Here is a 60,948-nt window from a genome sequence, read left to right on the forward strand (position 1 = left end):
CGGCATACAGCCAATACTACCGACACAGGAGGGCATATCTGGCCCAGCTGGGATGTTTGCCAGTCCTCAGAACAGTTAAAGATAAAAACATTCCATACACATACTCGTGACTGTCTTCAGCCACATCTTCCCAGACCTACACAAGGCCATCCTCCAACCTGACCTTGTAAAACTAGTTCTTCAAAGGCTTGGCAAACATGCAGCACAACAAATTCTAACGGTCACTCTTGAAAACAAATGCCGGGTGTTCCGAGCTGCCCCCACACAGGGGGGTTGGGAAGGGCTCAAAGGGGTAAGAGAGATTGAAAGGGAAGTGCTACCAAAATGCTGTGCAGCATAAGGAAGGTCTCGGGAGGCATCCTAGATGACATAGAGAAGAAAAAGAACGCTCTTTCTTGGAAAGGGAGATCTTAGGACAGGGGCGGTTGCGACAAAACTAGTCCAAAGGGGGACTTCCTCGGCTAAAAGTGTGCCACAGGGAACATCTAAGACCTTGGGAGACATCGTGACAGTAGCAGAGGGCTTCCGAGAGGAACAGGCAAAAGAAGGCTCGAGGACACAATGAGATGTCCAGAGGGGATTTGAACAGACTACAGAGGTCCTCAGGAGACCAGGGACTCAACAGAGGTATCCTAGCTAGCATAGAGGACAGCAGGAACGTTCTGGAGTTGACAGATGGCATCGGGAAAGGTTCTCGGGGAGGGAGAAGGGCACAAAGCATGCTACAGAGCCACAAGAGGGCCGTGGGGCACGAGGACGGCCTCAGGAGTCACGACGATGGCAGGAGAAGGGTGCCGAAAGCAAAAGAGAGACAGAAGGCGGCTCTGGGACACGACGCAATACTCAAGAAGGTGTCCCAGCCATGTATAGATGTCCTCAGGGGATGAGCGACTGAACGGAGACATCCTAGATGGCGGTGTATAAGGTAATATTAGAGCTCTGGGGCATTGGGGAAGCCCGAGGAAGGGTCCTGTCTGAGTAAGAGAGATACAAGGAGGCCTGCAGAGCTCAAAGGGTGCCACGGGGCATGGACGGTCTCAGGAAGCATCATGACGGGAATGAGAGGGCTCCGGGGGGCAGGAGGAATGTGGCCATAGAGACAAACAAAGGATTGCTGACACAATGAGGTACTCCGGAAGGGATCTGAACAGAGTACAGATGTCCTGAGGGGACCGGGGACCAAACGAAGGCATCCGACGTGGCAGAGGGGAAGGTAAGAGTGCTCTGCAGCACAATGAAAGCCTGAGAAAGAGCTTTTTCTGAAGAAGAAGGGTACAAAGCCTGCTGCAGAACTCTAGGAGGGCGATGGAACACAAAGACGCTCGTGGGAAGCGTCGTGATAGAAAGAGAGGGGTGCTGAGGTGGCCAGAGAGACAGAGGACGGCTCGAGGGCACAAAGGTACTCGGGAGGGGATTTGAACCCACTGGAGGCAAGCGAGACGGAGGAGAGGAAAGACTGCTCCGAGGAACAAGGGTGACCCGAGATGTTCTGACAAGCCGAGAGGGGTACAAATTATGCTCCAGAGATAACAGTGTGCCGAGGAGACCCTCTAAAGCCAGGGGATGAACTAAGAGAAGAGAGAAAAAAATGAAACACACAAAGAAAAGTTACAAAGCAACAGGGTATGTGACAAACAAGGAAGAATTAAAAAATAGGGATAGACAGCTTGATAAAAGCAGACACAGAAAGAAAACTTTAAAAGAAAAGGGGTACAAGGCAGAGGAGAAAAAAAATTAAAAATAGGGACAGAAAACTAGATAAAAGTAGACATTGGAAAAAAATGGAAAAATGAAGGCATTAAAGGAGGAAAACAAAAAATTAAAATAGGGACAACAAACTAAAGAAACAGAGACCTAGAAAGAAAATTGAAAAATGGAGAGATCATCCAACAGACAAGAAAGAATTAAATAGAGACAGGAACTAGATAGAAAGCGATGTAGAAAACACAACTTTAAAAAGCAACACGATAAAGGAAATAAAGGGAAAAATTAGGAAACAGGAACAGCCAACGTAAAGACATAGAAAAGACTTTTAAAAAGCGACAGGGTACGGCAAAAACTAGAATGAAATAAAAACTAAAGACAATGAACTGGATAAGAGTAGATAAAGGAAAAAAATTAAAAGTGACCTGACACAGGACAGACAGGAAATAATAAAAAAAATAGACACCTTGATAAAAGCAGACAGAGAAAGAAAATTTTTAAGGTGACAGCGTAGAAGACGGGGCCAAAAAGGAAATAATAGCAGCAAAACCACATAAAAGTGAACACAGAAACAAAAATTCAAAAGTGAAAACGGGAAAAAAAAAAAATAGTGACAAAACCTAAATAGACAGAGACACAGAGAGAAAATTTTAAAAGCAACCAGGTACAGGACAGACTAGAACGCATTAAAAAATAAAGATGGCGAACTGGGTAAAAATAGACAAAGAAAATTTAAAAGCGATGGGGTACGGGACAGACAGGCAACAATTAACAAACAGGAAGAGAGAACTCGATGAAAGGAGACATAGAGCAAAAAATTTATAAGCAACAGGATACAATAAATGGGAAAAAATTAACAAATAGGGAGAGAAAAGGAGATAAAGGTACACCCAGAAACAAAATATCACAACGAAAGGAATTATGACAGTAAAAATTAGAGCAATGGGGACAGTTAACTAGATACAAGTAGACGTAGAAAGAAAATTTAAAAAGCAATGCAGTTTGTGACAGATAGGAAAGAGTTAAAAAATAGAAACAGGGACTGCATAGAAGTAGACATAGAAAGAACATTTTAAAAGCAACATGATTAAGGAAGAAAGGGAAAAATTTAAAAAATAGGGACAGTGAACTAAACCGGAGATATGCAAAGTGAATTTAAAAACCGACAGGGTACACGACAGACGAGAAAGACTTAGACAATAGAGATGGGAGCTTGAGAAAAGTAGACATGGAAAGAAAATTTTAAAAGCGACAGTGCTAAAGAAAGACAAGGAACAATTAAAAAATAAAGACAGTGAAGGGGATAAAAATAGACGTAAAAAGGGCATTTTAAAAAAAGGATTAAGAAAATGAAGAGAAAAATTAGAAAATAAGGGCAATGAACTAAAACACAGACAAAGAAAGAAAACTTTAAAAGCAAAGGTGTATAGGACAGACAAGAAAAAAAATTAAAAATACAGACAGCGAACTGGATAAAAGGAAACAGAAAATATTAAAAGCAACAGGGATGAGGGAATGAAAGGAAAAAATTAAAACTAAATAAAGAGAAACATAGAAAGTAAATTTTTAAAGTGATGGGGATTAAGAGAGGAAGATATTAAGAAACAGAGACAGAAAACTCAATAACAGTAAACATACAAAAATTTTAAAAGCAATGGGACTAAGAAAGGAAAAAATTAAAAAATAGGGACAGCAAACTAAGTAAACGGAGACATAGCAAGTACATTTTAAAAGCGACACGGTACGTGACAGACAGGAAAAAAACAGAATATACGGATAGGGAGCTTGATAAATGTAGACATAGAAAGAGGTGGATAGAGGGAGACACAGAAATAAAACTTTAAAAGCAACAGGGTACAGGGCAGATAAGAAAACATTCAAATATGAAGACAGGGAGAGGGATGGGGGATACATAGAAACAAACTAGAAAGCAGCAGGGTACAGGAAACACAGGAAACAATTTAAAACTAGGGACAGGGAGGAAGAGAGAGGGAGAAACAGGAAAAAAATCAAAGCACGACAGGGTACGATTCACACGGATGCAAATTAAAAAATAAGGCCGGGGAGCTGGGGAGAGACATATGTATAAAGAAAATTTTAAAACCGACGGGGTAAAGGAAAAACCGAGAAGAAATAAAGAAGAGGAAAAGGGAGCCAGATAGAGGGAGGCATAGAAAGGAAGTTTGACAAGAAATGCAGTAAAGAGCAGAGGGACTTTCCTGGTTTCGGGCAGAATAAAGTTAATTTTCTTCCTAGTAGCTGGTATAGTGCTGTGGTTTGGATTGAGGACAACAATGTTGATAACACACTGATGTTTTAGTTGTCGCTAAGCAGTGTTTATACTAAGTCAAGGATGTTTCAGCTTCTCATACTGCCCTGCCAGTGGAGGCTGGGAGTCCACACAGCTGGGACAGCTGACCCAAATGAGCGAAAAGGGTATTCCATAGCATATGATGTCCTGCCCAGTATATCAACTGGGGAAGCTGGCCAGGGGATGCCGCAGGCAGGGGATTGGCTGGGCACCGGTCGGTGGGTGGTGAGCAAATGTTTATTCGTTAATGCGTGTAAGTCCTGGGAGTGAGTCTGCTCCGGGGCTCGGTGCCCGTACGCTCGCCCTTCCCCTGGGACAACTCGGCAGTCGTTACTGCGGCAGCAGATACAGAGAATGAAAATACAGCAATGGGGAGCAAGAGAGAGGAACAGAAAGAGAAAAATAAAATGAGGGAGAAAGGCTGAGGAGCAGAGAAGGAAAAGTACAGGGAAGAGGACAGTGAGATTGAGAAATCAATAAAAAAGGGATGAGGAGCCCCGCAGGGACGTGGCAGAAGAAACACAGGGTCGGGGAGCATCACGCAGCCCCGCTCGACTTCACCCTCGGCGCAGTCGCGGCCCGGCAGAGCTCGGCAACTGCTCCGCTCCTCGCTTGACCTCTCTGCAGCCAGCCAGGGCAGGGCAGTGCTGGCCCCTCTGCAGGCAGCCACCCCATTAGAGGCAGGGACTGTCACCATCATCCTCACTGCCTGCACCTGAGGCTCCTCCAGCCCTGGCCCACAGCTAGAGCCCAGCAGGACCACCAGGGGGCCATCACCCGACCCCCACAATGCATCACCTCCTCCCCTGGACTCCCTCACAGCCCCTCGCTCTGTGCAAAGAGAGCACAAAGGAGACGGCGAGTGTTTATGCAGTCATGCGTGTAATAAGTTCTGGGAGCGAGTCTGCTCAGGGGCTCAGGGCCCCCAAAGCTCCCCCTGCCCCTGGGACTCCTTGGCAGTCAGTTGGTTGGCTCCTGGGCTGATGAGCTGGTGGGCAGAGGTGGAGGCTGCCAAAAATGACCAGGGTGCTGCACGCTAGAAGAGAGGAGAAAAGTGGCAGCCTGCTGGAGAGTGGGGGTGTAATCAGAAAGCATGAGGCAGAGAACGGGACAGTGAGCCTGACAGGGATGGAGAAAGTCGCAGCAGGGAGAGGAGGAAGAGAGAACGGGACAGTGACTGACGAGGAAGGATGGGGAGCAGGATGGAGATGCAGAAAAAAACTGGTGTAGGCAGCATGACAGAGAGGGAGTTAAAAAGAATAAGGGCGCAGAGCTGGACTGAGAGAGATGAGGAAAGAAAAAAGTGACAAGAAACAGGGCACAGACAGAGGAATGTAATAACAGGGAGTCAGGACAGCAAATGATGGAGGGAAGGGGCAGGGGGGTGGGAAACAACACAAAACAAACAACATAGCTACACACGCTACAGGGCAGAGAGGGAAGAATTAAGAAGGGGTAACAGGGAGGAATTAAGGAAGAGGGACAGAGAGCTTGCCAGAGAGAGGTGAAGAAAGGCAAAAGATCGTACGTGTGACAGGGCAGACAGGGAGGAATTGAGAAACCAGGGACAGGGAGCTGGACAGAAAGAGAGGAAGAAATAAAACGGGAAAAAGCAACAGGCCACAGGGCAGAGAGAGAGGAATTGATAAATAAAGGACAGGGGACCAGACAGAGCATGATAGAGAACAGAAAAAAACAGCAGTGGGCTACAGGGAGGAGGAAGGAATTAAAGAACAGGGAGTGGGAGCCGGACAGAGGCATAGAGAAAGCAGAGGGGGAAGCAATGGGCTAAAAGACATGTAGGGAGGAAGTAAAAACTAGTGTCAGGGAGCCAGGCAAGAGAGATGGGAAAAGACAAATACTGTGGGGCTATGAGACAGAGACTGTGGAGTTAAAATGCAGAGAGGGAGCCCAACAGAGAGAGGGGGAGCCCGGGGGGGGGGCAACAGGGAAGGGGGGGCCAACAGGAGGCGGGGGGCAACGGGGAGGGGGGCAACAGAGAGAGGGGGAGCCCAACCGAGACAGGGGGAGCCAGGGGGAAGTCCAGACATGCTATGGGGGCCAGAGGGAGGAATTAAGAACTGGGGACAGGGAGCCAGACAGAGGGAGATGGAAATCACGGGGAATAGCTCTGGGCGCAGGAAGGAGGAGGAATTAACAAATAGGGACAGGGAGCTGGACAGAGAGGGTTGGAGAAAGGCAAAAATATCGGCATGGTACAGGACAGAAAGGAAGAATTTAAAAATGGGGGCAGTGAGACTGACGTAGAGAGATGGAGAAAAGAAAAAAGCGACGAGCTATGCAGAAGAGAGGGAAGAATTAAAAAACAGGGCCGGGAAGCAAGAAAAAGCAAGGTGGAGAGCACGGTGGAGAAAGGCGAGGGGGAACCCGAGGGGCAACAGGACAAGAGAGGGAGGAATTAAAAGTGAGGGACTGCGAAAGGAGAATCAACAAAAGAAACAGAATCGCAACGTGCTGCAGAACCGAGAAGGAAGAAACTGAACAACGGGGACGGGGAGCCAGAGAAAGAAAGAATAGCGATGGGCTACAGGACAGAGAGGGAGGAATGAAAAAATAGAGATCGGGGGTTGGGCAGAGAGAGATGGAGAAAGAGAAAGTAGCCAGGGGCAACAGGGCAGAGAGAGGGGAGGGAGGAAGGAAAAAACAGGGATCCAGAGCCAAACACAGAGAGAGACAGAACAAGAAAGTTATAGCGACGGGCTACAGGGAGGAGAGAGGAATTAAAAGATAGGGACAGGGGGCCAGATGCAGGGCGACACACACGGGATGTATAGCAACAGCCAGAGAGTGGAGAGGGAGGAATTAAAATGGCGACAGGGAAGCAGAGGTAGTGGTGGTGAGACAAATAAGGGGGAGGAGGAAGAAAGACAGGCTGCGGGGAAGAGAAGGAGGAATTAAAAAAATTGGTATCCAAAGCTGGACAGAGACACAGAAAAAGAAAAAAATTGAAAAATAGTAAGAGGGAGCCAGCTAGAGATACAGAGAAAGGACAAAAACGCGATGAGCACCAAGACAGAGAGGGAGGGTTTTCAAAACGGAAGGGACCGGGAGCCATGCAGAGAGAGACAAAGGGAAGATAGTGGCAGGCTGCAGGGCAGCGAGGGAAGAATTAAAAAGTAGGTACAGGGAGCTGGACAGAGAGCAACGGAGAAAGAAAGAAAAAAACCCCAAACCACCCTGCAACAGGCTACAGGGCAGAGAGGGAGCGATTAAAGACTCAAGCCAGGGAGCAGGATAGAGAATGCAAAAATAGCAACGGGCCGCAGGGCAGAGAGGGAGGAATTACAAAACAGGGGCGGGGAGCTGCACAAGAGAGAAATGAGGAAAGATCAATAACAACATTGTGCTACAAGCCGAGAGGGAGAAACTGAAAAATAGGGACCGAGAGCCAGAAAAAGGAGAGGCAGAGAAAGAACAAATCACAGTAGGCCACAGGGCAGAGAAGGAGAACTTTAAAGAGCGATGTGTACAGGGCAAAGAAGGAAGAAATTTTGTTTTTTTAAGTAAGGACAGGGAGCTGGACAGAGAGACACAGAGAAAGAAAAAACAGCAATGGGCTACAAGACAGACAGGGAGGAATTAAAAAATCCTGGTAGTGAGCCAGAGAGAGAGAGAGCACGCAAAAGAAATGAAATTGCAATGTGGCACAGGGCAAAGAAAGAGAAAATTGAAAAACAGGGCCTGGGAACTGGAAAGAGAGAGCCGGGGGGGGGAGGAGCTGCTCTAGGGCAGAGAGGGAGGAATGAAAAAACAGGGGCAGGGAGCCAGAGAGAGAGAGAGAGAGACAAAGAAAGACAACTTGGAAAGCGGTGCTCTGCAGGGCAGAGGGGGGGGGATTTTAAAAAAGAAATCAGGATCTTGAGCTGGACCGAGAGAGACAGAGAAAATTAAAATGTTGATGGGTACCAGGGCAGAGGTGGGGGAAACAAAAAACAGGGGCAGGGAGGCAGATGGAGAGACTGAAAGGGGCAAAAGTCCTGACAGGCTTCTAGAGAGAGAGGGGGGGGTGAAATAAAAATGAGAAAGAGGAGAGTTAGACAGAGAGAGACAGAGAAAGAAAAAAGGCTACAACGAGCTATCAGGCGTGTATCAGGCAGAGGAGAAGAGTTTAGAAATGGGGACAGTAAGATGGACAGAAAGGAAAGAAGCGACGGGCGATGTGGCAGATAGGGCGGAATGAAGAAAGAGGAATGGGGAGCCAGACAAACAGAGATGGGGATAGAAAAATATAGTGACGGTCTAGGGGGCAGAAAGAGAAGACTTAGAAAACCAGGAACAGGAAGCAAGAGAGAGTGACATGGAGAAAGGAAAAAATACTGATGGGTAACAAGACAAAGAGGAGGGAATTCAAAATGAGGGGCTGGGAGCAGGATAAAGACAGATGGAGAAAGAAAAAGATGCGTGATGTGCTGCAGAGCCAAGAAGGGAGACCTTGAACGACAGGGAGCCAGACAGAGTGAGCCAGAAACAGCAAAAATACCGATGAGCTGCAGGACAGAGAGGGAAGAATGCAAAAATAGTGGCTAGGAGCAAGACAGAGAAGGAAAGAGTTAGCTATGGGCTACAGGTCAGAGACAGAGAAGACCTAAAACATGGGGACAGGGAACTGCTCAGAGAAAAATGGAAAAAGGAGGTACAGGGGAGGAAAAAATGGGGTAAGGGAGGGCCCGGGACGCCCAAGAGGGGTGACAGGGCCCTGAGGGCCCAGGGCTCACCGCAGCTTTCGCTCTTGACGCTGCCGGGAGAATTTGCCAGTTCAGCTGCTTCTTTCTCCTCCTCTCCTCCCTTCCTCTTCTGTTAACTCCGGTCGCTTGGCTATCCTCCACCTAAGAGAATACGCGGGTGTCTCACAGCTGTTACGAGACAAAGCTTCCTAGACGCGTAGTCTCGCTCCCTCGTGCGGTACGCGCAGGAGTAGGACGGAGGGAGAGAGAGAAAGAAGGCAGGAAACAAGCCAGAAAGACTGAGGAAAAACGAGACGGCAATCATGACAAAGGGATGGAGAGATAAAAACCAGTTCCGGGATGAGAAAAAAAGCCAGGGAGCGGGACAGAGGGGTATAATGCAACAGCGAGCTGGGCAGGGGCATATAGCGAGAAACGATGGAACAGGCAGTATGGGCATGTACAGACAAAAAGTTAGGGGGAGGATGGAAGACAGAGAGAATAAGAGAAAAGGGACAGGGCATAGATGGAGAGAGGAATATTAGAGACAGAGAGAGGCGGAGAGGGACAGGACCGAGGCAGAGAGATGGAGAAAGAAAAAAATTGGTGATGGGCAGCAGGCCAGAGGGACGAGGAAAGACAGGAGGAAGGACAGCTGGATATAGAAAATAGGTAAGAGACAGAGAGCCAGAAAGTGGGATACTGCAAAAGAGAGCGGGATGGGGATTGGGACGCTGGCATAGGGAGGCAACGAGAGCAACAGAGAAAATGGGGACGGAGAGTGGGACGGAAAGCGAAGCAACAAATAATAGGGCCGGGGAGCAGGACGGAGGGCGAGAGACAGTGAGGGGGGGACAGGTAAGACAACAGATCATTAGAGAAAGAAAATGAAAGGAACAGCACAGAGGGTCACAGAGAAAAAGAGAGGGAGAGCAAAAAGGAAAAAATAAGATGAGGGAGAAGGACTGAGCAGCAGAGAGAAAAAGGACGGAGACAGAGAAAACAAAGACTGGAGGCAGAACAAAGGGAAAGATTGACAAAGACAGGGAGCGGGATAAAGGGATGGAAAATGAAGAAATAGCGATGGGCAGCAGGATAGAGGAAGAGAGAGGAAAAGAGCAAGAAGAGCAAAATAAGGACTATGACAGAAAGATGTAGAGAGAAAGACCAGGGCACGTCATAAGGGTAGAAAGAAAAAAAGAGGGATGGGGAGCAAGACAGCGTGATAGGGAGGGAGAGGGATGCAAGGATACGGCACAACACAGGCACGGGGAAGAAGAAAGAATGACACGAGAGAAAGTGGGGAATAGGGAGCAGGAGAGATGGAGAACGAAAAAATGGCAACGTGCAGAAGAACAGAAATACAAAAAATTAAAAAATGCTTATAGGGAGCAGGACAAAAGGACAAAGCAAGAGGAAAAATCAACGGGCAGAAGGATGAATAACACACAGCAAGATACTGGGGGAGTGAGAGCAAGGGAACACGCAGCAGGACACAGGGATGAAGAAAGAAAAAATAGGGAGAGGAAGAAAAGCTGAGTAATCAACAGAGAAGGGGGGAAAAAGGGAACTGGACAGACTTGGGCAGCAGGACAGAGACATGGAGAAAGAAAAAACAGAGACAAGGACAGACGGATAGAGAGGCAAAGAGAGGGAGGGGACGGAGACAGCGGGGTGTAAACAGAGAGGAACGGCATGTGGTACGCAAGATAGCAGAGCGAGAGGTACAAGGAAGCAGAAAGAATAACAGAGAAGAAACAAGGGGGATGGGGACCAGGTCAGAGAGCTGGAGAAAGACAAAATACTGATGGGGAGCAGGATGGGAGAATGGAGCCAAAAGAGATGAATGGGAAACAGGGCAGTGGGATGCAGACAGCAAAAATAATGATACGCACCAGGACAGAGAAATGAGGGACAGGGAACAGGATAGAGGAATGGAAAGAAAAAATACTAATGAGCAACAGGACAAAGGATATAGAGCAAAAGGAGGAAAAAAGGAAGGGGGAAGGGAGAAAGTAATGGGGATAGAAAGCGCGATACACAGAGAGACAAAAAGCAGGACAAGCAACGGGACTGGCGGCAGTGGAGGGAACCAGATGCAGATTAAGAAAGAGATGGAGGGGGGGAAAAAACAGACAGAGATGGAGGAAGAAAAAGTAGGGGCAGAGTAGGGAAAAGAGAAAAGAAAAAAGGGACACCTAGCTGGACAGGCAGCTATAACTAGAAACAAGGAGACAGGCAGCGGGACAGAGGGATAAAGGCAGAAAAAACTGTGAGAGGAAGCAGGATGGACAGTGAAACAAAAAAAGGGGCAGGGAGCAGCACTGAGAAATGGAGAAGGAAGCATTAGGGGCAGAGGGAGGAAAAGGCAGGTTGGAGGAAGGACAGAGAGCAAAAGAGAACGACAGAACTTGGACAAAGAGTGGGAGAAAGAAATACCAGTGACGAGCAGCAGGCCAGAGGCAGAGGTGGCACAGGGAAGGAAGGACAAGAGGAAGGAGATAGGGATACCGAAAACAAGCGAGGGACAGACAAGCGAGGGACAGGGTGCAAGAAAATGGATACAGAGAAAAAGAGAGGGATGGGGAGAAGGACACTGGGATAGAGAAAGAACGACAGGAAGAATGATAGGGAGATGGAGCCAGAGGAAAAACAGGGACCAAAATCAGGATAGAGAAATGGAAACAGAAAATGAGGAAAATTAGGGTTGGGGAGCGGGACAGAGGGGTGGAGAGACAACAAAGGACTCGAGGATAACAACAGAGAAAGAGGGAGGGAGAGAGGGAAGGAGGGACGGGCAGCAGCACGGTGGGATGGAGAAAGAGAGGCAGGGGGAGTGGGGCAGAGAAATGGAGAAAGAAAATACAGTGATGGGGAGCGAGACAGAGGAGTAGAAAGAGAAAAATAAGACAAGGGAGAAGACCGAGGAGCAAAGAGAGAGGAAAGGTCAAAAGAAAAGGTCAGATAGGTAGGGAAATCAAGAAAGAGAGAGATGGAACAAGAAGATGTAGGGTCAGTAAACAGGACAGAGATGGGGGTAGAAAGAGAGAACAAACAAAGGAGTGACAACTATGACAGAGCACAGGGCATACAGACAGAGACAGAAAAAGGACAGGGAATGAGAAAGAAAGAAAGGTTCAGATCTGTACAAAGAGATTAAGAGGGGGGGGGGGGGAAGCAACGGGCTAGAGCAGAGAGAGGTGAGGAGGAGAAAAAAAGGCCAGGGAGCGGGACAGAGGAGGAGAGAAAGGAGAAAAGGGAGAACCAGGTGGACAGGGAGATATAGCAAGAAACAACTGGGCAGGCAGCAGGATAGAGAAATAAAGATGGAAAAAGATGGGGACAGGAAGCGGGACAGAGGAACAGTGAGAGGAAACAAGGGGCAGGCAGCAGGACAGCGGTGGAGAAAGCAGCATTGGGGCAGAAGGCTAGAAAGAGAAAAAAGAAAGACAGAAAGCAGAATGCGGGATGGGGTGAGGGGGAAAGAAGGACAAGGAGCAGGACACAGCATCAGACAGGAACAGTGAGCGAGACAAGGTGATACAGAGAGGAAAAAAAGGGCCAGGGAAACAGGACAAAGTGAAAGACAGGCAAAATTAAAAGACATGGAGCAGGACAGAGACAGAGTGAGAAAAGATAGCGACAAGGAACAGGACAGAGCATCAAAGAATAAGAAAAACTGCAGAGGGAATAAGACAGAGAAATGGAGAAGGGAGGCAAGGAGAAGGACACAGAAAAGGGCCAGGGTGGGTAGGATCCAGGGAACTACAGGCCTGTCAGCCTGACCTCAGTACCGGGGAAGATTATGGAGCGGTTCGTCTTGAGTGCGCTCACGTGGCACGTGCGGGACAACCAGGGGATCGGGCCCAGCCGGCGTGGGTTCATGAAAAGCGGGTCCTGCTTGACCAACCTGATCTCCTTCTATGACCAGGCGACACGCCTAGTGGATGAGGGAAAGGTTGTGGATGTTACCTACCTTGACTTCGGCAAGGCCTTTGACGCTGTCTCTCATGGCATACTCCTTGAGAGGCTGGCAGCTCATGGCTTAGACAGGTGTACTCTTCGCTGGGTAAAAAAAACTAGCTGGATGACTGAGCCTAGACAGTTGTGGTGAACAGGGTTAAATCTGGTTGACTAACGGTCACAAGTGGTGTTCCCCAGGGCTCGGTGTTGGGCCAGTTCTCTTTAGTATCTTTATCATCAATGATCTAGATAAGGGGCTTGAGTGTACCCTCAGTAAGTTTGCAGATGACACCAAGCTGGGAGGGAGGGCTGCTCTACTTGAGGGTAGGAAGGCTCTACAGAGGGATCTGGACAGGCTGGATCGATGGGCCAAGGCTAATCGCATGACGTTCAGCGAGGCCAAGTACCCGTTCCCATGCTTCAGTCGCAACGACCCCGTGCAGCGCTACGGGCTTGGGGAAGAGCGGCTGGAAAGCTGCCCGGCGGAAAAAGACCTGGGGGTGCTGGTTAATAGCTGGCAGAATATGAGCCAGAAACAGTGTGGCCAGCAGGAGCAGAAAAGCGATTGTTCCCCTGTGTTCGGCACTGGTGAGGCCGCACCTCGAGTACTGCGTTCGGTTTTGGGGCCCTCGCTATGGGAAAGACATTGAGGTGCTGGAACGTGTCCAGAGAAGGGCAACTGAGTTGGTGAGGGGCCTGGAGCATAAGTCTTATGAGGAGCGGCTGAGGGAACTGGGGCAGTTTAGTCTGGAGAAAGAGGCTGAAGGGAAACCTTATTGCTCTCTACAACTACCTAAAGGGGGGTTGAAGTGAGGCGGTGCTGGTCTTTTCTATCAAGTAACTAGAGATAGGACGAGAGAAAATGGGCTGAAGTTGCGCTGGGGAGGTTTAGATTGGATATCAGAAAAAATTTCTTTACTGAGATGGTTGTCAGGCATTAGAACAGGCTGCCTAGGGTAGTGATGGAGTCACTATCCCTGGAGGTGTTCAAAAAACAGGTAGACGTGGCATTTTGGGACATGATTTAGTGGGCGTGGTCATGTTGGGTTGATGGTTGGACTTAATGATCTTAGAGGTCTTTTCCAAATTTCGTGATTTGATTCGATTTGATTCTATTCTAGGGAGCAGAACAGAGATGTAGCAAGAAAGGAAAAAAGGAAGGGAAGGAGAACAAAGGGAGAGAGAGACAAGGACTGGAAGAAGGACAAAGGGATGGAAGAGGAAAAAAATAGTGATAGGCTACAGGACAGAGATGGAGAAGTTAAAAAAAAGACACAGGGAACATGACAGAACGAGAGTGAGAAAAAAGGGACAGAGAGCAGGACAGCACTGGAGGAAAAAACAACTGTGATAGGCAGTGAGAGAGAGATATAGAGGAAGAGAGAAAAGAGAGAAGGGACAGCTAGCAAGGATGTAAGAGGGAATAGAACAGAGAAATACAGAAAAGATAGCAAGAGGAAGCAGGGCAGAGGGACAGCAGTAGAAGAAAAAAGGGACAGGGATCTGGACAGATGGAGAGAAAAAAGCAGGAGGAACAGATACAACATGATATGATGGGACAGGAAGTAAGACAGAGTGACAGATGAGAATAATGACAAGAGATAGAGAGAGACTGTGAGAAACACAGGAGGTCGGAGAAAGAGAGGTATTAGGACCCCTGCAGAGAAATAGAAGACGTAAATAGAAAGAGTAGGGAGCACCACAAAGGGTCAGAGAAAGAGAAGAGCAGGAAGAAGAACGGGGACAGGGAGATACAGAATGAAAAAAAACCCAGATATTATACACATATTATCCAGTAACCAAGCCCATTTCAGAGTTACACACTATCTGAGCCCATTTCAGTGCCGCGCCCGAGCCCATTTCAAAGTTACACACTGCCCGAGCCCATTTCAAAGTTACACACTGCCCGAGCCCATTTCGGCGCCGCACCGCACCCGAGCCCATTTCAAAGTTACACTGTAGCCGAGCCCATTTCGGCGCCGCACCGCACCGCGCCCGAGCCCATTTCGGCGCCGCACCGCACTGCGCCCGAGCCCATTTCGGCGCCGCACACTACCCGAGCCCATTTCAAAGTTACACTGTAGCCGAGCCCATTTCGGCGCCGCACCGCGCCCGAGCCCATTTCGGCAACGCACCGCACCCGAGCCCATTTCGGCGCCGCACACTACCCGAGCCCATTTCAAAGTTACACTGTAGCCGAGCCCATTTCGGCAGCGCACCGCGCCCGAGCCCATTTCGGCAGCGCACCGCACCCGAGCCCATTTCGGCGCCGCACCGCACCCGAGCCCATTTCGGCGCCGCACCGCACCCGAGCCCATTTCGGCGCCGCACACTACCCGAGCCCATTTCAAAGTTACACTGTAGCCGAGCCCATTTCGGCAGCGCACCGCGCCCGAGCCCATTTCGGCGCCGCACACTACCCGAGCCCATTTCAAAGTTACACTGTAGCCGAGCCCATTTCGGCAGCGCACCGCACCCGAGCCCATTTCGGCGACGCACACTACCCGAGCCCATTTCAACGTTACACTGTAGCCGAGCCCATTTCGGCAGCGCACCGTGCCCGAGCAAATTTCAAAGTTACACAGTACCCGAGCCCATTTCACAGTTACGTAGCTACAGCACCACCTTCAAAGCTGTGCAATTACTAGAGCCAGTAATGCGCACCCTTTCTATTAACCCATCCGCAGCTACATTTACCTCGAGGTATCTACAACTCTCCCTTGGATGCCTAATTCTAATGAACACTTTCACTTACTTAAACAGCTAAGTTGACCTATGGGCACTAAACACACATGCTTCGCTCTGCACTTGCTTTTGTGATTGCCGTTAGTACTGTGACTCTCACAAGGAGACCTAATTACCTGCCTTTTTTTCATTTTATTTTTGTTTCATTTGGTCCATTACTGACTCCACGTACATTCAGCTGTGTCAGTATTTACAGTCCAATTCTACAATGTACTTTTACTACAATGTATAGAAAAGAGTTATGGCCGCATTGGTCAAATATTTGCCACTATTAGTTTCATTCCTCTTTTAATCATTATTTCTACAAATACATTTAAACTCCAAAACTTTAGCATTACCTTAACAAGAATTGCCACTATATAGTGCCTGCAATTCTCTACGGAGTGGTCTTTTCCACATTCCTCGCTCCCGTTACGTCTGTCGCTTCACGTCCAGAGGTTTTCCTCCCCGAGGTGACGTTACTTCCACGATCCCTGTTCCCAAGCTGAAAACGAGTGAGCTCTGCTCATCTTGACAGACTGTCCACTTCCACACCTAGGCACAAAAATAAAAATTGAAAAATATCATTACATCACAAACTACAAAGACCACCCAAAGATTTGAGAAACCCACCACGGAAAAATACAGTTACACTCACCCACTTCACAACCCTGGCCTACTCAATGCTGGCTATCTACTCCAACTCCACCCCCACCCCCCCCCGCAAAATCCTCAACTGTCTTCCAAAGGCCATCCGCTGAACAAAATAATTCCCTGTGCTAAGTGGCAATTACCACATTCCAGGGCAGCGCTCCATGGGAACACTATTCCCGGGAGCCTTGAAAAAAATCGCCCTGCCTGTGAAAACCCTGGCCCGAGCCGGACCCCGGTCCGAACATTGGGGATCAGCATCGCCTCATGGAGCGGCTAGGACCAGGGGGAAAAAAAAAATGGGAGGGGGGGCCGGAACGGGATGGGACGACACCAAAAACCAACCTATATCGCAGCTGGGTTTTTTTAATTCTAATTTTTTTTTTTCTCTAATTCCCTGAAAAACATCTCAACTCTACGTCCAACCTGAAAGGAAAAAACATAAAAAGGCTAAACCACATAACCCTACAAGGTTACACATGTTCACAACACACCACTCATTCAGATCGCATACATGCCAGCCCTCACTCTCAAATCATCCATGCATCTGCCCACCACCATCAAAGGGCCATCACCCCGTGCCTGCGGCACCGGGGGACTCAAAAATTGCCCTACCTGCAAAAACCCTTGCACGAGCCCACTCCCCTTCCAAACTACCCTTCCGTTACACCAATGTTTGAACACACACCATCATCGCATTTTCAACCTGATACTTAGCTTTCACAGTGCCACATGTCACAGTCCAACCTCCATAGCAGCCATGTCACCTAAACACAAGGTTCCTTCAAGCACCTCGTGCCCTGTCATCACCTGCAAAAACAACACACAAAGCTTTTTATTAAGACACTTCATCCTTGAGAGAGAAGTCCTCCACCGCTCCCCTCCCCTGCTTCCCACCTATTCCAAAAATAACACATTCTCACAGTCAGTGTCCTCCATGGCACTTGAAAAAACAGAGCATCACAAACACAGAGCTGTCCCAAAGTTACCGATCGCTCCGAGGCCCGTCACGCTGCTACTCGGACCTCGAGGCCTTGACCGTTTCTAGAGGCTTGCCACAAAGCATCCGCATAAACAATATGAACCATTGCCCAGTTACTGCCTTACTCTATGCTAGTTCACAGTCCAATTGCGATCCACTCAACTCCTTGCATGCAAAGAACCCAAAGTCATTAAGCTTTCTATGCTGTCTCTACAATGACATACGATCCACACACAAACATAGAGCCATGCAATTCGCGTGCAACTATAATGCCATACAAGGCAGTACTCTTATCTCAGTCAAGACAAAAAAACTCAGAGCACTGCCATACCAGACAAAACAGGACAGGGCCAATGCAAGAGACTCTCAGATGACAGTCAATACGAGTACAGACCAAAACAATACAAAACCAATACAGACCCATAGAATGCAAGGCAGTCTCAGATGGCACTCAATACAAGTACGGAGCACTGCAATACAAAACACAATGCAGGGCCATGCAAAGCGAGACAGTCTCAGATGGCAAACAATGCAAGTACAGAACACTACAACGCAAACCAACATCGAGCAATACAATGCAAGATAGTCTCAGATGACAGTCAATACAAGCACAGAGCACTACAATATCAGAAAAAAACACAATAAAGGTCATACAATGCGAGACAAGTCTCACGTGACAGTCAATACAAATACAGAGCAAAACAACGCAAGACAAAGGCAAATACAGATCAATGCAAAGCAAAAAAACCCGCAAAGCACAGCAAAGCAAAGCAAAGCAATCTCATAAAGCCACCGGCCGCATCTTCCCTCCGACTCCACTCCCGGACCCACCTCCTTACGGTGCTCCGCTGCCTTCCCCCGTTGCTCTGTGGCACACATCTTGTCCCTCCGCATCTGAAAAAAAAACCCATATTGAACAAGTCACCTGGATGCAGAGCAAGAGCTTCACCACTCCAGAGGTCTTGATTCCATCTACGAAGACCATCTGGAGTCCAACTACAGCCTGCCATTTTAAAAAAAAAAAAAAAAAAAAAAAAGAAACCCAACCAAAAGAAGACCAGCGCCAAACTTTAAGCTCATCACGTGCAAGACTTAACACCTTAGAGATTCAAATCCACTTCACTGCCCCTCAACAGCCCCTGCCACACGGTTCCAATCGTCTCCGTAAAACACTATCGGCACGGCTGCCCACACAGCCCGCCGACGGCTACTCGAGCCGAGATGACTGTACAACCCTCACCTGGACGGTCTAGGCACATCAACATTTCACCCGTAAACACTTATTTCTATTCCACCTACATGACTCTACATCCCCAGGCAGAGCAACTCCAAGCCAAACACACATGCCTACTCACACGCAGGGGGCAGGGAAGAATGGCCAGCGCTCGCCAAACAGGGGTTCAGGGAGGAAATGCCCACACCCACCGACTTGGGGGGGTATGGGTGAATATAAACCACTGCAGACAGGCAGGAGGAGCAGAAGAGAGGAGACACCGACCGACAGACACGCCGGAGCGGGGATCAGACACCGACCGACGGACACGCCGGAGCGGGGATCAGACACCGACCGACGGACACGCCGGAGCACGGTGGACATATGGACCAAGGGACAGGCGAGGCAGGGGGAGACACCGACTGACGGACAAGCAAGGGGGGGGGGAGTTAACAACTGACGGACACAAAAAGAGAGAGGAGAGACACTGACTGATGGAAACACAAGGAATGGGGAGACACAGACCGACAGACAGGCGGGACGGGGCGAGACACTGACTGATGGACAAGCAAGGCAGGGCAAAACGCTCCCCGATGGACACGCGAGGAGGGGTGAGACACCGACTGACGGACACACGGAGCAGGGATCGAGAGAAAACCACCGACAGAAACACCGGGGGAGAGGAAAGACACTCACGCACAGACGCATGGGGGAGGAAAGACACCAACCCACAGACAAGTGATACCGAAAAGCCGGTCAACGAAACTCTCCAAGACTCGTTTTGGACTGCTAGAAAGCAGGCATTCTTTATTGCAGCGCTGGATACACGGGGGATAATTCCACCTAGCGTGCATACCACAGCTTTAGCACAAACAGGTTATATGGAATAACTAATTACATATTAACCAGATTAGTATACATATTCATAGAAATGATTATAACTGATTATCGTAGCACTGCCTACATCCGATCACGCGTAACGAAGGATCCATTTGAGTCGAAGGGCTGCTTTTACAACCACCGACCCATTTGAAGTTCTCGTTGGCTGTCCTCCAAGTCTTTATTCTTGTCCTTGTTCTTTCATCTTGAAGCTTAACGCAGTTTCAATCGCATGCGGTCTGTTTCAACATTGTTCTCATCTAGCGCACAGGAACATCTACTCCTAAGCGCAAAGAACGGCGAAACTTAGGAGTAACTACTTCTACTAGTTAATTGCTCAGCTATACTTTTGTCTATTGTTTCAATCATAGTGTTAGTAGAAGATTTCCAATCATTATTTACCAAATCTCACTTTTACAGTCACCTAGCAGCAAACCAGTCTCCACGGCTGGTACAAAATATTAAAACCATCAAAATATTTAGACATACCATACAGAACGTACGGAAATATGCTACCAATTCCCCCCCGTTCCTGCTTGAGAATACTAATTCTTTTAGTAGTCTCGCTTGAACAGAGATCGTGCCGCAGCTCGTTTAAGACAGCTAAAAGCGACACAGATTATAACAATGATGATAACTACTTCTCTTGCTTCGTTGGGGCAACAAGGGAAAGCTTCAGGCTACCCGGTAAAGGTATCGACTAGAACTGGGATATATCAGTATCCCTCTTTTTGAAGCAATTCTGTAAAATCAATTTGCCAATATTTTCCTGGAGACTTTCCTTGCTTAGTCATTCCAAAAAGGATTTTATTATTGGTTTGGGGATTATTACATATACAAACCTACTTGTAATTATTCGGATACTTTTTATCATATCTCTATTCAAAATACACGTTTGTAAATGTTTAACAAGGTTTTCTGTTCCCCAATGTACTTTGCTATGTTCAGCCGGGGCAATTTCTCTCATTGTTGCGGGTGGGATGCTTATTTAACCTGTTGGTGTTAACGGCCCATCCTGTTTCATTTTTGTTAGCCTGCAATTTAATAATTAGTTCTTCACATTTTCATTATAACTTGGAGCACCTTTAGGTAAATTTATGCTTGCTCTGGAACTAGTACTAGGATGCCTTTTTCTGCAGCCTCTTTAGCAGCTCTAGCAGTCAACTGGTTACCTGTCACAGGGACGGTCCTACCCGACTGACGTGCTTTACGGTGCATTATCATGACTGCTGTTGGCTTTGGAATGGCTTCGAACAATTTCAGCATTTGTTCTGCATGCTGAATGGTGATTCCTTGTGCGGATAGCAGTCCTCTTTCTTTCCACGCTGCTCCACGTGCATGTACTACTCCAAAAGCATACTTTGAGTCTGTCCCAATGTTGATTTGCTTTTCTTGACTTAGTTCCAGTGCTCGAGTAAGAGCTATCAATTCAGCCTTTTGGGCAGATGCATTTGAAGGCAAAGCTCGCGATTCAATTACCTTCTCGGTAGCGGTTACCGTGTATCCTGATAAACGTTTTCCTTCACGGATGAAACCGCTTCTGTCGGTATATACTTCCCAATCCGTTTCTTCCGCTGGCGCATCTCGGAGATCCGGTCGGCCAGAGTAGACTTCTTCAATTGTCTGCAGGCAGTCATGTTCCGGTTCTCCTTCAACCTGATCGGTTGTTAAAAACACAGCAGGGTTAACGATAGGAGCACTTTTTAAGGAAACATCATCTTGCTCCAGCAACACCACTTGGTATTTCGGCATTCTACTAGGGGATAACCAATGCCCTCCTTTCTGTTCGAGCACAGCGATCAGCATGTGGGGAACATACGCTGCAATTCTCTGTCCTAGGGTGAACTTACGAGCTTCTTGGATCAATAGCGCAGTTGCAGCGACGGCTCTCAGACGACCGGGCCATCCCAGACTCACGTTGTCTAATTGCTTCGAGAAGTAGGCCACAGCTCGCCGACTTGGTCCCACATATTGGGCCGGCACACCCAGAGCTATACCTTTTCTTTCATGAGTAAAAAGTTCAAATGTCTTTGTGAGATCTGGCGGGCCTTGGGCTGGCCGCCTCCATTAAAGCCCGTTTTAGTTGTTTGAAAGCAGCTTTCCTGGCACCAATCTAATCTATAAATCCGTTGTGTGAGGTTTTGAGCTGCTCCTATAAAGGTCGGACCAGCAAGCTGTAATTTGCAATCCACAGGCGACACCACCCGACCGTTCCCAGAAACGCTCGCAATTCTTTCAGAGTCTTGGCCTCGGGGACATGACATATTGTCTTCTTTCTCTCGGTTCCTAATTGTCTCTGTCCTTCCAGGATTTCCAAACCCAAATAAGTTACTTCTCTCTGGGTTATCTGGGCTTTTTCTTTTGACACTCGATAGCCACCGATTCCCAAAAACTTCAAAAGGCTAAGAGTTAACTTGGTGCATGGTTCTTCTGTCTCGGCTGCAATTATTAGATCACCCGCATATTGCAACAAGATTCCTTGATTATTTTCTTTCTTCCAAATCTCTAATTCTCATGCCAATTGACTTCCAAAAATGGTAGGGCTGTTCTTAAAGCCTCGAGGCAAGACTGTCCACGTATATTGGGGTGCTTCCTGACACCTCCTGCCCTCCATTTGCACCCCTGAACCCCCTTCAGTGGCTGCTCCTCAGGAGCCGCTCTTCTGAGCCACATCCCAAATTCTGGGGACACCTCCTAACTCACAACTCAGACTCTGAGCTCTGCTACGTGCCCACAAAGTCAAGTCCCGAGGCTTATAACCTACGAGGGGCCTGCCACAAGCTGCAAAGTTTCTAGGGACAACATGGCATTCTGTGGGCAATGAGGAAAGGCAATGAGGCATCCCAGACCCTAAAAGACACTATGCCTTATGGCCCTGCTGCCTTCTTGAGAACTACTAAAGCTCCATAGACACATGCATACAAGACGCTCACCCTAACCCCTACTAAATAATGTCACCATCGGTCCTATTAAGAGAGATAGTATCAGCAACTTACACAGAATACAGCAAAGCTGGTGAAAAAAACAAGGTTCCATTTTCAATAAAGTCAGGAATTCCAGGAAAACACAATGCATCGAGAACTAAAAAAAAAACCAAAACAATGCATACTATTAAACCACCTCACCACCCCTGAACACTCAAAACAAAATTACTGACCTGAAAAAAAAAGAAATAAAAGCTACATACAAGTGTTACTTTCTACCACACATGCTGCTGGACCTCGACTGGTCCTCAAGCTCTTACCTCAGGCAGACACCTCTTCCCAAAGAGCTGAGCCAGCTCAAAAGCTGTAAAGGACTCAAGAGCTGAGCACCAACACCAGAAAAACCCAGGAGCACAATGAACTCCCTCAGCAGAGGCTGTGGTTCATATACCCTGTGGCCCTGCCCACCACCCTTCCCACATTCACCTGGGAAAGGGGAAGGGCAAACCACCAGAACTTACAATGTCAGCTGGAGGAGCAGCAGCAGTGTTCTCACCTGCCTTAAATTTAGAGCAAGCAAAGCCCTGAACAGAGAAAGCAATCCTTACTAGCAAAAACGGTACCTGCTTTTGTACTACAGCTACAACTATGGCATCGGCAACATGACCGGGTAGGGAATTAAACTTAATTTAAAAGAAAAAGATAGATGTCCTTCTAAACAATGTAAGAAACTAGCTCATTAAATGCAATAACAAAGCTGTTATCAAAATTGAAGTGCTTGAGTTTCCTATAAAAAAAGCCAAAATGCTGTAGGGTTACGCTTCATTTCTAGCAAGGCTGCACGCACCGCCTAACTTCTGCCAGAACTACCTTCTGGATAGGACTGAATCACAAACCAGAATTACATTCCTTAAGAATCCCTTCTCAAAAATATCTCTGGTTGCAAAGTAAGTTATTTACGGTAAATCGCTGACATTTCAGAGTCGCTATGATCGTCTCTCTGACTGACTCCCTTAAGAGAACTAGATGATTCCCAAAGGACAGAAACCACCAAAAAAACATGGAAATACAAGATACGTACCAGGAACTGTATGAAGCAGCCTAATTAATACCTTACTAGCTAAAGCAAAACTAAATTGCAAAACACAATAAACACCACCACGGGAGATGTGTCGATAAAAATAGATGAAGGCTATTACCTCCTCTGAAAAACTCAAGAGAAGATCTAAGCTGACGATAGACATCTTTGGGGTACCAGACACCAAACAGAAACATACTGTAAGGTGGGAAAAAAAAAAAGACTGCTTTGGACCACAAAGATGGCTTTGGAAAAGGCTCCAGTAGAGCAAGAGGCATCGTCGCAGGGATTAGAGAGATCCAGAAGGGGCCAGAGAGACCAAAGAAGCCTTGGGGGTGCAAGGAGCTCAAAAGGGAATTGAACAAAGAACAGGTGTCCTCAGGGGATCGGGGACCAAATGGAGGTGCACCAAACGGATGACGGGACAGAAAGACCCACCGGGGTACCGGATATGGACTCAGCAAGGGTTTTTTACAACACGTTTTTTTACAACACGGTTTTTTTACAACACTGTTTTACAACAGTTTTTTACAACAGTTTTTCACAACAGGTTTTCACGTTTTTTTACAACAGTTTTTCACAACATGTTTTTTCACAACACAGTTTTACAACAGCAACTTCAAAGTTTTACAATAGTTTTACAATACAGTTTTACAGTAGCAACCCTAAAGTTTCACACTTTTTTTACAACACGTTTTTTTACGTTTTTTTGCAACACGTTATTTGCAACACGTTATTTGGCAACACCGTTTTTTTACAGTACAGTTTTTTACAACACATTTTTCTACAACACGTTTTTTACAACACAGTTTTACAACAGCAACTTCCAGGTTTACAATAGGTTTACAATACAGTTTTACAACTCAGTTTTACAGTAGCTACCCTAAAGCTTCACAACACGCGTTTTTACACCACGTGTTTTTAAAACACATTTATTTTACAACACAGTTATTTCCAACACTGTTTTTACAAAACAGTTATTTCCAACAATGTTTTTTCAACACGTTTTTTACAACACTGGTTTTTACAACACGGTTTTACAACAGCAACTTCAAAGTTTTACAATAGTTTTACAATTCACTTTTACAGTAGCAACCCTAAACCTTCAGAACACGTTTTTTACAACACGGTGTTTTACAACACGGTTTTACAACAGCAACTTCAAAGTTTTACAATAGTTTTACAAAACGGTTTTACAATACAGTTTTACAGTAGCAACTCTGAAGTTTTTCAATACAGTTTCACAATACAGTTTTAGAGTAGCAACCCTAGAGTTTCACAACATGTTTTTTCACAACACGTTTTTTTTACAACATGTTTTTTTACCATACTTTTTTACAACACAGTTATTTACAACACTATTTTTGCAACAAGATTTTTTAGCAACAGGGGTTTTTCGCAACACGGTTTTTTCACAACACGTTTTTTGCAACACGTTTTTCACAACACGTTTTTTCACACCACAGTGTTACACAACACAGTTTTACAACAGCAACTTCAAAGTTTTACAATAGTTTTACAATATAGTTTTACAACACGGTTTAACAACACAGTTTTACAGTAGCAACCCTAAAGTTTTACAATACCGCGTTTCAATACAGTTTTAGAGTAGCAACTGAAGTTTTACAATACGTTTTTAAGGTAGCAACCCTAAAGCTTCACAACACGTTTTTTTACAACACAGTTTTACACAACACAGTTTTCAAACAGCAACTTTAAAGTTTAACAGTACTTTTACAATACAGTTTTATAGTAGCAACCCTAAAGCTTCACAACACGTGTTTTTATACCACGTGTTTTAAAAACACAGTTTTTTACCCCACAGTTTTTCCCCACACAGTTATTTCAACACGTTTTTTCCAACACATTTTTTCCAACACGGTTTTACACCACGGTTTTTTACAACACAGTTGTTTTACACCACGGTTTTTTACAACACAGTTGTTTTACAACAGTTTTTTCACAACACAGTTTTTTCACAAGACGTTTTTACACAAGTTTTACACAACACAGTTTTACAACAGCAACTTCAAAGTTTTACAATAGTTTTACAATACAGTTTTACAGTAGCAACTCTAAAATTTTACAATAACATTTTCCAATGCAGTTTTAGAGTAGCAACCCTAAAGTTTCGCAACACGTTTTTCCACAACACGTTTTTTACAATACGATTTTTTACAACACATTATTTACAACAGTTTTTTGTGACAGTTTTTTCGCAACACACTTTTTCGCAACAGTTTTACAACAGCAACTTCAAGGTTTTACAATAGTTTTAAAACACGGTTTTACAATACAGTTTTACAGTAGCCACCCTAACATTTTACAATACCGCGTTTCAATACAGATTTACAGTAGCAACTAAAGTTTACAATACCGTTTTAAGGTAGCAACCCTAAAGCTTCACAACGGCTCTTTTTTACAACACAGTTTTACAAAACACAGTTTTAAAACAGCAACTTTAACGTTTTACAAAACAGTTTTACAACTCGGATTTACAATACTGTTTTACAGTAGCTACCCTAAAGCTTCACAGCACGTGTTTTTTCACCACGCCGTTTTCTCCAACGCTGGTTTCTCACCACGCCGGTTTCTCACCACGCCGGTTTCTCACCACGCCGGTTTCTCCAACGCCGGTTTCTCACCACGCCGGTTTCTCCAACGCCGGTTTCTCACCACGCCGGTTTCTCCAACGCCGGTTTCTCACCACGCCGGTTTCTCACCACGCCGGTTTCTCACCACGCCGTTTTCTCACCACGCCATTTTCTCACCACGCCGGTTTCTCCAACGCCGGTTTCTCCAACGCCGGTTTCTCACCACGCCGGTTTCTCACCACGCCGGTTTCTCACCACGCCGGTTTCTCCAACGCCGGTTTCTCACCACGCCGGTTTCTCACCACGCCGGTTTCTCACCACGCCGGTTTCTCCAACGCCGGTTTCTCACCACGCCGGTTTCTCCAACGCCGGTTTCTCACCACGCCGGTTTCTCACCACGCCGGTTTCTCCAACGCCGGTTTCTCACCACGCCGGTTTCTCCAACGCCGGTTTCTCACCACGCCGGTTTCTCACCACGCCGGTTTCTCCAACGCCGGTTTCTCACCACGCCGGTTTCTCCAACGCCGGTTTCTCACCACGCCGGTTTCTCCAACGCCGGTTTCTCACCACGCCGTTTTCTCCAACGCCGGTTTCTCACCACGCCGGTTTCTCACCACGCCGGTTTCTCCAACGCCGGTTTCTCACCACGCCGGTTTCTCACCACGCCGGTTTCTCCAACGCCGGTTTCTCACCACGCCGGTTTCTCACCACGCCGGTTTCTCCAACGCCGGTTTCTCACCACGCCGGTTTCTCACCACGCCGGTTTCTCCAACGCCGGTTTCTCACCACGCCGGTTTCTCCAACGCCGGTTTCTCACCACGCCGGTTTCTCCAACGCCGGTTTCTCACCACGCCGGTTTCTCCAACGCCGGTTTCTCACCACGCCGGTTTCTCACCACGCCGTTTTCTCCAACGCCGGTTTCTCACCACGCCGGTTTCTCCAACGCCGGTTTCTCACCACGCCGGTTTCTCACCACGCCGTTTTCTCCAACGCCGGTTTCTCACCACGCCGGTTTCTCACCACGCCGTTTTCTCCAACGCCGGTTTCTCACCACGCCGTTTTCTCCAACGCCGGTTTCTCACCACGCCGGTTTCTCACCACGCCGGTTTCTCCAACGCCGGTTTCTCACCACGCCGGTTTCTCACCACGCCGTTTTCTCCAACGCCGGTTTCTCACCACGCCGGTTTCTCACCACGCCGGTTTCTCCAACGCCGGTTTCTCACCACGCCGGTTTCTCACCACGCCGTTTTCTCCAACGCCGGTTTCTCACCACGCCGTTTTCTCCAACGCCGGTTTCTCACCACGCCGGTTTCTCCAACGCCGGTTTCTCACCACGCCGGTTTCTCACCACGCCGGTTTCTCCAACGCCGGTTTCTCACCACGCCGGTTTCTCCAACGCCGGTTTCTCACCACGCCGGTTTCTCCAACGCCGGTTTCTCACCACGCCGGTTTCTCCCCACGCCGGTTTCTCCAACGCCGGTTTCTCCCCACGCCGGTTTCTCCAACGCCGGTTTCTCCCCACGCCGGTTTCTCCAACGCCGGTTTCTCCCCACGCCGGTTTCTCCAACGCCGGTTTCTCACCACGCCGGTTTCTCCAACGCCGGTTTCTCACCACGCCGGTTTCTCCAACGCCGGTTTCTCACCACGCCGGTTTCTCCAACGCCGGTTTCTCACCACGCCGGTTTCTCACCACGCCGGTTTCTCCAACGCCGGTTTCTCACCACGCCGTTTTCTCCAACGCCGGTTTCTCACCACGCCGGTTTCTCCAACGCCGGTTTCTCACCACGCCGGTTTCTCACCACGCCGTTTTCTCCAACGCCGGTTTCTCACCACGCCGGTTTCTCACCACGCCGTTTTCTCCAACGCCGGTTTCTCACCACGCCGTTTTCTCCAACGCCGGTTTCTCACCACGCCGGTTTCTCCAACGCCGGTTTCTCACCACGCCGTTTTCTCCAACGCCGGTTTCTCACCACGCCGGTTTCTCACCACGCCGGTTTCTCCAACGCCGGTTTCTCACCACGCCGGTTTCTCACCACGCCGGTTTCTCCAACGCCGGTTTCTCACCACGCCGGTTTCTCACCACGCCGTTTTCTCCAACGCCGGTTTCTCACCACGCCGGTTTCTCACCACGCCGGTTTCTCACCACGCCGTTTTCTCCAACGCCGGTTTCTCACCACGCCGGTTTCTCCAACGCCGGTTTCTCACCACGCCGGTTTCTCCAACGCCGGTTTCTCACCACGCCGGTTTCTCCAACGCCGGTTTCTCACCACGCCGGTTTCTCCAACGCCGGTTTCTCACCACGCCGGTTTCTCCAACGCCGGTTTCTCACCACGCCGGTTTCTCCAACGCCGGTTTCTCACCACGCCGGTTTCTCCAACGCCGGTTTCTCACCACGCCGGTTTCTCCAACGCCGGTTTCTCACCACGCCGGTTTCTCCAACGCCGGTTTCTCACCACGCCGGTTTCTCCAACGCCGGTTTCTCACCACGCCGGTTTCTCACCACGCCGGTTTCTCACCACGCCGGTTTCTCACCACGCCGGTTTCTCCAACGCCGGTTTCTCACCACGCCGGTTTCTCACCACGCCGGTTTCTCACCACGCCGGTTTCTCACCACGCCGGTTTCTCACCACGCCGGTTTCTCCAACGCCGGTTTCTCACCACGCCGGTTTCTCCAACGCCGGTTTCTCACCACGCCGGTTTCTCCAACGCCGGTTTCTCACCACGCCGGTTTCTCACCACGCCGGTTTCTCACCACGCCGGTTTCTCCAACGCCGGTTTCTCACCACGCCGGTTTCTCCAACGCCGGTTTCTCACCACGCCGGTTTCTCCAACGCCGGTTTCTCACCACGCCGGTTTCTCCAACGCCGGTTTCTCACCACGCCGGTTTCTCCAACGCCGGTTTCTCACCACGCCGGTTTCTCCAACGCCGGTTTCTCACCACGCCGGTTTCTCCAACGCCGGTTTCTCACCACGCCGGTTTCTCCCCACGCCGGTTTCTCCAACGCCGGTTTCTCCCCACGCCGGTTTCTCCAACGCCGGTTTCTCCCCACGCCGGTTTCTCCAACGCCGGTTTCTCCCCACGCCGGTTTCTCCAACGCCGGTTTCTCCCCACGCCGGTTTCTCCAACGCCGGTTTCTCCCCACGCCGGTTTCTCCAACGCCGGTTTCTCCCCACGCCGGTTTCTCCAACGCCGGTTTCTCCCCACGCCGGTTTCTCCAACGCCGGTTTCTCACCACGCCGGTATCTCACCACGCCGGTTTCTCACCACGCCGGTATCTCACCACGCCGGTTTCTCACCACGCCGGTTTCTCCAACGCCGGTTTCTCACCACGCCGGTTTCTCACCACGCCGGTTTCTCCAACGCCGGTTTCTCACCACGCCGGTTTCTCCAACGCCGGTTTCTCACCACGCCGGTTTCTCCAACGCCGGTTTCTCACCACGCCGGTTTCTCCAACGCCGGTTTCTCACCACGCCGGTTTCTCCAACGCCGGTTTCTCACCACGCCGGTTTCTCACCACGCCGGTTTCTCCAACGCCGGTTTCTCACCACGCCGGTTTCTCCCCGCGCCGGTTTCTCACCACGCCGGTTTCTCCCCGCGCCGGTTTCTCACCACGCCGGTTTCTCCCCGCGCCGGTTTCTCACCACGCCGGTTTCTCCCCGCGCCGGTTTCTCCAACGCCGGTTTCTCCCCGCGCCGGTTTCTCCAACGCCGGTTTCTCCCCGCGCCGGTTTCTCCAACGCCGGTTTCTCACCGCGCCGGTTTCTCCAACGCCGGTTTCTCACCGCGCCGGTTTCTCCAACGCCGGTTTCTCCAACGCCGGTTTCTCACCGCGCCGGTTTCTCCAACGCCGGTTTCTCACCGCGCCGGTTTCTCCAACGCCGGTTTCTCACCGCGCCGGTTTCTCCAACGCCGGTTTCTCACCGCGCCGGTTTCTCCAACGCCGGTTTCTCACCGCGCCGGTTTCTCCAACGCCGGTTTCTCACCGCGCCGGTTTCTCCAACGCCGGTTTCTCACCGCGCCGGTTTCTCACCGCGCCGGTTTCTCACCGCGCCGGTTTCTCACCGCGCCGGTTTCTCACCGCGCCGGTTTCTCCAACGCCGGTTTCTCACCGCGCCGGTTTCTCCAACGCCGGTTTCTCACCACGCCGGTTTCTCCAACGCCGGTTTCTCACCACGCCGGTTTCTCCAACGCCGGTTTCTCACCACGCCGGTTTCTCCAACGCCGGTTTCTCACCACGCCGGTTTCTCCAACGCCGGTTTCTCACCACGCCGGTTTCTCCAACGCCGGTTTCTCACCACGCCGGTTTCTCCAACGCCGGTTTCTCACCACGCCGGTTTCTCCAACGCCGGTTTCTCACCACGCCGGTTTCTCCAACGCCGGTTTCTCACCACGCCGGTTTCTCCAACGCCGGTTTCTCACCACGCCGGTTTCTCCAACGCCGGTTTCTCACCACGCCGGTTTCTCCAACGCCGGTTTCTCACCACGCCGGTTTCTCCAACGCCGGTTTCTCACCACGCCGGTTTCTCCAACGCCGGTTTCTCACCACGCCGGTTTCTCCAACGCCGGTTTCTCACCACGCCGGTTTCTCCAACGCCGGTTTCTCACCACGCCGGTTTCTCACCACGCCGTTTTCTCCAACGCCGGTTTCTCACCACGCCGGTTTCTCACCACGCCGGTTTCTCACCGCGCCGGTTTCTCCAACGCCGGTTTCTCACCACGCCGTTTTCTCCAACGCCGGTTTCTCACCACGCCGGTTTCTCCAACGCCGGTTTCTCACCACGCCGGTTTCTCACCACGCCGTTTTCTCCAACGCCGGTTTCTCACCACGCCGGTTTCTCCAACGCCGGTTTCTCACCACGCCGTTTTCTCCAACGCCGGTTTCTCACCACGCCGGTTTCTCCAACGCTGGTTTCTCACCACGCCGTTTTCTCCAACGCTGGTTTCTCACCACGCCGGTTTCTCACCACGCCGTTTTCTCCAACGCTGGTTTCTCACCACGCCGTTTTCTCCAACGCTGGTTTCTCCAACGCTGGTTTTTCACCACGCCGTTTTCTCCAACGCTGGTTTCTCACCACGCCGTTTTCTCCAACGCTGGTTTTTCAACACGTTTTTTCCAACACTCTTTTTCCACAACACGTTTCTTTACAACCTATTATTTACAACACAGTTGTTTACAAGATAATTATTTACAACTCAGTGTTACACAACACAGTTTTACAACAGCAACTTCAATGTCTTACAATAGTTTTACAACATGGTTTTACAGTAGCAACCCTAAAGCTTCACAACACGTCTTTTTACAACAGTTTTACACAACAAACTTTTACACAACACAGTTTTACACAACACAGTTTTGAAACAGCAACTTTAAAGTTTTACAATACTTTTACAATACAGTTTTACAACTCGGTTTTACAATAGAGTTTTACAGTAGCAACCCTAAAGCTTCACAACACGTGTATTTACACCACATATTTTTCCAACACAGTTTTTTACCACACAGTTTTTCCAACACTTTTTTTACACCACAGTTTTACAACAGCAACTTCAAAGTTTTACAATAGGTTTACAATATAGTTTTAGAGTAGCAGCCCTAAAGTTTCACATGTTTTTTTACAACATGTTTTTTACAACACAGTTTTACACAACACAGTTTTCAAACAGCAAATTTAAAGTTTTACAATGATTTACAATACATTTTTACAGTAGCAACCCTAAAGCTTCACAACACGTTTTTTACCACACAGCTTTACAACAGCAACTTCAAAGCTTTACAACAGTCTCACAATACAGTTTTAGAGTAGCAACCCTAAACCTTCACGACATGTTTTTACACAACACAGTTTTACACAACACAGTTTTACACCAGCAACTCCAAAGTTTTACAATAGTTTTACAATACACTTTTACAACTCGGTTTTACGGTAGCAACCCTAAAGTTTTACAATACCGTTTTACAATACAGTTTTAAGGTAGCAACCCTAAAGCTTCACAACACGTTTTTTTACAACACAGTTTTACACAACACAGTTTTCAAACAGCAACTTTAAAGTTTTACAGTACATTTACAATACAGTTTTACAGTAGCAACCCTAAAGCTTCACAACACGTTTTTTACCCCACAGTTTTTTCAACACGTTTTTTACCCCACAGTTTTTTCAACACGTTTTTTACCCCACAGTTTTTTCAACACGTTTTTTACCCCACAGTTTTTTCAACACGTTTTATACCACGCAGTTTTTCAACACAGTTTTTTACAACAGCAACTTCAAAGTTTTACAATAGTCTTAAAATACAGTTTTAGAGTACCAACCCTAAACCTTCACAACACTTTTTTCTACGACGTGTTTTTTTACAACACAGTTTTACACAACACAGTTTTCAAACAGCAACTTTAAAGTTTTACAATACTTTTACAATACAGTTTTACAGTAGCAACCCTAAAGCTTCACAACATGTAGTTTTATACCACGTGTTTTAAAAACACAGTTTTTTACCACACAGTTTTTCCAACACAGTTTTTTACCACACAGTTATTTCAACACGTTTTTTCCAAGACAGATTTTTCAACCATTTTTTCCAACACAGTTTTCCAACACGTTTTTTACAACATGGTTTTACAACACAGTTTTACAGCAGCAACTTCAAAGTTTTACAATAGGTTTACAATACAGTTTTAGAGTAGCAGCCCTAAAGTTTCACAACACAGTTTTTTTACAACATTTTTTTACAACACAGTTTTTTACAACACAGTTTTTTACAACATTTTTTTACAACACAGTTTTTTACAACACAGTTTTTTACAACATTTTTTTACAACACAGTTTGTTTACAACACGTTTTTTGCAACAGGTTTTTTTACAACACGTTTTTTGCAAGACGTTTTTTAAAAGACGTTTTTTGCAACAGGTTTTTTTAAAAGACGTTTTTTGCAACAGGTTTTTTTACAACACGTTTTTTGCAAGACGTTTTTTAAAAGACGTTTTTTGCAACAGGTTTTTTTAAAAGACGTTTTTTGCAACAGGTTTTTTTACAACACGTTTTTTGCAAGACGTTTTTTAAAAGACGTTTTTTGCAACAGGTTTTTTTAAAAGACGTTTTTTGCAACAGGTTTTTTTACAACACGTTTTTTGCAAGACGTTTTTTAAAAGACGTTTTTTGCAACAGGTTTTTTTAAAAGACGTTTTTTGCAACAGGTTTTTTTACAACACGTTTTTTGCAAGACGTTTTTTAAAAGACGTTTTTTGCAACAGGTTTTTTTAAAAGACGTTTTTTGCAACAGGTTTTTTTACAACACGTTTTTTGCAAGACGTTTTTTAAAAGACGTTTTTTGCAACAGGTTTTTTTAAAAGACGTTTTTTGCAACAGGTTTTTTTACAACACGTTTTTTGCAAGACGTTTTTTAAAAGACGTTTTTTGCAACAGGTTTTTTTAAAAGACGTTTTTTGCAACAGGTTTTTTTACAACACGTTTTTTGCAAGACGTTTTTTAAAAGACGTTTTTTGCAACAGGTTTTTTTAAAAGACGTTTTTTGCAACAGGTTTTTTTACAACACGTTTTTTGCAAGACGTTTTTTAAAAGACGTTTTTTGCAACAGGTTTTTTTACAACACGTTTTTTGCAACAGGTTTTTTTACAACACGTTTTTTGCAAGACGTTTTTTAAAAGACGTTTTTTGCAACAGGTTTTTTTACAACACGTTTTTTGCAACAGGTTTTTTTACAACACGTTTTTTGCAAGACGTTTTTTAAAAGACGTTTTTTGCAACACGTTTTTTACAACACGTTTTTTGCAACAGGTTTTTTTGCAACAGGTTTTTTTACAACACGTTTTTTGCAAGACGTTTTTTAAAAGACGTTTTTTGCAACAGGTTTTTTTAAAAGACGTTTTTTGCAACAGGTTTTTTTACAACACGTTTTTTGCAAGACGTTTTTTAAAAGACGTTTTTTGCAACAGGTTTTTTTAAAAGATGTTTTTTGCAAGACGTTTTTTAAAAGACGTTTTTTGCAAGACGTTTTTTAAAAGACGTTTTTTGCAAGACGTTTTTTAAAAGACGTTTTTTGCAAGACGTTTTTTAAAAGACGTTTTTTGCAACAGGTTTTTTTACAACACGTTTTTTGCAAGACGTTTTTTAAAAGACGTTTTTTGCAACAGGTTTTTTTACAACACGTTTTTTGCAACAGGTTTTTTTACAACACGTTTTTTGCAACAGGTTTTTTTACAACACGTTTTTTGCAACAGGTTTTTTTACAACACGTTTTTTGCAAGACGTTTTTTAAAAGACGTTTTTTGCAACAGGTTTTTTTACAACACGTTTTTTGCAACAGGTTTTTTTACAACACGTTTTTTGCAACAGGTTTTTTTACAACACGTTTTTTGCAACAGGTTTTTTTACAACACGTTTTTTGCAAGACGTTTTTTAAAAGACGTTTTTTGCAACAGGTTTTTTTACAACACGTTTTTTGCAAGACGTTTTTTAAAAGACGTTTTTTGCAAGACGTTTTTTAAAAGACGTTTTTTGCAACAGGTTTTTTTACAACACGTTTTTTGCAACAGGTTTTTTTACAACACGTTTTTTGCAACAGGTTTTTTTACAACACGTTTTTTGCAACAGGTTTTTTTACAACACGTTTTTTGCAACAGGTTTTTTTACAACACGTTTTTTGCAACAGGTTTTTTTACAACACGTTTTTTGCAACAGGTTTTTTTACAACACGTTTTTTGCAACAGGTTTTTTTACAACACGTTTTTTGCAACAGGTTTTTTTACAACACGTTTTTTGCAACAGGTTTTTTTACAACACGTTTTTTGCAACAGGTTTTTTTACAACACGTTTTTTGCAACAGGTTTTTTTACAACACGTTTTTTGCAACAGGTTTTTTTACAACACGTTTTTTGCAAGACGTTTTTTAAAAGACGTTTTTTGCAACAAGTTGTTTTACAACACAGTTTTACAACAGCAACTTCAAAGTTTTACAATAGGTTTACAATACAGTTTTAGAGTAGCAGCCCTAAGGTTTCACGTTTTTTTACAACACAAATTTTTTACCATACGTTTTTCACAACACGGTTTTTTCAACACGGTTTTTTACAACCTGGTTATTTACAGCACGGTTTTTTACAAGCTAGTTATTTACAACACAGTTGTTTTACAACAGTTTTTTCACAACACAGTTTTTTCACAACACGTTTTTACACAACAGTTTTACGCAACAGTTTTAAAACAGCAACTTCAAAGTTTTACAATGGCTTTACAATACAGTTTTACAGTAGCAACTCTAAAATTTTACAATACCATTTTTCAATACATTTTTAGAATAGCAACCCTAAAGTTTCACAACACGTTTCTCCACAACACGTTTTTCCACAACACGTTATTTACAACAGTTTTTTGCAACAGTTTTTTTGCAACACACTTTTTTACAATACAGTTTTTTTACTATACAGTTTTTTACAACATGTTTTTCTACAACACATTTTTCACAACACAGTTTGACAACAGCAACTTCAAGGTTTTACAATAGTTTTACAATACAGTTTTAAAACACGGTTTTACAATACAGTTTTACAGTAGCCACCCTAACATTTTACAATACCGTGTTTCAATACAGTTTTACAGTAGCAACTAAAGTTTTACAATACCGTTTTAAGGTAGCAACCCTACAGCTTCACAACGGCTTTTTTTTACAACACAGTTTTACAAAACACAGTTTTAAAACAGCAACTTTAACGTTTTACAAAACAGTTTTACAACTCGGATTTACAATACTGTTTTACAGTAGCTACCCTAAAGCTTTACTCCACATATTTTTACACCACGTGTTTTTAAAACACATTTATTTTACAACACAGTTATTTCGAACACGTTTTTTACCATACGATTTCTTTACAACTGCTTTTTTACAACAGCTTTTTACAACACGTTTTTTACAACACAGTTTTACAACAGCAACTCCAAAGTTTTACAATACCATTTCTCAATACAGTTTTAGTGTAGCAACCCTAAAGCTTCACAACACGTTTTTTTACACCACGTGTTTTTAAAACACATTTATTTTACAAAACAGTTATTTCCAATGCCTCTTTTTCCAACACGTTTCTTTACAACATAATTATTTACAACTCAGTTTTACAACAGCAACTTCAATATTTTACAATACAGTTTTACAACACGGTTTTACAGTAGCAACCCTAAAGCTTCACAACACACTTTTACACAACACACTTTTACACAACACACTTTTACACAACACTTTTACACAACACAGTTTTCAAACAGCAACTTTAAAATTTTACAATACTTTTACAATACAGTTTTACAACTTGGTTTTACAGTAGAGTTTTACAGTAGCAACCCTAAAGCTTCACAACACGTATATTTACACCACGTTTTAAAAACACAGTTTTTTACCACACAGTTTTTCAACACATTTTTTACCACACAGTTTTTCCAACACGTTTTTTACCACACAGTTTTTCCAACACGTTTTTTACACCACAGTTTGACAACAGCAACTTCAAAGTTTTACAATAGTCTTACAACACAGTTTTACAACACAGTTTTACAATACAGTTTTACAGTAGCAACCCTAAAGTTTTACAATACGGTGTTTCAATACAGTTTTAGAGTAGCAACTGAAGTTTAACAATACCGTTTTACAATACGGTTTTAAGGTAGCAACCCTAAAGCTTCACAACACGTTTTTTTACAACACAGTTTTACACAACAACAGTTTTCAAACAGCAACTTTAAAGTTTTACAATACTTTTACAATACAGTTTTACAGTAGCAACCCTAAAGCTTCACAAAATGTGTTTTCACCCCACAGGTTTTTCAACACGCGTTTTCACCCCACAGTTTTTCAACACGCGTTTTCACCCCACAGGTTTTTCAACACGCGTTTTCACCCCACAGGTTTTTCAACACGCGTTTTCACCCCACAGGTTTTTCAACACGCGTTTTCACCCCACAGGTTTTTCAACACGCGTTTTACACCACAGTTTTTTCAACACGTGTTTTACAACACAGCTTTACAACAGCAACTTCAAAGCTTAACAATAGTCTTACAGTACAGTTTTAGAGTAGCAACCCTAAACCTTCACAACACGTTTTTTTACAACACGTTTTTTACAACACGGTTTTTTACAACACGGTTTTACAACAGCAACTTCAATGTTTTACAATAGTTTTACAATACAGTTTTACAACGTGGTTTTACAACACGGTTTTACAGTAGCAACCCTAAAGCTTCACAATGCGGTTTTACACCACAGGTTTTCAACACGCGTTTTACACCACAGGTTTTCAACACGCGTTTTACACCACAGGTTTTCAACACGCGTTTTACAACACAGGTTTTCAACACGCGTTTTACAACACAGCTTTACAACAGCAACTTCAAAGCTTAACAATAGTCTTACAGTACAGTTTTAGAGTAACAACCCTAAACCTTCACAACACGTTTTTTTACAACACATTTTTTACAACACAGTTTTTTACAACACGGTTTTACAACAGCAACTTCAATGTTTTACATAGTTTTACAATACAGTTTTACAACGCGGTTTTACAACACGGTTTTACAGTAGCAACCCTAAAGCTTCACAACGCGGTTTTACAACACGGTTTTACAGTAGCAACCCTAAAGCTTCACAACGCGGTTTTACACCACACGGTTTTACAGTAGCAACCCTAAAGCTTCACAACGCGGTTTTACACCACACGGTTTTACAGTAGCAACCCTAAAGCTTCACAACGCGGTTTTACACCACGCGGTTTTACACCAGCAACTACAAAGTTTTACAATGCAGTTTTACAACACGGTTTTACAACTCAGCTTTACAATACAGTTTTACAGTAGCAACTCTAAAGTTTTACAATACCGTTTTACAATACCGTTTTAAGGTAGCAACCCTAAAGCTTCACAACACGTTTCTTCACAACGCTGTTTCTTCAACACGTTTCTTCACAACGCTGTTTCTTCAACACGTTTCTTCACAACACTGTTTCTTCAACACGTTTCTTCACAACGCTGTTTCTTCAACACGTTTCTTCACAACGCTGTTTCTTCACAACACAATTATTTACGACTCAGTTTTACAACAGCAACTCCAATGTTTTACAATACTTTTACAATACAGTTTTACAACTCGGTTTTACAATACAGTTTTACAGTAGCAACCCTAAAGTTTTACAATACCGTGTTTCAATACAGTTTTAGAGTAGCTACCATAAAGCTTCACAACACTTGTTTTTACACCACGTGTTTTTGTCAACGCAGTTTTCCGCCAACGCAGTTTTCCGCCAACGCAGTTTTCCGCCAACGCAGTTTTTTGTCAACGCAGTTTTCCACAACGCAGTTTTCCACAACTGTCCTGGTTTCAGCTGGGATAGAGTTAACTGTCTTCCTAGTAGCTGGTACAGTGCTATGTTTTGAGTTCAGAGCGAAGAATGTTGATAACACTGATGTTTTCAGTTGTTGCTCAGTAGTGTTTAGACTAATGTCAAGGATTTTTCAGCTTCTCATGCCCAGCCAGTGAGAAAGCTGGAGGGGCACAAGAAGTTGGCACAGGACACAGCCAGGGCACCTGACCCAAACTGGCCAACGGTGTATTCCATACCATGTGACGTCCCATCCAGTACAGAAACGGGGAAGTGGGGGGCAGGGATTCGCCGCTCGGGGGACTGGCTGGGTGTCGGTCAGCGGGTGGTGAGCAATTGCACTGCGTATCATTTGTACATTCCAATCCTTTCATTATTGCTGTTGTCATTTTATTAGTGTTATCATTATCATTATTAGTTTCTTCTTTTCTGTTCTATTAAACCGTTCTTATCTCAACCCACGGGTTTTGCTTCTTCTCCCGATTTTCTCCCCCATCCCACTGGGTGGGGGGGAGTGAGTGAGCGGCTGCGTGGTGTTTAGTTGCTGGCTGGGGTTAAACCACGACAACAACGCAGTTTTTTGTCAACGCGTTTTCCACAACGCAGTTTTTTGTCAACGCAGTTTTACAAGAGCAACTTCAAGGTTTTACAATAGGTTTGCAACACGGTTTTACAATACTGTTTTACAGTAGCTACCCTAAAGCTTCACAGCGCAGTTGGTTGTTGTTTCCAACGCGTTTTTCTACAACACAGTTTTAGAGTAGCAACTAAAGTTTTACAATACCGTGTTTCAATACAGTTTTACGGTAGCAACCCTAAAGCTTCACAACACGTTTTTTTACAACACAGTTTTACACAACAACAGTTTTCAAACAGCAACTTTAAAGTTTTACAACACTTTTACAATACAGTTTTACGGTAGCAACCCTAAAGCTTCACAACACGTTTTTTTACAACACAGTTTTACACAACAACAGTTTTCAAACAGCAACTTTAAAGTTTTACAACACTTTTACAATACAGTTTTAGAGTAGCAACCCTAAAGTTTTACAATACCGTGTTTCAATACAGTTTTAAGGTAGCAACCCTAAAGCTTCACAACACGTTTTTTTACAACACAGTTTTACACAACGCCGTTTTCAAACAGCAACTTTAATGTTTTACAATAGTTTTACAATACAGTTTTACAACTCGGTTTTACAATACAGTTTTACAGTAGCAACCCTAAAGTTTCACAATACCGTGTTTCAATACAGTTTTAGAGTAGCTACCATAAAGCTTCACAACACTTGTTTTTACACCACGTTTTTAAAACAAAGTTATTTACAGCACCATTTTGTCAACACGTTGTTTTCACAGCGCGCGGTTCTTTCCACAGCGCGCGGTTCTTTCCACAGCGCGCGGTTCTTTCCACAGCGCGCGGTTCTTTCCACAGCGCGCGGTTCTTTCCACAGCGCGCGGTTCTTTCCACAGCGCGCGGTTCTTTCCAACACGTTGTTTTTACAACAGCAACTTCAAAGTTTTACAATAGTTTTACAATTCAGTTTTACAGTAGCACCCCTAAACCTTTACAACACGGTTTTTTACAACACGGTTTTACAACAGCAACTTCAAAGTTTTATAATGGTTTTCGCTACACGGGTTTTAGAGTAGCAACCCTGAAGTTTTACAATAGCTTTACACAACAACAACTCAGCTTTACACAACAACAACTCAGCTTTACAGTAGCATCCCTAAAGCTTCACAACACATTCCTCTACAACACACACGTTCCTCTACAACACGAACTACTTTCCCAACCCCCCACTTAATGACACATACCACAGTGTTATGCCTACCCGCTCATTCCAGACTCAGAACCTACGACCATCATCACTCATGGTACCTGAGATAGCAAGACACACAAAATTAGCATAGCACTCGTGAGAAGTCACCAGCCCCATACTCCTCCTCCCTCATCCACAGCTCACCTCAAACGCTCATCCAATTCCAAAGGTGGCCCGCACAGCGCGTCCAAAACAAAAGGGAAAAGCTTAAACCAAACTGCCCCATCATACTTCGATATACACCACCAACCCAGCCCACAACCCCCTCACCTTCTCAGACTGCTCATCGGCCTGCGGCTTCGCCCCTCCGAGGCTGCGTGCGCCACCTGCAAAAACCAAAGCAGAAGACGCATGCCGAGACATCGCCCGAAACATCAGCCCGCCCGCACCGATTCCCAACTCCCTCTCCTTTACCTTGGCCGCTCAACCACCCCACCTCTGCCATCGACAGCTTGCCACGTTGAAGCCTCCATACCACCTGCAAAAAACAAATAACAAGGGATGCTGCCAACTACACCAACAATACACCACCTCCAAAGGAACCATTGCTTCAACCCAGTAGTCACGGCTCAACTTGCCAAGTCACCTCCGATGCCGATAGCCCGCTCCGCTCATTCCTTCGCACCTTCAAAATATAAAAAAAGTAAAAACCCTATCACCTAATCATAGAGCCACCGGCCACATCTTCCCTCTGACTCCACTCACAGACCCACCTCCTTACGGTGCTCCGCTGCCTTTCCCCGTCGCTCTCTGGCACGCATCTTGTCCCTCCGCACCTAAAAAAAAAAAAACCATACTGAACAAGTCACCTGGATGCAGAGCAAGAGCTTAACAACTCCAGAGGTCTTGATTCCATCTACAAAGACCATCTGGAGTCCAACTACAGCCTGCTATTTAAAAAGAAAACAAAACAAAAAAAAACCAAAAACACGCCAACCAAAAAAAAACCAGGGCGAAACTTTAAGCCCATCACGTGCAAGACTTAACACCTTAGAGATTCAAATCCGCTTCACTACCCCTCAACAACCCCTGCCACACGGCTCCAATCGTCTCGGTAAAACACTATCGGCACAGCTGTCCACACAGCCCGCTGACGCCTACTTGAGCTGAGATGACTGTACGACCCTCACCTAAACAGTCTAGGCACATCGTTTCACCCAGACTCTTATCGCTGTTCCACCTACCCCTGACTCTACATCCCCGGGCAGAGCAGCTCCAAGCCAAACACACCCATGCGCAGAACCTTGCCACGTGGAACGCTACCAACGAGGCGATTCAAAGAGAGAAAAAACTCTCAGCAAAAAGAATGACCCCCGGACGGGAGGTGCCGTCAGGCAAGACGACCTACGGGGCTGCCACCGTGAGGCCAGGAGGCTCTATGGCAGACCCCCAGGAGAGGAGTCGAACGTAACACCCCATTACAAGACGGCACTGTCAAAACCCAGATGACGGATGTGCCAGAAGCCTGGCGTCAAGACCTAAGGACGTCAGGATGCGGGGAAGAAGTCCCAGTCCGAGAAAACGGATGGCTAGAGAGCGGGGCTGCCGACGCAGAAGAGGACCGACCGGAACCCGCCGAGACCGATCCACGCTTTAGAGCTCCGAACGCAAGAAAAGAAGCACCCGATTAGCACCGGGCCGATGAGTACGGGCATTCGAGACCCTAGGGACGGCGCCCAAAGCGCATGCCACGCTCCTCCGGCGCAAAGCGCGACGAGGACATCGAGACCCGAGGAAGGTCGAAGGCACAGAAGACAGACTACGCAAACTACACACCACTGCGGACACAGGTCGGAACTGCCCTGCCCGGCACACGCAGGTCTCGCGCTGAAAAGCAACCCGCTCCCTTTGCCTGCCTAAAGGGGACTGCTTTGGGACAGCCCTCTCTCCTGCGCTAACTTTAAAACCCCTCCCTCCCTGCAATTCCCAGCTTCGTCCCTTCCTCCCAGCCTCTCCCCAGCCCTGGTCCCTCAACGTAGCTTTCAGAGGGCCGAGGGGCTGAGTCCATCCTCCACAAAAACCACACAGGCTAACTGGGATGTTCCTCAAGGTGACACATTGGTCTTCAACATCTGCAATAGAACAAGCACAGAAAAAAAATAAACCAGAAAAGGGAGTAAGCATCCCGCCAGCCAACGCCAACTACTTCCCCAACTCCCCCCTCCTCACAAGCGCCACCGTGTTCACTTCCCCGCTCATTCCAGAATCAGACCCTGCAGCCATCGTCACTCGTGGTACCTAAGGTACCAAGACACACCAAATTAGCATGGCGCTCGTGAGAAGTCATCGGCCCCACGCTCCTCCTCGCTAATCCACAGCTCTCCTCAAACGCTCATCCAATTCAAAGATAGCCCACACAGCGCCTCCAAAACAGAAGGTAAATGCTTAACCGAGCAGCCGCATAATACTTTGCTGTTCAACACTGACCCGACCGACAACCGCCTCACCTTCTCGGACCGCTCACTGGCATGCAGCTTTGCAGGAGACCTTATAGCAGACTTCATGGTATGTAAAGGGTGCCTATAAGAAACCTGGAGAGGCTCTTTTTACAAGGGTGTACAGCAATAGGACAAGGTGGTAACAACTTTAGTCCTAAAGAGGGTACGTTTAGTTTAGGTGTTAGGAAGAAGTTTCTCACTATGGGTGGCGAGGCACTGGAACGGGTTGCCCGGAGAACCTGCGGATGCACCCTCCCTGGAAGCATTCGAGACCTGGTCAGATGGGGCTTTGAGCAACCTGGTCTTGCAGAAGGTGTCCCTACCCATTGCTGGGGGGGTTGGAACCAGAGGATCTTTATGGTCCCTTCCAACCCAAACCATTCTATGACATCCAAATTCAACTGCAAAACTCATCTGAGAAAGGCTGGTGAACCCTCCTCCCTTTCCCCATCAGTCCCAAAACTTTAGAAACCCCTTTTCTTCTTCTCAACTGTCAGGAAAGCAACTCCACTGCTTCCTGACACCTCCTGCCCTCCATTTGCACCCCTGAACCCCCTTCAGTGGCTACTCCTCAGGAGCCGCTCTTCTGAGCCACATCCCAAATTCTGGGGGCACCTCCTAACCTAGAACTTCCCAGAGACTCTGAGCTCTGCCACACGTCCACAAAATAAAGTTAAGTCCTAAGGCTTATAATCCACGAGGGGCCTGCCACAAGCTGCAAAGGTTCTAGGGACAACATGGCATTCTGTGGGCAATGAGGAAAGGTGACGAGGCATCCCAGGGCCTGAAAGGCACTGTGCCTCCTGGCCCTTCTGCTTTCTTCGGAAATACTAAAACTCCATATACAGATGCATATAAGATGTTCACTCTAACCCCTGCTAAACAACGTCATCATTGGTCCCGTTAAGAGAGATATCAGCAACTTACACAGCATACAGCAGAACTGGTGAAAAAAACAAGGTTCCGTTTTCAATAAAGTTGGGAATTCCAGGAAAACACAATGCATGAAGAATTAAAAAAAAAAAAAAGCATACTATTAAACCCTCTTTCTACCCCTGAACACTCAAAACAAAGTTACTGACCTGAAAAAAAGAGAGGAAAAAAAAAAGCTGCATACAAGTGTTACTTTCTACTACACATGCTGCTGAACCTTGAGTGGTCCTGAAGCTCTTACCTCAGGCAGACACCTCTTCCCAAAGAGCTGAGCCAGCTCAAAAGCTGCAAAGGACTCAAGGATGAGCTGAGCACCAACACCAGAGAAACCCAGGAGCACAATGAACTCCCTCAGCAGAGGCTGTGGCTCAAATACCCTAACCCTCCGCCCACCACCCTTAGCACAATCACCTGGGAAAGGGGAAGGGCAAACCACCAGAAGGTATAAAGTCAGCTGGAGGAGCAGCAGGAGTGTTCTCACCTGCCTTAAATTTACAGCAAGCAAAGCCCTGAACAGAGAAAGTAACCCCTGCAGGAAATGACACTACTTGCTCCTGTACTACAGCTACACCTATTGCATCGGCAATGTGACCGGGTAGAGAATTAAACTTAATTTTTCTGGGGTGTAGATAGAAAACAATAGATGTCCTTCTAAACTATGTAAGAAACTAGCTCATTAAATGCAATGACAATGTTGTTATCAAAATTGATGTGCTTTAGTTTCCTATAAAAAAGCCAAAACACTCTGGGGTTATGCTTCATTTCTAGCAAGACTGTGCATACCACCTAACTTCTACCAGAACTACCTTCTGGATAGGGATGAATCAAAAAGCAGAATTAGATCCCTTAAGAATTCCATCTCCAAAATATCTCTGGTTGCAAAGTAAATTATTTACTGTGAATAGCCAATGATTCAGAGTCCCCCTGAGCGTGTCTCCAGCTGACTCCCTTAACAGAGGTACAAGAGTCCCAAAGTGCAAAAGACACCAAAAAAACATGGAAATACACGGAGGGGACCAGGCAGCAGCCATGCCCCAAAGGGACAGGCTGGGGGGGTGGGGCAACAACGCCCCCTGCAGTCATGCAGCAAAGGGTCAGCAGCAGCCACGCCCCCCGCAGTTTACGTGGGGACAGCAGCCACAAATGACACCAAGAAAACATGGAACTTCAGGGATACACAGTGGGTGGGGGGAAGGGGGTGACACCCCCACCAATCAGCATGGGAAAAAACTCGCATGGAAGGTGGGTTAGATGGATAGTTTGGGGTGGAAAGATACGTGCGCAAGAACATGCACAGGCTGGGGGGGGCATGCATGAGGTTTACCTTCACCAGGGGCTCCACCCACGTAATCCACAGTAGGTAAACTCGTCTGGGATAATCTGCAACAGCAATTCCACTCTGGGTTCTTGACCCAACGCCAGATAATCCACACTGCCTGCCCCACGGAGGGGGTGCTTCCCACAGGATGGGGCATCTGCTGAGCATCACCACACCCTTACGACAACACATCTGAAAAATTAAAATCACAAATTATATTTCAACATATTAAAAAAATAACACCAAATGAGTAGAAGAATTCCAGCAAAGGGAGAGGCTAGCAGGTGCCCTAATTAGGACTCGAGCTAAACAGGTCAGCTCACAATACGACACATCCTTTAGAAGGTAGACTGATGAAAACTGGTTTGCTGCTAGATAACTGTATAAGTGAGATTTGATAAATGATCGTATATTAACATTATGGTTGAAACACTAGACAACGGGTAGCTGGGGACATAATTACAAAAGTGTAGTCAAGTGATTAACTAGTAATTATTCATAAGTTTTGCAGTTCTTTGCTCTTATGACTAGATGGTCCTGTACACTAGATGAGAACAATGCTGAAACTGACCACGTGTGATTGAAACTGCATTAAGCTTCAAGATCAAAGAACAAGGACAAGAATAAAGACTTCAAGGACAGCCAACAGGAACTTCAAATGGGTCGGTGGTCGTAAAAGCAGCCCTTTGCCTCAAATGGATCCTTCATTGCGCACGATAGGATGTAGGCAGTACTAAGATAATCAGTTGCAATCATTTTTATGTATATGTATACTAATCTGATTAATATGCAATTAGTTATTCTATATAACCTGTTTGTGCTAAAGCTGTGGTATGCACACTAGGTGGAAATATCCCCCGTGCATCCAGCGCTGCAATAAAGAATGCCTGCTTTCTAAAACTCCAAAACAAGTCTTAGAGAGTTTCTTCGACCGGCTTTTCAGTATCAGAGAGGTGCAATCGCAACAAAATGAGTCCAAAGGGGGCTTACAGAGCTAAAAGTGTGCTGCAGGGAAAATCTAAGACCTCGGGAGACATTGTGACAGTAGCAGAGGGCTTCTGAGAGGGACAGGCAAAAGAAGTCTCGAGGCCACGATGAAGAAGTCCAGAAGGGATTTGAACAGACTACAGATGTCCTCAGGGGACTAGGGACTGAACAGAGGTATGCTAGCTAGCATAGAGGACAACATGAGCATTCTGGAGATGAAGGATGGCATCAGGAAAGGTTCTCAGGGAGGGAGAAGGGTGCAAAGTGCACAACAGAGCCAAAAGAGGGCTGTGGGACACAAGGATGGCCTCAGGAGGCATGATGATGGGAGAAGAAGGGTGCTGAGAGTGAAAGACAGAAGGCAGCTCTGGGACACAATGCAAAACTCAAGAAGGTGTCCCAGCAATGTACAGATGTCCTCAGGGGATGAGCGACAGAATGGAGACATCCAAGATGGCAGCGAATAAGGCAAGAGTGCTCTGGGGCACAATGAAAGCCTCAGGAAGAATTGTCTCTGAATACGAAAGAAACAAAGCCTGCTACAGAACTCAAGGATAGCGATGGAACAGAAGGATGCTCGCAGGAAGCATTGTGACAGAAATAGAGGGGTGCTGAGGTAGAGACACAGAAGAAGGCTCGAGGGCACAAAGATACTCGGGAGGAGATCTGAACACGGTACAGGTATCATGAGGGAGACTGACCCACTGGAGGCAAGCGAGATGGAAGAGAGGACAAAAAGACTGCTCTGAGGAAGAGGCAACGTTCTGACAAACCAAGGGGGGTGCAAATTACACCCCAGAGATAAAAGCATGCCGAGGAGACCCTCTAAAGCCTGAGGATGAACCAAGAAAAGAGCCCCCCAAAAAATAAAAGTAGACATAGAAAGAAAATTTAAAAAAAATAAAAGGGTACAAGGCACAGGAGAAAAATTTAAAAATAGGGACAGAAAACTACATAAAAGTAGACATAGAAAAGAAATTCAAGAAGGAAGGCATTAAAGGAGGAAAAAAATTTAAAAATAGAGACAACAAACTAAGTAAATGGAGACATAAAGAAAATTCTAAAATTGACAACCTACCCAACTGTTGTGGTTTAACCCCAGCCAGCAACTAAGCAGCCGCTCACTCACTCCCACCACCCCCCAGTGGGTTAGGGGAGAGAATCGAGGGGAAAAAAAAAAAAAAAAGTAAAACTTGTGGGTTGATATAAAGACAGTTTAATAGGACAGAAATGAAGATAATAATAAAATAATTGGAGATAATAATATACAAAACATAATACTTGGAGATAATATACAAAACAAGCGATGTGCAATGCAGTTGCTCACCGCTCGCCTACCGATGCCCAGTTAGTTCCCAAGCAGTGATCCGGGGCCCCTGCTCCCCACCCCCAGCCAACTCCCCCCGGTTTATATACTGTGCATGACATCATAAGGTACGGAATATCCCTTTGGCCAGTTTAGGTCAGCTGTCCTGGCTGTGTCCCCTCCCAACTTCTTGTGCCCCTCCAGCCTTCTTGCTGGCTGGGCATGAGAAGCTGAAAAATACTTGACTTGTTTTAAATACTACTTAGCAACAACTGAAAACACCAGTGTGTTATTGTCGTGGTTTCAGCCCAGCCGGTAACAAAGGACCACGCAGCCGCTCGCTCACTCCTCCCGCCCCCTCCGGTGGCGGGAAAAAGAAAAAAAAACTGGAACCTCGAGGGTTGAGATAAGGGCAGTTTACTGGGACAACACAAAAAAAAAAGGTTACAAAAACAACAACGGTACTAATGAAAGAATATACAAAAAGCGTGATGCACAGTGCAACTGCTCACCACCCGGAACGCGACGCTCCACCACTTCCCCCACCGAAAGTCCAGAGCGCTCCCCCCGGCCCGCTCCCCATTTATATACCAAGCATGATGTCACATGGTATGGAATAGCTCCTTGGCTAGTTCAGGTCAGCTGCCCCAGCTATGCCCCCCCACCTCCCGGGTTCCTGTAAAAATTAACTCTATCCCAGCTGAACCCAGGACAGTTATCAACATTCTTCTCAAAATAAATCCAAACCATAACACTATACCAGCTACTAGAAAGAAAATTAACTCTATCCCAGCCAAAATCAGGACACCAACAGACAAGAAAGAATTAAAAAGTAGGGACAGGAGGTAGATAAAAGCAGATGTAGAGAAAAAAAAAATTAAAGCGCAACAAGATTAAGAAAATAAAGGGAAAAAAACCGGGAACATCAAACTAAAACAAAATTTTAAAAGTGACAGCATTTTTAAATTACACAGCACAGACTAGAATAAAATATAAAGACAGTGAACTGGATAAAAGTAGATAAAAAAATAAAAGCAACAGGACACAGGAAATAAAAAAATAGGGTTAGACATCTTGATAAAAGTAGACATAGAAAATTTTAAAAGTCATAACATAGAGAACAGATAGGAAAAAAGGAAACAATAGAGACAGAAAAATACATAAAAGTGAACAAAGAAACAAAATTCAAAAGTGAAGGCATTAAGAGAGGAAAAAATTTTAAAATAGCAAAAACCCCTAAATAGACGGTGTGAGAGGCTGAAAGAGTTAATGTCTCAAACATCATGGTGGGGCAAGTTCTGCTTAACAACAAACTCTGCATAACAAGGAACCCTGCATAGCAAGGAACCACAGGTGAAAAGAAGCGGATCAGCACCCATCAGCAACAGGAGGGGAAGGGCATGCCAGAGGGTGCACAGCTCCCTGTTCTGATAACGCTGTTCTGATACGCTGAGCAGGACAGCTCACCATGCGTGACAAAAGATCACATCTGCAGGGAAGGGGAAGTTACCCCCCAAACGACCCCCAAGTCCCAAAGGCTCACACACCACTCACTCATGACACCTAATTAACCTAACAAGTTTGAGTGCCTGCCCGAAGGAGGGGCAAGGACGATAAAAGGACACAAACTGAAGCCCCAGGTGTGCAAGTCCAGCAGGACTGGACCCCTCAGTTGACTGAACCAATGCTGCACCCAGGACTGGTGAAATCTTCTTCTTCTCTCTGTCTTGTTTCTCTCTTTCTTTTTCCTTTTCTATAATCCCTACATTTTATCCCTGTAAACATAAACCGTTGACCAAGTCTGGGACTAGGAGTGAATCCAGCTGCCCCCAGGCTCCTCTGTGAGAAGGAGTCTAGAAAGCAAAGGGGTCTGCTCTGAACCTCGTGACTCGACCGGAGGGCTCTCCTTCTTGTCTTCCCTGAACCGATCCCAAAATAAGCAAGGCCTGTAGTATATGTTTGGTGATGTAGGGTTAGCACAGGTTACACAGTTTACTGATGTAGTTTCATGCCAATTTTTGTGGTGAGCGAATAAAGTTGAGTTTTGTGAGTTAAAGGATCCCTAGTGTCGTTTCACTTTAATCCTGACCTGGGAACCGGCAAACCTGAGTTGTCATCCTGAGAAAGTGAGATGTGACAGACGAAGGCATAGAAAGAAAATTTTAAAAGCAACTGAGTATGGGACATACTAGAATGGATTAAAAAATAAAGACAGCACACTGGCTAAAAATAGACGAGGAAAGAAAATTTAAAAGAGATGGGGTACAGGACAGACAGGAAAATTTAAAAAAAGGGAGTGACATCTTGATAAAAGTAGACATAGAACGGAAATTTTAAAAGTGACAAGATACAGTAAACAGGAAAAAATTAAAAATAGGGACAGAAAACAAGATAAAAGTACACCTAGAAAAAAAGATTTGAAAAGTAAAAGAATTATGAGAGAAAAAATTGAAAAATAGGGACAGTGAACTACATAAAAGTAGACATAGAAAATTTTAAAAGCAATGCAGTTCATGACACAGGAAAGAATTAAAAAATAGAAACAGTTACTGGATAAAAGAAGACATAGAAAGACCATTTTAAAAGCACAGCATTAAGGAATTAAAGGGAAAAAAATAGGGACAGCAAACTAAAACAGACAGGAAATTTTAAAAGCAATGGAGTCTAAGACAAAGGAAAAAATTTAAAAATATTGATAGGCTGAAAAAGAGAAAGATACATAGAAAGTAAATTTTAAAAGTGATGCGGTATAGGACAGACAGGAAAGAATTAAAAACCAGTAATATGCAGCATCATAAAAGTAGACATAGAAGGAAAATTTAAAAAGTGATGGGGTACAGGACAGGAAAGAATTAAAAAATAGGGACAGAACTGGTTAACAGAGATAGAAAATTTTAAAAAGTGATGGGAATAAGGAAAAATGGAAAAGAATGAAAAATAGGGACAGCGAACTAAAGAAATAAAGATGTAGAACCAAAATCTAAAAAGCAACAGGCTACAGGACAGACAAGAAAGTATTAAACAATAGTGACAGCACACTAAATAGAGAAATAGAAAGGAAATGTAAAAGTGATGGAGTGCAAGACAGCGGAAAAATTAAAAAACAAAGTGAACTGGATAAAAGGTGACACAGAAAGAAAATTTTAACAGTGACAGCATTAAAGAAAGGCTAGGGAAAAAAATAAAAAATAAGGATAGGGTGAATAATAGAGAGACACAGAGAAAGAAAATGTAAGAAGTGACAGGGTACACGACAGCCAGGAAAGAATCAAAAAGCTGTGATACACTGCTTGATAAAAGTAGACATAGAAGGAAAATTTAAAAAATTATGGCATACGGGACAGGAAAGATATTTAAAAATAGGGAGAGAAAAATAGATAAATAGAGAGATGGAAAGAAAATTTTTAAAACAATGAGGTGCAAGACAGAGATGAAAAAACTAAAAATATATAGACAGTTGAACTGTATAAAACTAGCCATAGAAAGAAATTTTAAAAAGCAACTGCTTACAGGACATATAGGAAAGAATTAAAAAATAGGGACAGCAAACAAACAGACACAGAAAGAAAATGTTAAAAGTGAGATGGTACAGGACAGAGGATAAAATTAAAAAACAAAGACAGTGAATAGGTTAAAGTAGGCATAGAAAGCAAATTGGAAAAAAGTGACAGGTGTCATGGTTTAACCCCAGCTGGCAACTAAGCACCACCCAGCCGCTTGCTCGCTGCCCCCCTGCAGTGGGATGGGGGAGAAAAACCAGAAAAAAAGTAAAACTCACAGGTTGAGATAAAGCCAGTTTAATAGGTAAAGCAGAAGCCACGCGCACAAGCAAAGCAAGACAAGGAATTCATTCCTTGAAGCGTGCCGCCAGCAGGCGGGTGTTCAGCCATCTCCAGGAAAGCAGGGCTCCATCATGCGTAACGGTTACGTGGGAAGACAAATGCCATCGCTCTGAATGTCCCCCCTTCCTTCTCCTTCCCCCAGCTTTATATGCTGAGCATGACATCATATGGTCTGGAACAGCCCTCGGGTCAGTTGGGGTCAGCTGTCCCAGCTGTGTCCCCTCCCAGCTCCTTGTTCAGCCCCAGCCTGCTCACTGGTGGGGCAGGGTGGGAAGCAGAACAGCCCTTGACTCTGAGCAAGCACTGCTCAGCAATAACAAAAACATCCCTGTGTTATCAACACTGTTTTCAGCACAACTCCAAAACGTAGCCCCATACTAGCTACTGGGAGGAAAATCAACTCTATCCCAGCCCAAACCAGCACAACAGGGTACATGACAGAGACAAAAGAATTAAAAAATAGGGACAGCTAACTAAACAAACAGACATAGGAAGAAAATTTAAAAGGTGATGGGCTACATGACAGACAGGAATAACTTAAAGACAGTGAATAGGTTAAAGTAGACATAGAAAGAAAAAGTAAAAAGCAACGGGGTACACAATAGTGAGGAAAGAATTAAAAAACAGTGATACACAGCTCGATAGAAGTAGACATAGAAGGAAAATTTAAGAAGTGATTGGGTACAGGACAGAAAAAATTTTAAAAATAGCCACAGTGAACTAAAACTGAGAAATATAAAGGAAATTTAAAAGTATCACAGGGGCACAGGACAGAGAGATAAAAAATAAAGACAGTAAACTGGATAAAAGTAGACATAGAAAGCAAATTTTCAAAGCAACAGGGTACACAACAGACAGGAAATAATTAAAAAATAGCAATAGGCAGCTTCATAAATGTAGATGTAGCATCGTGGTTTAACCCTGGCTGGCAACTAAGTACCATACAGCTGCTCACTTACTCCCTCCTACAGTGGGGTAGGGGGAGAATCAGGAGGGTAAATGTGAGAAACTCATGGGTTGATATAAAAAGTTTAATAATTAAAAAGACTTTTTTTTAAAAGTTGTAACAGAAAAAAAAAAAACAGCAAATGAAAACATTTGCTTACCACCAACTGACCGATGCCCAGCCAGTCTCAAGCAACTGGGTACAGGACAAAGAGGGAAGAATTAAAATATAGGGTCAGGGAGACAGAGAGGGGAAAACATAGAAATTAAATTTTAAAAGTAATGGGGTACAAGGCGGTGCAGAAAAAATAAAAAACAGGGAGAAGCAGCTGGTTAGAGAGAGGCATATTAAACATTTAAAAGGCAACAGGGTACTGGGCAGAGTTGACAGAAGAATAACAAGTTTTGAGGAGCCATACACATAGGTGGGCAGGCAGAGAGGGAGACGGAGGAAGGGAGGCAGAGGTGGGCCAGGATGTAGAGGAGAGGATGTGCGACTCACCACAGCTCCTGGTGCCGGCAGGAGACCTTCACTGCCCCGACGTTTCTCTCTCTGCCTCTGCCCCTTCCTCCTCCCCAGTGCCGGCTGCCTGACCCTCACCCACTCGGCAGCACGCAGCGGACGCCTCAATGCTCCTCATCCACAAGGCTTCCTTGATACGTGGCAGCTCACGCGTGTAGCCAACAGAGGCCAGGAACAGCTCAGAGGGATCCTTCCTTGCCACAGGGACTGGCCATTCCTTGCTGCAGGCACCTACCAGCCAGACCCCCTTGGACTCCCTCCTCAGCCAGTTCCCCTGCCCAGGCAGCCCCCTTTACAGCTGGAGCCCCTTCACACAGCAGGGCCAGCCCCATCCTCAACCTCACTGGCCACACCTGGGGCCATCCCAGCCCCAGCTGGAGCCCATCAGGAACAGGGGCCATTGCCAAAGCCCCACAGCATATTATCCCTGCCCCTGCACCTACCCACATCCAAGGACACAGAGGAGGCAGGAAAAATTTATTCATTAATGCATATAAGAAATCCTGGCAATGAGTTGGCTACAAGGCTCAGTGCCCAAAGGCAGCAGGATGGGGTGATAAAAGGGAAGAGTAAAGCAGGAGGAAGGACAGAGGGACACAGAGGTGCAAGACAGGGAGCCAGAAAATGGGATGCTGGGAACAAGAGAGGGACGAGAAGCAGGAAAACAGTGTAGAGAGAGAAGCGCAGAGAGACTGAGCAAAACAACAGGGATGGAGATGGAGGAATAAATAATAGGAAGTGGGGGAGAGAAGGTGAAGGGACTGGCAGGACAACAAGATAAAGACAGGACAAGGGACAGGGAAACATTCTCAAGTGATATGGGAGAAGAAACAGCAAGAACTAGAAAACAGAAACAGGGAGCCAGGTAGAGAGAAAATTTTCAAAAAGCAACAGCATATGAGAAACATAGGCAAGAACTAACAAATAGGCACAGGGAGACAGAAAGAGGGAGACGTAGAAAGAAAATCTAAGAAGTGACAGGGTACAGGACAGAGAGGGAAGAGTTAAGAACTAGAGACAGGGAGATGGATAGAAGGAAACAGAAAATTTTGAAAGCAACAGGGTACAAGAATCAAAAAGTAGGTACATGGAGCTGCATAGAGGGAGACATAAGAACGAAATTTGAAAAGCAACAGGGTACAAGAAACACAGGTGAGAAATTAAAATAAGGTCAGGGAGACAAAAAGAAGGAAAAGTAGCAAGAAAATTTAAAAAGCAACTGGGTTTAAGAAACATGCAAGAATTTAAATAAGGATGGAGAAGTAGAAAGTTTCAAAAGTGACGACATACAAGAAACATAGGCCAGATTTTAAAAATAGGGACAGGGAGCCTGAGAGAAGGAAACTGTGGTGGGTTGACCTTGGCTGGCTGACGAGCGTCCACCAAGCCACTCTACCATTCCCCCTCCTCAACAAGACCGGAGGGTAGAAAATACAACAAAAAAGCTTGTGGGTCAAGATAAGGACAGAGCAATCGCTCACCAATTACTGTCACAGGCAAAACAGACTCGACTTGGGGAAATTAATTTATTGTCAGTCAAAATCAGAGTACAATAATGAGAAATACGAACAAATCTGAAAAACACCTTCCCCCCACCCCTCTCTTTTTTTCCTGGGCTCATCTTCACTCCTGACTTCTCTACCTCCTCCTACCGAGCAGCACAGGGGGAGAAGGAGGGGGGGGTTGCAGTCAGTTCATCACAAGTTGTCTCTGCTGCTCCTCCCTGCTTTGTGCTCTTCTTCTGTTCCAGTGTGGTGTCACTCCCATGGGGCCGCAGGTCCTGCCAGAAAACCTGCTCCAGTGTGGGCTCCTCTCCACAGCGTCACAGCCTCCTTCGGGTGAATCCGCCTGCTCTGGCGAGGGGTCCTCCGTCGGCTGCAGGGTGCATATCTGCTCCGCCATGGACCTCCGTGGGCTGCAGGGGGACAGCCTGTGTCACCATGGTCTTCACTGCAGGCTGCAGGGGAATCTCTGCTTTAGGACCTGGATCACCACCTCCTTTTTCTTCTTCACTGACCTTGGTGTCTGCAGGACTGACAGCTTCTGCACAGCTTTTTTTTAGCCCTTCTTAAATATCACAGAGGTGCTACCAGCGTTGCTGGTTGGCTCAGCTTTGACCAGTAGCAGCTCCATCTTGGAGCTGGAACTGGCTGTGCCCAACATGGGGGCAAGTCCTGGTGTCTTCTCAAAGAACCCACCCCTGCAGCCCCTATCCACTCCCCTGCCCCAGCTTGCCACACAAACTCACTACAACAGTGATCAGCTACAGGGCAGAGAGGCGGGATTGAAAAGTAAGGAAAGGGAGACAGAGAGAGACAGGGTGGGGAAATAGCAATGGGCTACAGGACAGAGAGGAGGAACTAATAAAAAAGGAGAGGGTACCAGACAGAGAGATGGATAAAAACAAATATTAGTGATGAGCCACAGGGCAAAAGGAAGAATTAAAAAACGGGACAGTGAGGTAGATGAGAGAGACTGAGAAATATCAAAAACACTGATGATCTAAAGGGGAGAGAGAGGGGAAATAAAGAATAGGGACAGGGAACCAGACAGAGAGAGAATAATAAAGACAAAAATGGGCTATGGGACAGTGAGGGAAGAAGTTAAAACATAGGGACAGGGACCTGGAACAAGAGAATCTAAGAAAGTAAAAGTGTATCCAGAATACAGGGCAGAGAAAGGAATTTAAAAATAGAGACACAGCATCAGACAGGTGAGAGCGGTGGGAATTGTGAAGGGCTGAAGGGCAGACAGGGAGGAATTAACAAGATTGGGATAAGAAGACAGACGGATAGATGGAGAAAGACAAAGTAGTGATGGGCTGCAAGGCAGAGACAGAGAATAAAAAAAAAGAGGGATGGGACAGGTCAGAAGTGCAGAGAGAAAAAGAAAACAGAGAGGCAGAACAACAGAGAAAGAGGGGGACTTAGAGAACAAGAAAGGGAGAGGTACAGAAAAAAAAAAAACCACAAAAAAATTAAAGCAGTGAGAGAAAGAGAAGGTGGGGGCAGGGAGGGACTGGGATGCAGAAGAGGGGTGACACAGCCCCAGGGGTCCAGGACTCACTGTACCTCCTGCTGTTGGAGCTGCTGGGAGAATTTGACAGTTCAGACATGTCTGTCTGTCTCTCCCTCTCCCTTCCTCCTCTGTAGCTGCACTCACTTGACTGTCATCCACCTAAGAGAATAGAATGGTGTCTTCCAGCTCTTACAATATGAGGCTTCCTAGAAACACAGCCTCACATGCACACACACTACATGGCTGTACTGTGGTTTTGGTTATGCATACAGACCCTGCCGTGCACACTGGTGATCGGACCTGCTGCGGACTACACTAGGAAGGATCCATCCTCACCTGGAGAGGCAGGCTATCTCCTGTCTGCAGCTGGTGGCTGGATCCTCTTTATTTTATTCTTCAGCAGCTTTACCATTCTGTGGCCTCTCCAGCTTCAGCGTCAGCTTCAGCAGCTCCTGTCCACAGCCAGTAAGCGCTCCACCTGTCCCTCTGTGCTCCCGCGCCGCAAGGAGAGGGAGGCCAGGCAGAGACAGCCCACGCAAGCCTGAGGCTGCTGCAGTCAACGGCATCCCCAGGGGACGAACGGACAACCGCACCCACAGCGTGGCCTCTGGGAGAAGGAAAGAGGCAGCAGTGACCATTATTACCGCAGCTCGACCCTGGCCGGAGCCCCTCCTTCCGCAGACGCCGCTCGTTCCCCGCGCCGCTGCTAACGGCACCCACGTTAAGGGAGACTCCAGACCACCGCAGGGCCAGCTTGCTGCCCTCGCGACAGGGCTCGGGGGCTGCCTGCGGCTACAGCGCAGGCTTCAGGGGAGGGGCTGGAGCTGGGGGCAGCCGCACAGGCCAAGTGGGGCCGGGGGAGCTCTGGCGACTCGGGCAGGCGCCCGCTAGCCGCGCCTGGGGGGTGCCCGCCTCCGTCCCCTCTTCCCTTCTACCGGCTCTCGGGGAACTCCCCAGCGCTGCCCTGGCCCGGCTCGCCTCCGGCGGACCGGCAGCCTGCCGCGGCGGCAGCTTCACAGCTTCCCATCCCGCCAGGGGGCAGGAGGCACCCCCTACCCCCGCCCCCGCTGAAAGGGATCGCTCGTCTCACCCGCAGTCCCGGCGCTCGCCCGCTGCCACCCAGACCCGCGCCCTGCGAGCCGCCACGCTGCTCCCGGGGACCGCGCATGCGCCGGAGGGGCCGGAGCCCGCGCGCGAGCGCCGGGCTGCCCCACGCGCAGAACGGCGCATGCGCCCGGGAGGGCTGGTCGGGGAGCGGGCGCGGCGGGAAGCCTGCGGAAAACCACGCGAAACCGGCAACGGTCCTGTGTCTGACCTGGTCTGACTCCGGGGGCCGCGGCGGCAGCGAGGACTACGCCGCTCCCGAGAGCCACGGAGCTGGCCGGCCGCCGAGTCCGCGAAAACTACAACTCCCGGCATGCCCCGGGAGGCAGCCAGCCCCGCTGCCTGACCCCGAGGGGACGCCGCTTCCGTTTCCGCCCACCCCCACGCCGGCGCAGCCGCAATCCCCGCCGGGCAACCAGCGCCGCTCCGGGCAGCTCCGGCGCGCTCCCGCCGCCGGCTCCGGCACGGCGCGGCAACCCCCGCCCGGCTCCGGCACGGCGCGGCAACCCCCGCCCGGCTCCGGGCAGCGCCCGCCGCCGCCGCTCCGGCACGGCGCGGCCCCGCCCCGCTGCCGCTCCGCGCGTCCGGCACGGACCCCGCCGTCCTCCTCGGGGCTTTCCCCGGGACCCGCCGGGCGATTGCGCAAGCCCCGCCACGGGGCCCGGGCCCCCCCCGGCCCACGTGCTCCCGGCCCCCCGCGAGCCCCCAGGGCCCCGGCCCCCCCCCCGGCCTCGGCACAGGCGGCCCCCACCTCCCCCGGGCCACCCCCGCCTGGGACGGTCGCGGTCCGAGGGGCGCCCGGCCCCGCTCACCTTCTCCCGAGGGACAGCCGCAGCCCGGCCACCGCTCTGCTCCGCTCCGCTCCGCTCCTGCCTGGGCTCCCACCGGCCCCGCCGCGGCCCCTCCCCCGGCAGCCCCCCCTTCCCAGGGAGGGGCCGTCGCCATCAGCCTCACTGCCCGCACCTGGGGCTCCTCCAGCGCGCAGCTGTGGTACCGAAATCCCGAATAAAACTCCACAACACCCATGGGAAGTTCAGAAGCAGGCGCTTCGTTTATGGAATGAAAGATGTCAAAGTAAGATGACTCTTGACGAGCTGTTCACTGGGGTAAAAATACAGATTTTAATACCCGTCTTATTTTAGTTCTAAGACTTGGCAATTGCCAGGTATCATCTTTTCGATTTACCCAGGTCCACCGCCGAGGCCACAAGGGAGATTTCTTCCAGAGAGAGGATAGAGTTACTAAGTCTAAAGTCCATTATTTGCTTTTGTCCTTCAGGAAAAGGTGAGTGGATCGTATATCATCACTATTCACCCAAACAGTTAACAACCCTAAACTTTTCACCTGTCCTTTAATACAGTCAATTCCAAGCTAATTTTTTTCCACTATTAAGAGGGGACCCAGGATCATTTAAAATATTATTCTACTTTCTACAAATACATGCCCCATCTTAGAGCTTTAGCTACTAGAGAAAGTCTTTGGATTTTGGGGTCAGAGGAGTTGCAAGTCTAAACTTTCATACCCTTCTCTTTAGGATGTGTGATTTTTCTCTGTGTGTCTAAACCAGTCTAAATTTCCCTAGACGGTCCTGACTCTGGGTGGATCTAACAAGGATCCTGGAACTCCAGTAAATTCCAAACATCGTTTTATATTTTAAATAGGATCCCAAGTTCCTTTCTGCACTTGTCTCTACGGTTTTGGCAACTGACAGCCCCAAGGGGTCTTTGTACAAGTTTCTCCCGAAGGGCGATAAATTTATTCTTTTGTCCGTGAGGTGGATGGTTTGGTAATGTTATAATTCAAAATGCTATAATTCCTTCTTTCAAATTTAAAAAAATAATTGCCTTTTAAATCCATCCAATTTAATTTGCTGAAATGATTCTCATTGTTCTACGTCTTTTCTCAAGTTTTGGTTAAATTCAGTGTCAGTATTCTCCACGGAACTAGATTTTCATCTGACTTTGGAATCGGAAGGCAGGCTGTTATCGAGGTTAAATTTTGTGTCTTTACAAAACTTCGAATCAATTCCAAAACTAGAATTTTTTTTTTTAATCAAAATTACAGAAACGGTTAATATCAAGATTAATAGCTCAAACAATAATTGTTTCATTTTGTTTATCTTATGTTTAGAACCCCTCAAAAAAAATACTTAAGCCCTATAACACACAAAAAGATTACTGCCCTTGACAATATTCCTAATAGCAACCCCAATATTATAAATTTTACACAATTGTTTTCCCAAATAGATAATGTGAAACTTACTTATAGGTTTTCAGTTTCAAAGGGCCAGTTTCTTTAGACTTCCAATTTCCTGTTGGTGCTTTCTTTAGTCTTGAATAATGAAGCCAAGGTTCTTCGCCCAGACCTTTACTGCTCTAAGTGTTGTTAAAATGACTCGATACGGTCCTTTCCACTTCTCAGTGATTTTATATATATTCAATCTCCCGGTCGGAAGGGATGCGCTGCTACGTCCAATTCTAAGGGTCCAGCTGCGGAGACATACTGACGAAGTTCTTGAAAAGAATTTCTCAAAGAAATCATAACACCTTTTAAAAACATATCTCCAAAGCCACTCCAGATACTCAGAACATAGGACTCTTGATACGGTCTTTCATATAACATTGCATAATGACTTAAATTTTCTTTCTCTTCTGGCTATACTCTGATTCTTAATAGAGCCATGGGTAAGGCTTTAACCCATGTGAGTGAGGTTTCCTGACAAATTTTACTCAACCGTTGCTTGAGGGTATAGTTCATTCTTTCTCCCCAACCCCCCCCCCCCCGCCCCCTTGCTTGTGGTCTATATGGGGTGTGATAGTCTCAATCTATAGCTAATACTTTGCTCGACTTGTCTCATCATCTTTGCTATGAAATGAGGGCCATTGTCAGATGACATTCTTACAGGCACCCCATAGTTTGGTATTATCTCTCTGAGCAAGACTTTAACTACTTCTCTTGCTTTGTCGGTGTGACAAGGGAAAGCCTCGGGCCACCCAGTAAAGATATCAACTAAAACTAGGGTAGATCCTTCTTTTCAAGGCAATTCTATAAAATCAATTTGCTAGTATTCCCCTAAAAAATTTCCTTATTTAATAATTCCAAAGATAATCTTATTACTGATTTGGGGATCATTTTATATATAAATTTCACATCCGCTTATAAATGTTTAAACAATCTTTGTCATATTTTACTTTCTGTTCCCCGATATACTTTGTTATGTTCAGCTCGGGCAATTTCTCTTATTATCGTGGGCGGGACTATTATTTGACCTGTCGGTGTTACAGCCTGTCCTGTTTCATTTTGTTAGCCTGCAATCTAACAATTAATTCTTCCATCTTTTTCATTATAATTTGGAGTTTCTTTAGGCAATTTTATACTTTTCTCTGGAACTAGCGCTAGGATGCCTTTTTCTGCAGCCTCTTTAGCAGCTTTATCAGCCAGTCGGTTACCTGCGTTAGGAACAGCCTTACCTAACTGGTGCGCTTTACAGCGCGTTATCGTGACTGCTGTTGGTTTTTGAACGGTTTCTAACAATTTCGGTATTTGTTCTGCATGCTGAATGGTGGTTCCTTGTGCAGATAACAGTCCTCTCTCTCTCTCCATATCGCTCCATGCGCACGTACTACTCCAAAAGCGTACTTTGAGTCTGTCCAAATGTTGACTCGCTTTCCTTGACTTAGTTCCAGAGCTCGAATAAGAGCTATCAATTCAGCCTTTTGGGCAGATGTCATCGAAGGCAAAGTTCGCAACGCAATTACCTCCTCGGTTGTTATTGTCTATCTGGATAAACGTTTTCCTTCACAGATGAAACCGCTTCCGTCGGTATACAGTTCCCAGTCTGCTGCTTCTAGCGGCACATCTCAGAGATCCAGTCAGCTGGGGTAAACTCTTTCAGTTGTCTGCAAGCAGTCACGTTCCAGTTCTCCTTTAACTTGATCAGTTGTTGAAAACGCAACAGGGTTAACGGTGGTAGTAGTTTTTAAGTAAACATCATCTTGCTCCAGCAACACCACTCGGTATTTCAGCATTCTGCTAGGGGATAACCAATGCCCCCCTTTCTGTTTTAGCGCAACAGTTATCGTATGGGAAACGTACAGTGATCCTTTGTCCTCAGGTGAACTTAGGAGCTTCCTGGATCAGTAGCACAGTTGCAGCGACGGCTCTCAGACGACCAGAGCATCCCAGACTCACGTGATCTAATCGCTTCGAGAAGCAGGCCACAGCTCGCCCACTTGGCCCTAAATATTGGGCCGGCATGCCCAGAGCTATACCTCTTCTTTCGCGAGTGAAAAGTTCAAATGTCTTTGTGAGATCCGGCAGGCCTAGGGCTGGCACCCCTATTACAGCCTGTTTCAATTCTTTGAAAGTAGCTTTCTCGGCATCAGTCCAATCCATTGTTTGAGGTTTTGAGCTGCTCCTACAAAGGTCGGACCCGCAAGCCACAACTGATAATCGACAGGTGACACCACGCAACCGTTCCCGGAAATGCTCGTCATTAATTTGTTAGTCTTAGGTTCGGGGAGACGACAAATTGCCTCTTTGCTCTCAGTTCCTAATTGTCTCTGTCCTTTTAGGATTTTAAAACTCAAATAAGTTTCTTCTTTCTGGGTTATTTGGGT

At 46.3% G+C, this 60,948-nt stretch overlaps 1 long non-coding RNA gene across 1 annotated transcript; it reads right to left on the reverse strand.

Annotated features, from left to right (window-relative positions):
- Window positions 1–41,870: 41,870 nt before the first annotated feature.
- On the reverse strand, window positions 41,871–52,645 carry LOC128139116 (uncharacterized). Its single transcript, XR_008234232.1, has 3 exons — window positions 51,846–52,645; window positions 42,363–42,446; window positions 41,871–41,987 (listed from the first exon to the last, which is right to left on the reverse strand). It is a non-coding gene; the product is annotated as an uncharacterized LOC128139116 (long non-coding RNA).
- Between the last annotated feature and the right edge of the window lie 8,303 nt (window positions 52,646–60,948).

Source organism: Harpia harpyja, chromosome 3, assembly GCF_026419915.1.
Source record: "Harpia harpyja isolate bHarHar1 chromosome 3, bHarHar1 primary haplotype, whole genome shotgun sequence".
Classification (NCBI taxonomy): Eukaryota; Metazoa; Chordata; class Aves; order Accipitriformes; family Accipitridae; genus Harpia; species Harpia harpyja.